The sequence below is a fragment of the Anas platyrhynchos genome, chromosome 12 (genome assembly GCF_047663525.1).
Source record: "Anas platyrhynchos isolate ZD024472 breed Pekin duck chromosome 12, IASCAAS_PekinDuck_T2T, whole genome shotgun sequence".
Taxonomy (NCBI): domain Eukaryota; kingdom Metazoa; phylum Chordata; class Aves; order Anseriformes; family Anatidae; genus Anas; species Anas platyrhynchos.
Genome location: NC_092598.1, coordinates 23,580,090 through 23,651,402, shown reverse-complemented (window position 1 = coordinate 23,651,402; position 71,313 = coordinate 23,580,090). Strand labels below are relative to the sequence as shown.

Sequence of the window (71,313 nt, the reverse complement as noted above, 5' to 3'; positions counted from 1 at the left end):
TATTAATAGTGTCAAGCTTTGCCTATAAAACGCCAGAGAAATGAAATGGCAGCAATGATGACAGTAGAAATTCTTCAAGGAGCTCTTCACATCCAGTGATGTGAGCACGAAGTTGGCATCAGGGATCAAAAAAACACAACTGAGTTTGTATGTCCTTCTTCCCTCTTCTTACCCTTGCAAGACAAAGCCATGGCCCCCCAAGTATTTGTTCATGTTTAGATACATGCTGGCAAATGGAGTCAAATCAGAAACTGTTACCAGAAAACTGATGAGGTGTCACTTACTGATGTCGTCAATGACCACCGTATTGTCCATAGATACATAAACTGCTAATGAATTCCATTCATCAAATAAAGCAAGCTTCCTAGAAAACATTAAGGTACTAATTAATATAAACTAGTTGGATCAAAAGGGTAGCTTTACACTCAGAACCATTTGATTTATTTATTTTTTTTTCTTAAGAAAAAACATCCTTTCTGCATTTTTTAAAGTCTCCATGTAAGAAAAAGAAAACTTTAAACATTAAATGTTTAATATCTTTAGAAAAATAGGTACTGAGTGGTACCAGGAAAAACATATGCGCTGCACCATGTGCAAACTGTTTCGTCTTACTGCTAAGTGCAGTGACAGTAACAGTTCAACTACATCAAGTTTATTACTTTTTATTGCACTCGACAGTCTCTGCAATGGGTTCTTGCCCAATTGTGTCTTTTCTCATCTGGAAAAGAAAAAAATTCCTATGCCAGTTTTGCAGATTACTTTTTGCTTAAGAAATTCCACTGAATTCAGTGGAATTACTTCTGCCTGAGCCTGCGTGCACAGCAGAAATGGGGCGTTAAAAGCTAAATCAGCTAAGGGTTTGGGGCACCAAAACTTCAGTGGGAGACAGCAGCACACAGTTTTATGTCCACTTCTGCAAAATCCAAACCTTTGGGGAAGGGAGCTACACTCTTAAGCTGCACTGGCAGAATTAGCTGTTTCAAATAAGCCAGAAAGAAATGGGGGTGAGCGTTTCACCATGAAAAACTTGGCCATGAAAGATCTGGAGTCCAGGGCATGCTTCAGCTCCCCTCCCTCTTCAGATCATGTGCCTGTTCCAGGGTGTCAAAGACTTGCTGCTGAGCTCGCAGGACCTGTAGCCTAGCCCCTGCCTGAGGTAAGACACCTCCACGTACCCCTGGAGAACTGAGCAGCCTCAGTTCCTTTCAGTGTGGCTCCCAGACTATGAGGAGCTGCCCATCTTTATCCAGTAGCCTTGCTGGCAGAACTGCTGCTCAGAAAGGGAGGAATTGCAGCTCAGTTCCCTCCTCAGCCGAGATGGCTTCTCTCTGATGTTTCACACCACCACTCCGACCTACACGGTGGCACTCTCGACCTGCCAGAGCTGTGCCACTGTGCAGAAAGGAATATACATCTGTGGTGTGACTGGTGAGGGCATGCAGACGGCATAGCAGGAGACTTTCCTGCAGTTTCTTCTCCTCAGGCTCTTCCTTTATTAAAATTTAGAGGTCACCCATTCCCAACTCAGTACCTGCACACCGAGCTGTGGCATGACATTCCATGCTGCACTTGTAAATAGATGGCAAGTACATTCCTGACTGTGGGACAGGGGGAGATGCAGCCTTCAAAACTCTGCCTGGGCCTTGTCTTGGCTGCCCCAGGGGAGTACGTTCTGAATGAGACTGGTATGATCTCACTTACTTTAGTACTTGAGCAACTGTATTTGGTCCAAACCATTCTCCAATTGACTTCCCCTCTCCAACACCCACCTGTGCTGTTTTCATAGTGAAAAAAAGACACACGTACACAAAATCAAAGAAAAATGAGACCATAAAGAATGTGGGAACAATATACAGTAAATACCGTGACTGTCAAACATTCTAGAGTAACTGCAATCTGTACTTAGCAATAACAATTATTTTCTCAATCTATGCTCTTTTCAAAACTTAGGGAGTGCCAGTTTCTTTAATAAACAAAAGGCTTCTAAACTACAATGAGAATTACAAGTTAACAAATGTTAGTGCCCTTTATTACAAATTACAGCAATAAGCTACAAGACTGCCTATTCTAACATTACTGACTCTGGTACCCAAGGCTTACAGAGTTTATCAAGAGCTAGATTCTAGTACATGGCTTTATTTAGGTCTCAGGGAATGTTTCTGTACTACTAGTCTTTGCGCCCATCTGCATACCTTTTTATTTTTATATAAGCATACACATTGTCTTCACATCCACTTCACATCAACTGCAAACATATTCTGACGGATCATGCTGCGTGTTGATAGCCATTCCAGTATCTCTGAGCTTCCAAGATTATTTAAAAGTACAGGCTGTGTTTAGACCTTGTTGGATTTCTAAGCACCCATTAAATAACAACATAAGATCCATACAGAAAGTCCAAACACTCCACTGGCAGCATCCTGGGAAGTGACATGCACGCTTAAGAGCTTGCACCAGGGGGGTTTGGACCTCGTGCTGCTGACAAGTGAGGAGTGAAGAGAAGGGTAAGAGCACTGTCCCACGGTGGCAGGTTTTCCCTTGGCCTCAACTTGGGTGTTACACTAAAAGGTTTATAAAATAATGGCGACAGGATTCCCCATTTGTTCTCCTTCTATGCCTATTTCTCTGCTTCAGGCTGGGATGATTTCACCCAGCTGAATATGAATTGATTCATTAGGAACTGTTACCAGGGCATCAAAGAAAGTCTCACTAATAAATTCAGGGTTTGTGCTTTTAATGGAGTACTTACGAAGAAGCGTCTGCAGACAATACCAAAGTTCCCTCAGGACCAGCACTCACCTCTCCCTAAGTGTCTGCAGATCAGTGCTTGGGCCAGCATCATCTGCCCGCATCGCAGCATACATCCCCAGCCAGCGTCCGACGAAGGACCCGTGCCTCCTGTTAGGAAAGTTCAGCACAATCAGTGCAGGCTTTCAACTGGGTGCAGCACCACAGAGGACATTTCAGAGTGCTAGAAAACAGATAGGGCTGCTGAAGCCTCCATGAACTGTCCTACAGATAAAAGGCACAGAGCAAGACTTTGGTTCCATGCTGTTGGTCTAATTCTAATCTCTGCATTGCACAAATAAACAAAATTCATTTATTCCTTGTGGAGCTGACTTACTCTTTTCATTCTTCAAGCAGCATTCACAAACCATTTACTGCATGCTATACAACATGATCACCTGTTTACATACAGACCTAAATAAACACTGATTTTAATAATCTTCATGTTTGCATAAACAGTTAAAATGATGCTCAAAATGCGCTAATACTCTAGAAATATTTTCCCAGCCTACGATGCCATCACTTATCTTGCTATTTAATTTAGAACAATGCAGCAAATCTGCAGTATACTCACCAATAGGCGAAAACTTTCTTCTATACGTAAACCACGTTAAACCACAGTAAACCACACGTGAACACACCTTGGCTTATTGTCTGACTTTGGCTTATGGTGCGTCTGTTGCTGTGTCCAGCACAGTGCAGCCCCCAAATTGCTACCAAAACCTTGCCACAAACCTCAATCCCCCTGTTAAAAGAGACCCTCTTGTTTGTTGCCCTTCTTTCGACACTCTCTAACAGGTTTATGTCTTTTTCTTATACTGTGGAGCCCAAAACTGCACTCAGTACTCAGTACATGGAATACCAACAGAGACTGCCTGGCATTTTCTCTTCTCTGCAGAAGCTCTGTTGCTAACACTGTCCAGAAATCACCACTGTCACAGACAGTAGTAGCATTCCCTCCTCCCACAGTTTGTTCTTCCCCCCAAGACTTAGACACCACCCAGAAAAAGAAGAATAATAATACTAATAAAATAAAATAAAATAAAATAAAATAAAATAAAATGAAATGAAATAAAATAAAATAAAATAAAATAAAATAAAATAAAATAAAATAAAATAAAATAAAATAAAATAAAATAAAATAAAATAGTCAAAAGCCATCAGGAAGGCAGTGGTGCAGACTGTGGAGAGCCTGGGTTCAAATCCTTCTTCTGTGAGGCTCTGAACCTATATCCCACCACAATCTCTCTGCTAATGTATGGCAGGGAAAGGAGGAAGAAAGAACATATCTCCTGCACTTTCCATTTATTGTTGACTGACAATTCTGTAGAGTTATAAAGCCTCAATCAGTGAGATACAGGGTTCTTCTCACATTGTCTCACTGTGCCCTAAGCGGAACAGCTCTCATTTAATAGATGCTTCACCACAAAATCATGAGTCATCTGCAGTTTTGAACTTTTCTGGGATCAAGTCCCTTCAGATGGTTGAGGAATCTGCTCCAGCACCTATGTAAACTGGTGCTCTACTAAGCTAGTGAGTGAACAAGAGAGAAATCCTCTGCTAGATGACTTGACAAATTGGGTCTGAAAATAGTGTTGAGGCAGAATAGTCCACGATTTTTGCCTTGGGTGCACAGAGGGATTGGGTGTTGTAGACTTCTTTTATTCTTCATTAAGATAAACATTTTCAAAAATGTGCTTGTTCAACCTTGCTCCCACTGTGTGCATGGGAGGGAGATAACTGAAAGTGGGGAGCGTTGCTTGGATCCTGCAAGTGGCTGAGGTCCAGTGGGGTTGGAGGCTTTCTTCCTCCTTTTGGAAATGCAAAGCAACCCTGCACCTCCCCTGCACTTGCAGAAGGATCGTGACAGCCCAAAGCACAGCGGCTTTGTAATTGCTGCATACACTTCGATCGGATTTACGTGGCAAGGGTTTGGTATCAGGGGCCTGCAGGGATGGCGTCTGTGAGAACAGTCCAGACAACAGCCAGCTCCAGATAGCTCCAAAAGGGCCCCGGCGCTTGCCAGAGCTGAGCCAATAAGCGATGTTGTTTGCACCTCTGGGAGAGCAGATGTAAGCAGGGGGAAATACTGCTGCACAACAGAAGCTGGTAGAGAAATGAGTGAGAAGCAGCCCTGCAGCCCCCAAGGTGAGTGCAGCAGGAGGCAGGAGGTGCTCCAGGCTCACAGCAGCAGTTCCCCTGCGGGCTGTGCAGGGAGAGGCCCCTGGTGGAGCAGGCTGTCCCCCTGCACCCATGGGTCCCCCATGGAGCAGATCTCCACGCTGCTGCCCCCCTGTGGGTGGAGGAGCCCCCGGTGGAGCAGGTGGCTGTGGCCTGGAGGAGGCTGCGGCCTGTGGAGAGCCCCCGCAGGAGCAGGCCCCGGGCCGCAGCTGCAGCCATGGAGAGGAGCCCCCGCAGGAGCAGGGGGGCTGGGGGGAGCTGCCGCCCAGCCGTGGGGGACCCGTGCTGGAGCAGTTTGCTCCTGGGGGATGGATGGATGGATGGAGCCCGTGGGACGGAGCCGTGTGGGAGCAGTGCTTGAGGAGCTGCTGCCTGTGGGCAGCCCGTGTGGGATCAGCTGGGGAAGGACGGCATCCCGTGGGAGGGACCCCACGGGGAGCAGGGGCAGGGAGGGACCCTGAGGGTCACTCTGCTGAGTCTGCTTTGCCCGTCACGATACTTGTTGAGCCATCGCCCTGTCCTTATCTCAGCCCTGGAGCCCTTTGCATCGTATTTTCTCCCCCTTTCCCTTTGAGGAGGGGGAGTGAGAGAGCGGCCGTGGTGGAACTCGGCTGCCCACCCGCTTCGAACCACCGCAGTTGCAAAGTCCTGGGAAAGATTTCTTTCAAGAAATTAAACAAGGTGTTTAACAAAGAAATGCAGAGTTTCCTTTTGAAGGCTTCCTGGAGAATTGGGCTTCTTTCCTATTCCCAGCTCAGAGGAAGGGAATTGTTGATTTCACCTTCTTTTTTCTGACATGGAAATCAAAGGTGAACTGCTCTACAAGGACGGGCAACATCTCAGAATCAAGCTCTTTTGCTCTGTAGTCCTTTCTCAAGGAAAAGATTGATCACACACCTTCCACAGATGTAGGGGAGCAGAGAACAATTTGGGAACTACTCTAATTCAAGTCAGTTTGGGCATAGTGGTACTTCCCTAGCTGTTTCTGAGACAGACGCATTAGTAACAGAGAGTGTTGTGCCGTCACTGGGAGGCGCCTGCGGTGATGACTTCAGAAACAGAACTGAATTGTGTCACCACAGCACTTTGGCAACAGCTGCCTCCGTGCACGTTTAGCTGGGAGGCACAGAGAAGGGTGCTGGATGCGATGAAACCACGTGAGGATTTGTGGATCTCCCCTTGAGGTGCACAGAGAGGGACCATGCCCTTCTGTAAGTGTTTTGATGCTTGGCTGAGGAAAAAAATGTGGTTTTGTTGTGAATGCTTCATTGTAGTATTCTGTAGTTTGTGTCAAGTCCTTACAGAAGCCTCAAGGTTGGTACTTTGCTCAATGATGGAGCTGCACAGAGTGAGAACAGACCCAATGTACGGGTGAGGGCCTCTGCACGTTCTCTTCTTCCTACAGACGATCAACAAATAAGGGGAGACAGAGAAGAGTGTGCTGTGGTCCTCCCATAGACCGCAAGTACTAAAGCATAAACAAGAGGCTTAAGAGTCCCCCTGTCATGTTAAAATTCAGGACAGCAATGGACTTCCTCACACGGGCTGGCCTGTCGACTAGTGTCTCAGGCTGTGGCGTATGAAGATGCACTCCATCTGCTTTCAGGGTAGCAATGGCAGTGGGCAAGCTTCCTGACCTTAACATTTGTCATTTCATTTCTCACCTGAGTTTTGGTGGTTCTCCACGGTTCATTCTTAGTCTAGAAAAAAAAAAAAAAGAAAAAGAAAAAGTGAATTTGGATCAAAATAAAAGGATAAAAGGATTTCCTTTCCATTAATTACATGTTCTTAACTTAACTAAAAAAAGTGAACTGTGATGAAAATAAAAGGATTTCCTTTCCATTCATTACATGTTCTTACCTTTGTAACAGATTTGGTTATTGACTTAGAAGGCAAATATCTGGCCAGACTGCAAGACTTGTGCTCGCAGCGTGGGACAGCTCTCGTAAAGGTGATTCAGGGCAGTTTCTGGAAAACAAGACATCAGATCTCCCAAACAGCTTTCTTTGTGCTAATGTAGGAAGGGTGAGTAAGTGTAAAGGTAAGAGCCCAGACACCGTAAGAAGCAGAAAGTGTGAAGGAAACTTCCTTCTGGCTGATACAGCTCCATATCTAGTTGTCAAGTATGAAGAGAGCAGTGCTAAGTTTCTTGGGGAGAGGTAAAAAAGAAGAGACTGGGAGATTGTAAAAGGAAAAAGTGGGATTCCCTATTTCAGGAAATCCTAGGAACTGGAAATAGAGATTGGAAGAGTGCTTTAAGCCAAGACAGACATGTTTTAAAACTAAAACGTAGGAGTTGAATGAACCAAGAAATGAATCCCTTTTGATTATGCAGTTGTGTCCAGTGTTATCTTGGGAAATATGGTTTCCACATAAAACGTATCTGGGGCTTGAAGTTCTCCTAAGGCCCTTCTCTGTGTATTCCCTACTGTTTGGTAAGCGCTGAGGTCACACTGCAGACAGCAGCACGTCCTCTCCCCACTACTTAGCTGTCTGTTCTCACAACACGTCTAGGAACAAAATGGCTTGGACACAACTGCGCCTAGGACCGAGTTCATTCAAGCTGCTGGACGAGGTAAAAGCTCTGGACAAGCGAAGGGGAGGGAGGGATGGGTGGACATACAATATGATCACTTTAATCTCATTTCTCTAAGAATCCTGGCTGAGAAAACAAAACAAAACAGAATCAAAAAGAACAGAACAGAACAAATGAAGCAAGCAGCTAGCTTGCTGGAGACATTGTCTGGGAAGCAGTGAAAACACTTGCAAACAAAAACACGTCAAAGGACTAACTCTTTGAGCTTAATTCTAATCCAACAGCATAACCTCAAAGTCCTGTTTCTGTTCGTAACAGGCTGCTACAGTAACATGTCCCATTGGATGACTTTGCAGCATAGATGTCAGGAATGCAGCTTGGGATCCCCTCCTTCTACTCAGAGTTCACTTTGAAGGGATGAGCAAGTAATTCTTCCTGGGTTGACGGAAATCTAAAGTCTGTTTTCTAACACTCTTGCAGACGCTTCTCTGTCCATCGGCCTGTCCTGCCAACTCTGGTGTGAGTGTGAAGTTGTGGCAAGAGGGATTTCCCATTCCTATTTGACCTGATGGACACCAGCTTTCCTCGGAAATGGCTGATGTTGCTGAGGAGGCAGCAGTATCAAAGCCCTTGCTGATGAAGGTACAACCAGCTGGGGAGGCTTTGGCATTTCTGCACAACGCTGCTCCCTGACTGTCACTCCAGACTCAGATTCGGAAAGAAGCAAAGCAAGCTAGAGGAAAACTGGATGTCCTGGTAATTTTCTTTTTCTTTTATTTCTTCATTCTTCACTTGTAAGAAAATCTAAATCTTAACCCTTTGTTTGAAAACACGGCTTTATGGAAATGCTTATGGGTGTGCTCCTTCACCTTGTGTGGAACCTGCTTCACCTCGCTTCAGCTATAGGACACCTATGCTCCAATTTATGCTTCCCATGATAAAGCGGTGTTCTTTCGGTGTTCTTTTCTGTGATGCTTGCAGGCGAGGTTGAAAAGAGTTGTCAGTAGGATTCTTTGTTTCCTTTGCAGTATCCAAAGCTCCGTATTACCGTGGATCTTCTCCTCTGATCTGGAAAGCTTCACAGGCCAAAAGAGAATTGAGATGAAGAAGGAAATAGAGAATGCTGACCAATATTGCCAAGTACCACCCGTAAGTTTTGTGAAAGAATCCGGTGCATTTCTGTAGTGGTAGAAAGTTCATAAAATCATCGTCGTGCACTTGAAGGCAAGCAATGCTGTAAAAATGAAGAATGCAAGGCCCTGCTTAAGGACAATCTTCAGGCTGCTTCTAGATCAACAGCTTATTTGCTTCTTCCACAACCTCATCTCCGCTTGCTTAGAAGTTGTGAAGGTCGGAAGCACACTCCGTCTTTTTCATCCCCTCTGTGTATCTTTTCCCTGACAGCAACTTCTGTCTTGGCTCTTCACATCCAGCCAGAGCAGTTGCTTTGCCTCCGCAACCTGCAGGCTGACCTCTCGTGTGTACCTGTGCTGGACTGAGGGTAATGCTTGTAACGCACACAGATGCTGCATTCACTGTGACTTTTAGAAAAGAGAGCAAGAAGCTAACCTGCACAGCAGACTCTTAGGTTTCTGTCTCTCTCTCTCTCTCTCTCTCTCTCTCTCTCTCTCTCTATCTGCATATATATTTCAGTACTTATTTACTTCTTTAAAGATACCTTAAATAGAATAGATACTTTAAGAAAGCTTACTTGTTCTTCCCCTTTCCTTGTTTTTAACGTTTGCTTTTCTAACCAATCCTTAATGTTACAACATGGGATTGATGCAGTACTCAGTCCTTAGAAGTTCTCAAAGCACATCAGTGATTTCTCTATTTCTCAACCTTTCCATCTTCATTGAGATCTCTCATCTGAATTTAGGTAGGAGGTGAAGAAGAACACTGCAAGCAGCTGAAGCCGTATCAGACACATGCTTCTGCTAGGAAGTCATTCCGAGTGATTCCACGGTGTACTTTAGACAGGTTTGCTCTGGTCCTCTGGACTCAGCATCCCCAAGGGATATTTCAAAGCTCTCGGAAGGACCCGTCATTATCTCTGACACTGCAGCCTCCAGTAGGAAGGGGTAGATATTCCTTGCCCTTGTGCAAAGGAACTACTCAGTTAGCTGTTTCTAACCCAAATCTCGTTGTTGTCTTCTATTGACAGACACCACCCGGCTAGCCAAGCTAAACCACTGAAAATGGAAGGAGTGGGACATCTTGCAAAGCCTGCTGCTGCTTCTAAGCAGAAGTGCGCTGTAGGTGGGGACACAGCAAGAGGAAACGTCCAGGCCACGGTGGAACTGCAAGGCACCTGTCTGAGCCACACAACGAAGTCAGCGATTCCCAGTTGGAGACTGTTGCTCGACCAGTGACACAGCAGCTGGAGCGCTTCTGGTTGTTGCTGATGGGTTCCCGTGAATCAGCCAGGGATAGGAGCTATGAGAACGACTGAAGCGATTTGAAGTTACCCGAAAGAAAGAAGAGAGGAGAGAAGAAGACAAGAGGGGAGGGAAGGGGAGGGAATAAAAGGAAGGGAGGGGAGGGGAGGGGAGGGCAGGGGGAGGGTAGGATAGGATAGGATAGGATAGGATAGGATAGGATAGGATAGGATAGGATAGGATAGGATAGGATAGGATAGGATAGGATAGGATAACATAGGATAGGGTAGGGTAGGGTAGGGTAGGGTAGGGTAGGGTAGGGTAGGGTAGGGTAGGGTAGGGTAGGGTAGGGTAGGGTAGGGTAGGGTAGCATAGCGTAGTGTAGCGTGTTAGAGGGGAGGGGAGCGTAGGAGAGTATAGGGTAGTGTAGGGGATCGGAGTTTAGGGGAGTGTAGGGTAGGATACGGGAGGGGAGTGTAGGAGAGTGTAGGGGAGGGGGGCATAGGGTAATGTAGGGTAGTGTAGCGAACGGGAGTTTAGGGTAGGATAGGGGAGGGAAGTGTAGGAGTGTGTAGGGTAGTATAGGGGAGGGGAGTGTAGCAGAGTATAGGGACAGGGTGCATAGGGGAGGGGATGGTAGGGGAGGGGAGGAGATGGGAGGGGAGGGGAGAGGATGGGGGGGAGGGGAGGGGAGGCAAAAGTGGGGAGAGGAGGCAAACGATGCGAGGGGAGGGGAGGGGAGGGGAGGGGAGGGGAGGGGAGGGGAGGGGAGGGGAGGGGAGTGCTACCATAAATAAAATTGCCAAATACATGACATTTTGGATCTGGAGCCAAATCTTTGTGTACATGTCCTCTCCGTAGCCCCACGTGCTGACCACCCACCCGAATCTATCATACTGTTGGTCAGAAAGAACAGGGAGCATAGGGGAGGGCAGGGGAGTGGAGGGAAGGGAAAAGAGGGGATGGGAGGGGTGAGGAGCGCTACCATCAATAAAATTGCCAAATACGATGAAGGAGCAGCAGAGCCTGCAACCTCCAGTCCCCAACATCCTCCAACCACCCCCCACTGCTCCGTGGGAAATAGATAGAAGAATCAAGACTGAGGTTTAGCCTGGGATGGAGGTAGTGTGGCGAGGTGGTTTTCTGTTTGGTTGGTTGGTTGGTTGGTTGGTTTTAAAGTTTTTAAATTCTCACTGTCCTACTTTGTGATCAGTTGGCAATAAATTCAATTACTCTTCCCCAAGCCAAGTCTGTTTTGTCCATGAAGCCATCTTCCAGTCCTGAAGTAAGAAAGGAAACAGACCTGCAAGCAACTGTTACACAAGTGCAGGAAGAGTGACAAAGGAGGGTTTTGAGGCATGAAGTTCCTGCAAGGATGCTCTGCTCTTTCCTCACTTCAGTATGAAAAGCACGGCACTAGTGGGTGGTCTGTGGTGGTAGTTGTTTTTTTGTTGTTTGTTTGTTTGTTTGTTGTTTTGTCAGCTCCACCCCACAGTATTTTGCTTGTTCTACTTGTTTTGGTGTGCCCCCATTCCCTCCCTCAAGGTAAAACATCCCTAGGGGCCATAACTTGCTGTTAGCAAACAAGATCTTGCAAAAGAGTGAAGTTAACATGGCACCACCTGCACTGGTGTATAAATAGTTCAAATATTTTCCCTCACTTTCCTGTAACTTTCCTGTAAATTGCTGGTCAGGAGATAACAAGTGGAGAAATTTAGGATAAGAGAGAGAAAGTTGTGTTTCCTATTGCCCTGGAGTTTCTGTTGGTCTGGCCACGGAAATGGAGTACTCAAAATCCTCAGGACACTCAGTTTATACCAGATTTATCCTAAAACTGCAGTATTTCTAGGCCCTTGGGATTCTTATCAATTAAAACATACTTTTTCACGCACAGAAGATGCAAAAAAGTGCGTCTACTGCAGTATGCAGACAGAGCCAGTCCTGTCTCTTGATTCCTTCTGCCTTCTGCCTGAAGAGCAGCAGACAATCGAGTTCTTGTCTTCAGTAGCTACGGCCTTAACCAACTGTGCAGTCTGTCCATTCATACACAGAGGAGGAAAAATAGCGTGGAATAACTCCTCTCCTTTGTGCTGACAGAGGAGGGTACAGCTTCCTCACTCCAACCCCACCGAGGCAAACCAGTCAGCAGTGCACGCCAGAGCCTCTGTCTCTTCCCCGTCTCATGATGTGCAGCTGGATCACTCTCCCTTCTATCCCCAGGATCGCTTTCAGCACAGTCACAGAAGGGTCAGACTCACAGCTTTAGGAGCCATCAGAAGAGGCTTTCCCTCTTCTGCCACCACACCCCCTATACACATGCAATTTCACACATGCAAAGAGACACCATGGATTGGGGAGTTGCACAGAGAGGAGACCACACCCGTTTGCCTGCCTGCAGTTTGACACCAGTAGGGAGGTAATTCCGGTCAGGAGTTTCCATAGAGATGACAGAATATGGCCCTAGGGTCCTGCTGCTTCTTTCAGCCCTAATTCTTCAAATCCATAGGAACGGAAGAAACCTTCCCAGCCAAGTGCTGCATATCTTGAAGGTTGGAGAACCCACAGCCTTCTGCTTCATTTCATTTTAAAGATCAATCCCAATGTCACTCCCATAGAAGTAGTGGAAGCCATCTGGCTGGCTTGGCTTTCTCTCCAAAGAAGACCAAATGAGAGTTGGTCACGGGTGAGGATGAGCCCTGACAGTTCCTGCATTTTGGTTCTCCTGCAGCCCACAAAGCTCTCACTGCCTTGCCTGAATTTGAACCCCTTTGGAACCAAATCTACAGATTATCTCTGTAAATCCAAAACAGCACTTATTCACCATGTGAACAACAAATGCCTGGGATGGTTAACAGCACTTAGGTGCAAAAAAGAGCCCCCGCAGGAGCAGGCCCCGGGCCGCAGCTGCAGCCATGGAGAGGAGCCCACGGGGAGCAGGGGCAGAGAGGGACCTTGGAGGAGGGAACTGTATCCTCTTTTTTCATCGGTGCTGAGATTGAGGATCAGGATTTCGTGGTAGGAATTTGTTTAGATGAACCAATTTACCTCCATATGGGTTTTGTATGTTTGTTTCACCTTGTCTTGCAGGACCATCTTGGCTGGGTCTGCAGTGTTGTGCAAAAGTGAAGTTTTTCACAATAAAGAGCAGCTTTTTTTTCAGGGAAAAGGCTGAGGTGGCCTTCATCAGAGTCTTGTGACCTGAAAATGCAGAAAATGGGTGCATGGCTGGATGGGTGGGTGGGAGTTGGGAATTCAGCCTTGGGATCAGAACTGGGACGTTGTTGGGATAGGAAATGATCAGTGGGATGGGAAGTGATGATGGGGATAGGAACTCATTGGGATGGGAAAAATGGGTTTTATTTTTATTGCATTCAATCCACTTTATTGACTGTGTTGTACAGTATGGCGTTGTTTTATTACTATAAAATTATGATGATTATTATTTAATCTTATTAATTAAACAATTTTTATACGTTATTATATTATAAATTATAAATATTAATATTGATTATATTGTTTTTATTCCTTTTCTACCCTATTAAACTCTCTTTATCCCAGTGCACTGGTTTGGACTTTAGTTTTCCTTCCGAGTCGTTGTGGATTCACTCCGGATGGGGGGACATTAGCGAACGCCTGTGTGCTTCAGATCCAAGGTCACCTTTGCCCTCAACTCAAGATACATGTTTGCATCTATTGTCGTGAAACAATGTTAACAACATCAACAAAAAAGTTCCCTACTTGCTAGCAGCATCCCTACGTTTGCTGGGGTCTGCTCTGTGCATTTTGAAGACCGTTCCATGCTATTCAGCCCCTTCAGGAGGAAATGGATGGTTCTAGGAAAATGCGTCTTGACCTGATGCAAAGCTGTGACTCAGCACCCTGCAGCCCCCGCAACCCCTGGCATTTTACCTGCAGCCCCTCCAACAACTCTGATGTTCCCTGCATCGACTTCAACCACTGCGCTGGGACCTGAGGCCCCTCAAACCCGTGTCACTCGCCCTGCAGCCCCTCCAGCCCCTGGCATGTTCCCTGCAGCACCTCGAGCCCCTGGCATGTTCCCTGCAGCCACTCCAAGCCTGGCACAGGCCCTACAGCTGGCTGCGGGGACTATCCAGAAATCTGCTCCAGAAATACAGTGATGGCAAGGAGCCCTCCACTTCATTCTTCCTTTTTTTTCTAGCTGGAAGCATTCAGAGTTGTCAACGGAATTGGTTTGGAGGAGTAGGAAAGACAGAATTGCTGGGTTTCTGCTTTCTCCCAGAAACTATCAGACCACAACATGACAGTTGTCTTTCTTTTACGTTCTTTTACACCTGGATCTTTCTCACTTTTATGAGTGTGGGGTATTCCTTCTTTCTCCCTTTACCTTCCTCTTTCCTTCCTTCCTTCCTTCCTTCCTTCCTTCCTTCCTTCCTTCCTTCCTTCCTTCCTTCCTTCCTTCCTTCCTTCCTTCCTTCCTTCCTTCCTTCCTTCCCTCCTTTCGTTCTGTCTGTCTGTCTCTCTTTCTCTCTTTCTGTCCAGCACTGATTTTATGGCTACGTGTGTATATCCACAGTGTAGAGTTTTCTCCGTTCCGTTTCTTCCCTGAGTCTTGCCCCTCTTCCCTGCAACTGAACAGCATTGCCTTGATCAAGGAAGTGGCAACATGCGGCTTACACAGTAACCTGCTGAAATTACAGCTATAACCATGGAGCACAGCTGCCGATCAACACAAGACCACCAATCGCTCACATTTCTAAACTGCTCGTCACAATTCTTCCGTATGTAGGCTGTGATGCTGCTCATTTCTTAAGCACCCATCCATTTCTTCTCTTCCCAGACCCTCAAGGTGTCCTGGTCAAACCACCTCCCTTCCTCTTGCCCCATCTGGCTCTCCCACCTTCCTTTTCCCTCAAGGCTCAACTTTTTTTTTTTTTTTTTCAGCATAGGAGCTCCATAGAAGCTGCTGCTGCCCACCTCCGAGTTGACTAGGGCTGAACTACTGAAAAAGAAAAGAAAATCTATAAATAAGAGTGAGAGATATTCAGTATTTCTCTATGTTGTCATTTATTGGTGAAGATGAAAGTCTGCAGTTCATGTTCATTACACTAGCATGACAACATGACCACAAGGGGGACTGTCTGGTAGTGAAAAGGAACTTCTGCATGGATTAAAAATCTTTGCCTTTCTTTATTCTGAACTGTTTTTCTTATGGCTGCTAGAGAGAGAGATTCTCTGCCTTAGAAATAAAACTGCCCAGGCTGTTCTGATAAACCTGTAGGGTTAAGGCACTTCTACCAAAACAGATTTCAAAAGGCAAGAAGTCAAAAAGCAACAATTCAGTAATCTGTGTACGCTTCTATATTAAGTTTTAAGATAACCTGGTTTATATTTAGTTCACACAAATTAACCAAACATAGCAGCATACAACCTAAGAAAAGCTTAAGAAATTTATTAGATGCACAGATAAAGTGCTGTAACAGAGAAACTTGTGTAAATCTATTCTAAAATAAATAAGGTACAGTTAAACCACCTTTGACTCGTTTTAACTCGGAAAGAAATAACCTAAGTTTTAATCATTTGAATTTTAAGGTCAAGGTGAAATATACCATAACTATAACAGTGGTTGTGATCTGTATCAACTATTTGAGGCTCCTGTTCCTCTTGAGGTCTCCCAGAAACAGGAAGGCTATTGCAAAATGTGTCCATTAGACATAGTTCCTTTTACAGAAACATTTTTGTAATAAAGTCTGGTTGCTCAAATACATGTTAAAATATTTAACAAGGAAACAATTTTCTCCTGATCCAGTCGATCTTTTAAACAAGACGATGTATTTTTCCTATGACGCAGCCCACAGGAGGGAACAGAAGTAAACATCCTCCTGAACTGAAGACTGTTTTGCTTGAAGAACTAAACTATTGCATTATTATATGAGAGCAAGAAATATCCATTTGGGTTATCCCTTTCTCCAAACATGGTGCCCAGTGATACATGTATTTTTGCCTTAATCTCAAAGGCCCGTTTGTCTCCAGGTAAGGTACGTTAAAAAGAGATTCCCTTTAAGCATCTTATCACAAGAGCTCTTACTGCCTTTCCATCCGGGGAAGCTTGTGTGTTAAACTGCCCTTGGAGTTTTGGATGCTACTAGATTTCTGTGCTCTGTTATCCATAATTTCAGGCACTTCGGGGCTAACATGGCTGTTTAAGTCAATGCAATAATATTACCAATATATTCAACACTCAGAAGAGTCACCACAGTTTCCTTCACACACTCAGGATTTCAAATTCTTCTTCCAATTCAAATAGCTTGTCAGTAGATTCAATGAGTTCTGTAAAAAAAGATAAAGAAAAAAATGCTTCTAAAGACATGCCTGATTTTGTTCACTTAAAAAAAAAACTTTGAAAGACGCATTCCAGAAAAGTACTTTGTAAGAGTGAAAAAAAAAAATCTGTGCTAGCAATTGTATGGCTTGTTTGGATACATGCCTGCTATATATTGCTTGACACTCACAAAGGATAGTTATTCTACCTGTGATTATTCTTTTATTTGCTAACGAGGAACATAACATTGCACAATTAGGCTTTTAATCGGTGCCTTACCTGCTCCTGTGGTTGTCACTTCTGGTTTTGTTGGAGGTATGAAAGGAGGCCAGTGTGGCGGGTGCTTCTGGACCAGCTCAAACATCCGTAGACTCTGCTGCTTTAGAATCTCCTGAGGACAGAATGCTTCCATTTTAAAAGCTGGCTCGGGAGACGCTTCAAACACAAAACGTGTCTGCTTAATTGAAAGTGTTTTTTAATTACGCATGTCCATCAGGAAAAAAAAGTCTTTATACAGACATACTGTGAAATCCAAGCACCATGGTCTCTGTAATACATCCCTAGTTAAAACACATCTGGAAGACAGATCTCTTGAACTGTACTACAAATTATCAGTCTTATCATCTTTTGATATCAGCTTTGATATCTGCAAACCTGTAATTTTGTTGACATGTAGCAAGCACACTAGGAATGTACAATATTTTCTGCTTTTTAAAAGAAAGTTGCTTGCATAGAACTCTCCTCAAGTTTTCTGTTGATCAATAGCACAAAAGACAGATCTATCAGCTCCTCCAAAGGGGGAAAAAAAAAAAAAAAACGCATCAGATTTTGAAGGACAGGTTTTGGTCAGGAAAAAAGGTGTTCCTGAAGCCAAACGCTATTCCTCTTCAAAGAGAAGTTACCTTCTGTCCTGTATTTCAGTTATTTACAAACTGTTTTCCTTAGATGATTTTTTTTTTTTTAAATAAATGCCCTTAGAGGTTGATGGTACTTTACATTCAGACGTCTGGTGCTTAGCTTAACAGCTGCATGCAGAAACATCCTCAAGTCTGTTTCCTGTGGCAGCCAGCACCTTCTGTTCTCCCTAGATCAGCAGGAGCTAGAGGCCTGCAGCACTTACAGAATCAGATCTTTAAGATAGCAGGGACTAACAGTCATAATTAGAACACGCAATCTATTATGTCAAACAATAAAAAAGGATCAGGAAGCAAATCATTGATACATCACTACAATATGGCAGTTAAACCTTAGTCATTTAGTGAGAATTAGAAGTTAAAAGCAAGTGTCACCCAGTAACACCTTCAAGTGTGGATGTTTACACCCATTTTCCAACTGGCAGGGTTTGTGGCTGGTAAAGTGCTGAACAATTTCCAATTAGCAATTCAGTAGTATTGCCTTACCCTGATGCTTTAATGCATTCTTCTCCATGGCTCATACAATTTGTATACAAAGGAAAATGCAAAGGAAAATTTTACAAAAAACAAACAATAAAAAACAGACTTTATAAAGAACAAATCGAGATGCTAAGTTCCCACTCTTACCTTTTGTACAAGACTACACCGGTTATCAAAATCACATTCTTCTTTGCAAAAGAAGCCCTTAGGGGAAAAAAAAAAACACACAGAGTTTTACCTTTGCTGATGGTAGGTATGTGGTACCAGCAGGTAAGGCGGTTTGACCTCTGATACAGTAATGCCCTGTACGATCAGTAGATATAAGACTCCAAATATGTGGCAGCTCTAGGGAGAGAACCCACGGGGAGAACAAGGCCCTGCAAACCCCTAACGAAATAGTCAAGCAAAAAATAGCAGCAGCTCCTGTGTGCTCCTCCATGGAGCGCCACCCAGTTCCTACAGTCCAGGTATCAGCAGAAGCTGAAAACTTGTAGATGATGGACCACCTAAGGAACATTTCCATTCTGGTATCTATACTGAAAATATTTGCTCTTCATTATGATTTTGTCTGTCTCGTTGCATCATGCCACATTTTGCACAGTTACGTAGTTAAGTATTAAAACAAAACAAAACAAAAAAACTTTCTAAAAAGCAGCAGTATTAAAAAACAGGTATGTGAATGAATGACAGATACCGGTATCTTTACAGATTGTTTAAAGCTTTAGAAACACATCCCACTGGTGACAACTGCCAATCACCCAATCACAGGATACTGGCATGGGATCAGATCCAATTTTTTCAAATACCACAGTACCCCCATGACATTTTGGGTGAATTACAAATAATACATTTGTATTTGTAATTTGGGGTGAAATACAATAATTCCACTTAAACATTTTTAACTTATGATATAAAGTAAGTTTAAGTAACTTGTCTAGGGGTGACCAAACCTAAAGTAGTGATAGAATAAAACACGTAAACCTGTTTCAGTTCCTTGCTCTGACCATTATAATGCGTCTTGAAAGAAGTAAAAGCTGCTCAGTAAAGAAAACAAAGCGAGCTCCTACAGTACAGACAGCTCCCCACTTGCCCTAAGATTCTCCATGTAGTTATGTACAAACTACTATGTGTTGATCACAGAAGACAGCTTTGTGATCTTGGTTCTGTTCAAGGAGATGCATTGCTGCCCTTACCAATGTAGAGAGACATTACTTTGAGATAAAGTACATGCATTCCAGATTTCCTGACACTTACTAAAGCTACTGAAGGGTCCAAATTAATGATCTTCATTCTATGTGGGGCTTCCTGGCAGTGGAAACTCTCATCGTCAACCGTGCCATTTTCTTCTGAATCTACAAAGCTTTGAGTGGTGTGAGGGTCCAGATAGATCAGCTCATTGCCTGGATGGGTAAAAGCCGTATGTTAAAAATAAGCAAGTGACATTAATAAGCACTTGGTCCAGAACTGTAAAATAGAAATTAGATTGCCATTGCAGTCAGTATAATCTAGACTTTCCACCTAGGGATTCTTTAAGAGAATCGGAAGGTTTAGACACAGCGTTTCCCACAGGGTATTTAGTATAACTTCCTATTGTCACCTATTACTGTAATTTTTTGGTTGGTTATGTTCTATCTTTGTCACATACTTTTATTTTTCCATGTGAGATCCAGTACTTTTTTTTTTTTTTTTTTTTTTTTTTTTTATCTCAAGTGTTGTAAACACTAACATTTGACAGATTAAAAGGTACAGGATGTTCACAGATGCAATCTGTAATCCCATTAGGCATTCATTCAGAAATTGGAACAAAAAAGCCTAACTAAAACAGGTTAGGTTTTACAAAAGGACAAAATAGGGTTGCAAAATTTTGGCCCAAAGTGGGGTGAAATCTGAAGGAATGCATTTTAAATTAATTAGAGCAATACTTAATAACAGAAGGTATGCAAAAGGTGAAAAAGATACTGCCATCAGAAACAGTTTTGAAATACAAGAAAATAAAAGTGACATTTGACCAATACACTTGTCAAATGCTATCAGCTATTCTTAGTATGCTGCTCTTGTTGATGTCATCACTTATTTTTACACCTAGCTTTGCTGTTAACTTTCTGCTCCTGTTAAGGATCATCTCATACTGTTTCTAAACTCTTTTAGATATGCTTCTTCATTTATTTTATTCTATTCTCATCTTTCTTTACTTCTAGAGGTTCACGCTTAGACCCCTTACTATTTCCCCTTCAAAAAATGTTCTCTTTTGATCATCTGCACATTTGGAATAAGTTTCTTTTTTCCTTACCTAAAAATCCTATGAAATAATAGGCATTCTTTGGTTTCCCTCCTAATGCTCCCAAAGACTGTGGCATCTTAAAGCATTCCTAGGAGTTCAAAAGGAATAAAGGAAATTGTCATTCATTTCTTTACTGACATCACAGATACCCAAACTTATTTGACAGTAACGAGCAATGAATTGAAAGAAAACCTTACTTTAAATGCATCAATATATACGGGATTTATGTGATTTATCCCTAGTCGTAGAGGTATAATAAGCAAGAGGGCTTTCCAGCCTGTGCAGAGTCCTCCTGCCTTCTTGCTTCGGCCAAGAGCACTTCTGTGCAAATGTGCACTGCTGTGGGACGCGCTGCTGCTCTGAGGAGGGGACCAGCACATTTTTTCTGCGGGAATAAAACTAGAAATCAGTCAACGCACAGAGGAACACAAAGCAGATCTTCCTCTCAGTAGTGAATTAAGCTAGTTTGCCTGGGATCTTTATAGGGCACCCAAGACAAAACGAGCCGGGCATGGCAATTACAGCTATTTAGTAGAAGTGATTCTAGCAGACAGTATGTGCTGGCACGTCCAAGTGAGACGTTAGATAAATGATTGGGAGATGACAATTTAAGACTGCAGTGACATGTCCTATTAATGTTATTAATAGTGTCAAGCTTTGCCTATAAAACGCCAGAGAAATGAAATGGCAGCAATGATGACAGTAGAAATTCTTCAAGGAGCTCTTCACATCCAGTGATGTGAGCACGAAGTTGGCATCAGGGATCAAAAAAACACAACTGAGTTTGTATGTCCTTCTTCCCTCTTCTTACCCTTGCAAGACAAACCCATGGCCCCCCAAGTATTTGTTCATGTTTAGATACATGCTGGCAAATGGAGTCAAATCAGAAACTGTTACCAGAAAACTGATGAGGTTTCACTTACTGATGTCTTCAATGACCACCGTATTGCCCATAGATACATAAACTGCTAATGAATTCCATTCATCAAATAAAGCAAGCTTCCTAGAAAACATTAAGGTACTAATTAATATAAACTAGTTGGATCAAAAGGGTAGCTTTACACTCAGAACCATTTATTTATTTTTTTTTTCTTAAGAAAAAACATCCTTTCTGCATTTTTTAAAGTCTCCATGTAAGAAAAAGAAAACTTTAAACATTAAATGTTTAATATCTTTAGAAAAATAGGTACTGAGTGGTACCAGGAAAAACATATGCGCTGCACCATGTGCAAACTGTTTTGTCTTACTGCTAAGTGCAGTGACAGTAACAGTCCAACTACATCAAGTTTATTACTTTTTATTGCACTCGACAGTCTCTGCAATGGGTTCTTGCCCAGTTGTGTCTTTTCTCATCTGGAAAAGAAAAAAATTCCTATGCCAGTTTTGCAGATTACTTTTTGCTTAAGAAATTCCACTGAATTCAGTGGAATTACTTCTGCCTGAGCCTGCGTGCACAGCAGAAATGGGGCGTTAAAAGCTAAATCAGCTAAGGGTTTGGGGCACCAAAACTTCAGTGGGAGACAGCAGCACACAGTTTTATGTCCACTTCTGCAAAATCCAAACCTTTGGGGAAGGGAGCTACACTCTTAAGCTGCACTGGCAGAATTAGCTGTTTCAAATAAGCCAGAAAGAAATGGGGGTGAGCGTTTCACCATGAAAAACTTGGCCATGAAAGATCTGGAGTCCAGGGCATGCTTCAGCTCCCCTCCCTCTTCAGATCATGTGCCTGTTCCAGGGTGTCAAAGACTTGCTGCTGAGCTCGCAGGACCTGTAGCCTAGCCCCTGCCTGAGGTAAGACACCTCCACGTACCCCTGGAGAACTGAGCAGCCTCAGTTCCTTTCAGTGTGGCTCCCAGACTATGAGGAGCTGCCCATCTTTATCCAGTAGCCTTGCTGGCAGAACTGCTGCTCAGAAAGGGAGGAATTGCAGCTCAGTTCCCTCCTCAGCCGAGATGGCTTCTCTCTGATGTTTCACACCACCACTCCGACCTACACGGTGGCACTCTCGACCTGCCAGAGCTGTGCCACTGTGCTGAAAGGAATATACATCTGTGGTGTGACTGGTGAGGGCATGCAGACGGCATAGCAGGAGACTTTCCTGCAGTTTCTTCTCCTCAGGCTCTTCCTTTATTAAAATTTAGAGGTCACCCATTCCCAACTCAGTACCTGCACACCGAGCTGTGGCATGACATTCCATGCTGCACTTGTAAAGAGATGGCAAGTACATTCCTGACTGTGGGACAGGGGGAGATGCAGCCTTCAAAACTCTGCCTGGGCCTTGTCTTGGCTGCCCCAGGGGAGTACGTTCTGAATGAGACTGGTATGATCTCACTTACTTTAGTACTTGAGCAACTGTATTTGGTCCAAACCATTCTCCAATTGACTTCCCCTCTCCAACACCCACCTGTGCTGTTTTCATAGTGAAAAAAAGACACACGTACACAAAATCAAAGAAAAATGAGACCATAAAGAATGTGGGAACAATATACAGTAAATACCGTGACTGTCAAACATTCTAGAGTAACTGCAATCTGTACTTAGCAATAACAATTATTTTCTCAATCTATGCTCTTTTCAAAACTTAGGGAGTGCCAGTTTCTTTAATAAACAAAAGGCTTCTAAACTACAATGAGAATTACAAGTTAACAAATGTTAGTGCCCTTTATTACAAATTACAGCAATAAGCTACAAGACTGTCTGTTCTAACATTACTGACTCTGGTACCCAAGGCTTACAGAGTTTATCAAGAGCTAGATTCTAGTACATGGCTTTATTTAGGTCTCAGGGAATGTTTCTGTACTACTAGTCTTTGCGCCCATCTGCATACCTTTTTATTTTTGTATAAGCATACACACTGTCTTCACATCCACTTTTTAAAATTATGAATTAACATACTGCAAATTAGTGATTCAACACAGTAGAAATTTCAGTGGAAAAAAACTGAAAGTTTATGTTTGTTCTTACCCATCTGGTGGATTGAATAACAGCAAGCCTTCCTGTCGAGAAAGCATCGTAGGATTTTGTGATATTCTTCTGGTTGTTTTTTGTGTTTTTCCCATTGCCAATCTGAAAGGAAAAATTGATATAGAATAAAAAATGGTGACGTTTTCATTACACTGATCAAATGTCTAGACAGCAGAAAGCTTTATAATGAGATGTTAAAAGACATTTCAATTCATCTCGAATATTTACATTTTGTGTAGAGCTCCTAGAATTCCAAGCTTGTTATTTATCATCAAGCTGCCCTTTATCATCATAGGCTAGATTGTAAAAACAGGGAAAATAAAACAAAACAAAAACATCAACTGCAAACATATTCTGACGGATCATGCTGCGTGTTGATAGCCATTCCAGTATCTCTGAGCTTCCAAGATTATTTAAAAGTACAGGCTGTGTTTAGACCTTGTTGGATTTCTAAGCACCCATTAAATAACAACATAAGATCCATACAGAAAGTCCAAACACTCCACTGGCAGCATCCTGGGATGTGACATGCACGCTTAAGAGCTTGCACCAGGGGGGTTTGGACCTCGTGCTGCTGACAAGTGAGGAGTGAAGAGAAGGGTAAGAGCACTGTCCCACGGTGGCAGGTTTTCCCTTGGCCTCAACTTGGGTGTTACACTAAAAGGTTTATAAAATAATGGCGACAGGATTCCCCATTTGTTCTCCTTCTATGCCTATTTCTCTGCTTCAGGCTGGGATGATTTCACCCAGCTGAATATGAATTGATTCATTAGGAACTGTTACCAGGGCATCAAAGAAAGTCTCACTAATAAATTCAGGGTTTGTGCTTTTAATGGAGTACTTACGAAGAAGCGTCTGCAGACAATACCAAAGTTCCCTCAGGACCAGCACTCACCTCTCCCTAAGTGTCTGCAGATCAGTGCTTGGGCCAGCATCATCTGCCCGCATCGCAGCATACATCCCCAGCCAGCGTCCGACGAAGGACCCGTGCCTCCTGTTAGGAAAGTTCAGCACAATCAGTGCAGGCTTTCAACTGGGTGCAGCACCACAGAGGACATTTCAGAGTGCTAGAAAACAGATAGGGCTGCTGAAGCCTCCATGAACTGTCCTACAGATAAAAGGCACACAGCAAGACTTTGGTTCCATGCTGTTGGTCTAATTCTAATCTCTGCATTGCACAAATAAACAAAATTCATTTATTCCTTGTGGAGCTGACTTACTCTTTTCATTCTTCAAGCAGCATTCACAAACCATTTACTGCATGCTATACAACATGATCACCTGTTTACATACAGACCTAAATAAACACTGATTTTAATAATCTTCATGTTTGCATAAACAGTTAAAATGATGCTCAAAATGCCCTAATACTCTAGAAATATTTTCCCAGCCTACGATGCCATCACTTATCTTGCTATTTAATTTAGAACAATGCAGCAAATCTGCAGTATACTCACCAATAGGCGAAAACTTTCTTCTATACGTAAACCACGTTAAACCACAGTAAACCACACGTAAACACACCTTGGCTTATTGTCTGACTTTGGCTTATGGTGCGTCTGTTGCTGTGTCCAGCACAGTGCAGCCCCTAAATTGCTACCAAAAGCTTGCCACAAACCTCAATCCCCCTCTTAAAAGAGACCCTCTTGTTTGTTGCCCTTCTTTCGACACTCTCTAACAGGTTTATGTCTTCATACATATATATACAACAAAACATCAAAGAGCTCAGCAAGGTCCACCAAGGAAAGGAAGCAATGCAGGAGAAAGAAGACAGGACAACAGGGAGAATGGGCAGCATAAGGGAGGAGGCAGCCAGTGGCCTTAAAAACAAAGCCTAAAAAATAACTTCCACTAGTGGGACATAGTGAATTGGAGCTCTGGGGTCTGCATCTAGAGATGTCTTTTCTATTTATCGTCTTGTTGCGGAGATGGGTCCTCTGGCTTTGGTTGTGTTTTTTCATGTTGGGCAATTATCTCCCAAGAAGAACCCCCTGTTGGACAGAAAGGTAGAGGTGTGCTCCAGAAACACAGTGATGGCAAGGAGTCCTCCACTTCATTCTGGCATTTTTTTCCAGCTGGAAGCATTCCCAGTTGTCAACGGAATTGGTTTTGAGGAGTAGGAAAGACAGCATTGCTGGATTTCTGCTTTCTCCTCCATCCTATCAGACCACATCATGAGAGTTGTCTTTGTTTGATGTTCTTATGTCGCGTTCTGTTATTCTATATTTTTTTCTCTCTTATGTGATTTTATGTTCTTCTGTTACGTTATGTTCTTATGTTCACAACAGGACTCCTTGCCAACACCGCCTCACAGACACCTGGGCCAAAGAGCAGGGCCTTGAGCGGCTAGCTCACCATGACAGAGCTCATTTCCTTCCCAGTAGCTGCCAGGTGCCCTCTGGGGGCATTTTGGGGCTACAGCATGGGAAGACTTCCTTGGGGTGGGAAGCCATTGGGCTAGGAAATGGGCAATGTTCCCTAGGAAGGAAATCCCTGGGAAGCAAAAGCCTTGGGATGGGAAGTCTTGAATGGGGTGGGTACCATTCCCTGGGGAAGGAAGTGCTTGGAGAAGTCCTCCAAGAGAGGGGAATTCTTTGGGACGAGGTCTCTTTGGCTGAAGAAACGCTTCGTGTTGATGGGGCAGATTTCGTCTGGGTTGCTGGGAATGTGCCATGCGGTGAAATGGCAAGGATGGGCACTGCCGCTGAGGCCGAGAAGCTGGTCCTGGGCTGGGCAAGCCTTGGGCCGGGCAAGTGGTGGTGTGGAAGCGTCCTGGGCATGGCAAGTGCTGCGTGGGAGGGAAAGCCTGCTGGGGATGGCCAAGTCTTGCGCTGGGCAGCCTGCTTGGCTCCAAAGCCTGCAGTCCTCCCCAAGATGTCGGCGAGGGGCTGGTCAGCCGTTGGGACGGAACCCCCGTTGCCCGCGTTCCCCAAGCAACCGCCCCACTCTCCAGCCACCATGGCAGGTCCAGCAGCCGGCTCCCGCTCCTCCCGGGGCTGCGGCCCTGCTGGTGAGCCCAGCGCCCCAGAGCTCAGCCCAGCGCCCTTTTTCCCACAGAGGGTTTCCCCAGACGGCTTCCGCGGCTTCCGCAGACGCAAAACTCCCCCTTCGTCGTCCCAGCCGTGCCGCCAACGGTGGCTGCCTGGCTGCTTCCCTCCCTCCCCGGAGCGATGGCGCTGCCCTTGCAGCCCCCCCAGGTACCCACCCTCCCCTCCGCACTGCCCCAGGCCACCGTCTGGCACGTGGTGCCGGGGGTCCAGGGGCAGGTGCTGCAGCTCCCCGCCAGGGTGCAGCTGCCACCTGGGGGGCACCTCCCAGCCCAGGGGCACCACCTGCAGCTTGGGCAGCTCCCCGCCGCCGCCGTGGGGCAGCTCCCTGCTGTGGGGCAGCTCCCCCACAGCGCTCCTGTGGGTGCCCCCAGTGTCTCCCAGCCCCTGCTGATGTGGACGGGGACGCTGGTGCCCCAGGATGGTGCTCCCCTCTGCTTGAGGCCCAGGGCCGTGCTCCATGGGGAGCTCCTGCACCCCGCAGGCACCTGCCTGCTGCAGGCCCCTGCCTACCCCGGCCCCCCACCACTCCTCGTGCCGGGGCCTCCGCTGCGGGGGCAGGCGCTCCCCGCGCCCCGCACCCTCAGCAGCAGCCGGGGGCAGCTGCCGGAGCCCTGCTTGCACGCCGTGGGGCTCAGCGAGGACCAGGGGCCCCCGCTGCCCGGCCCCACTCCCCCCGAGCCTGCCCAGGCTCCAGCGACCGCCAGCACCCAGACGGCGACGCCCGACGGTGAGTTTGGGGCTGGCCCAGCCGGCCGCTGGGCGCCCCACACCCAGGAGCCATGGCAAAGCTGGCAGCGGGGGATGCTTGGGGGATTGCATTGGCTTGCTTTTTCCTCAGCGGCGACACTTGCAGAGGTGCCTGAGGAGCCCCTGGAGCTGCTGGAGCTGGGCCCCGATGCCTTCGCCGAGGCCTTTCCCCAGCTGGCAGGGGACAGCCAGCAGCTGCAGCACCTGCAGGACCAGCTCCCGGCCGACCTGGACAGCTCCGGCTTGGAGGAGCTGCTCAGCTGCCTGGATGCCGTGGAGCACCAGGACGCCTTCGCCGCTGTCCCCAGCAGTCCTGTCCTCAAGCGCTTCCTCTCGCAGCTGCCCGACCTCTGCGAGGACATCGAGGAGCCCAGCACACAGGGACTGGCAGCCACCAGAGCGCTGGGTGAGGTCCCCTCAAGCCCTGGGCTGCACCCCGACAAGGTGCAGGCTGGGCGGGCGCTGCAGCCCCCTGCAGCTGCTGTGCCGCCACTCAGCTCCCCCCTCAAGCCTGCAGCCCGGCCCCAGCTCAGGAGAGCCCTGCCCAAAAGGCCCCCCCAGCAGGAATTCATCCCTGCCTGCAGGAGAACCCTGCCCCAGCCTCCCTTGGCTCCCCTCAAGAGGCGCCCCGACCCTGACTGCCTCCCTGCCCACAAGAGACCCCTGCCCCAGCCTCCCCAGGCTCCCGTCCAGAGCCCCCCCGACCCTGATTTCCTCACTGCCCTCAGGAGAGCCCTGCCCAAGCCTCGCCTGAGTCCCCTCCAGAGCCCCTCTGACCCTGCCCGCAGGAGACCCATGCCCAAGCCTCTCCCCAAAAGGCCCCCCCAGCAGGAATTCATCCCTGCCCTCAAGAGAACCCTGCCCCAGCCTCCCTTGGCTCCCCTCAAGAGGCCTCAACTTCTCCCAGCCCTCAGGAGAGCCCTGCCCAGTCCCCCTCGCAGTCCCCTCCAGAGCCCCCCGCTCTGGAGGGGACTGCCCACGGCTCTGCCCACGCAGCCGCGCACGCTGCAGCGTCCGGCGCAGCCCCGCGGGGACTACGTGCCCTGCGTGGGGCCCTGGGCGGGCGGCGACGCAGCGCCCACACCGCTGGAGGAGCAGGAGTCGTCGGTGCCCATCACGCCGCAGCAGCGTCCCGAGCGGGAGCGCCTCAAGAAGCTGGCCCAAGAGGAGCGGCAGCGGGCGGCCCACCACATGAGGATCGGCCCCGGGCAATTCTTCGAGCAGCGGCAGAAGGACCACGCCAGAGCCTACTCTTACGGCTACCCGTGACCGACCTCGGGCTTCTCCTCGACGGCCCCCGCAGCACCCAGGCCCGCTCAGCACGCAGGCAGGCACAGAGACCTCTGCAGGCACCTGCTCCAGCTTCAGCCACGCTCCTCAGCCCTTGCCCCTCTCGCTTGCCCTCTCCCCTCTCTCGTGCTGGACCTACGCACTGCTTGCCACTCTCAGGGATGGGCAACGGCAAATGCCAATGGCAAATGCGCGCGCGCCTCACCCAGGAAGGTGGCAATGGCAAGCTGGGGGGATGCTGGCAGCAGCTGGGCTGGGAAAGCTTGCCCATGGCAACTGCTGCTTGGGACACCAAAGGGCTGAGAGACAAGACTTAGCTCTTCTTTCGGGGCATTGCTCTTCTTTGCTGCCTTCTGGATTACATTCCTCTCCTTAGGTGCTCACTCAGCAAGGCCTCTGCCTGCAGCTCTTCTTGCACTGGGACACCGAGGGGATCAGAACTGGGACGTTGTTGGGATAGGAAATGATCAGTGGGATGGGAAGTGATGATGGGGATAGGAACGCATTGGCACGGGAAAAATGGGTTTTATTTGTATTAAATTTACATTTTTAAATTTTATTTAATTTCCTGGGTTTTATTTGTATTAAATTTAAATTTTTAAATTTTATTTAAATTTCTGAGTTTTATTTTTATTAAATTTAAATTTTCAAATTTTATTTAATTTACTGAGTTTTATTTTTATTAAATTTAAATTTTTAAATTGTATTTAATGTACTGGTTGTATTATTTATTTCATGAAATCCACTTTATTGACTGTGTTGTACAGTATGGTATTGTTTCATTATTATAAAATGATAAGTATTTAATATTATTAATTAAACAATATTTCTATATTTTATACTCGTAAGGGGGTGTCGAGAGGCAGGAGACCTTTTCTCCATTAACACCAGCGACAGGACCCACGGGAACGGGGTTAAGCTGAGGCAGGGGAAATTTAGGCTTGACATAAGGAGGGGGTTCTTCACAGAGAGGGTGGTTGCACACTGGAACGGGCTCCCCAGGGAAGTGGTCACTGCACCGAGCCTGTCTGAATTTGAGAAGAGATTGGACCGTGCACTTAGTCACATGGTCTGAACTTTTGGGTAGACCTGTGCGGTGTCAAGAGTTGGACTTGATGATCCTTAAGGGTCCCTTCCAACTCAGGATATTCTATGATTCTATGATTCTATGATACATTATAAATTATCAATATTCTCATTTCTTATTTTGTTTGGTTTTATTCCTTTTGTACCCTATTAAACTCTCTTTATCACAGTGCACTGGTTTGTTCTTATACTTTTTCTTACACTGTGGAGCCCAAAACTGCACTCAGTACTCAGTACATGGAATACCAAGAGAGACTGCCTGGCATTTTCTCTTCTCTGCAGAAGCTCTGTTGCTAACACTGTCCAGAAATCACCACTGTCACAGACAGTAGTAGCATTCCCTCCTCCCACAGTTGGTTCTTCCCCCCCAAGACTTAGACACCATCCAGAAAAATAAGAAGAATAATACTAATACAGTAAATAAAATAAAATAAAATAAAATAAAATAAAATAAAATAAAATAAAATAAAATAAAATAAAATAAAATAAAATAAAATAAAATAAAATAAAATAAAATAAAAAAATAAATTAAAATAGTCAAAAGCCATCAGGAAGGCAGTGGTGCAGACTGTGGAGAGCCTGGGTTCAAATCCTTCTTCTGTGAGGCTCTGAACCTATATCCCACCACAATCTCTCTGCTAATGTATGGCAGGGAAAGGAGGAAGAAAGAACATATCTCCTGCACTTTCCATTTATTGTTGACTGACAATTCTGTAGAGTTATAAAGCCTCAATCAGTGAGATACAGGGTTCTTCTCACATTGTCTCACTGTGCCCTAAGCGGAACAGCTCTCATTTAATAGATGCTTCACCACAAAATCATGAGTCATCTGCAGTTTTGAACTTTTCTGGGATCAAGTCCCTTCAGATGGTTGAGGAATCTGCTCCAGCACCTATGTAAACTGGTGCTCTACTAAGCTAGTGAGTGAACAAGAGAGAAATCCTCTGCTAGATGACTTGACAAATTGGGTCTGAAAATAGTGTTGAGGCACAATAGTCCACGATTTTTGCCTTGGGTGCACAGAGGGATTGGGTGTTGTAGACTTCTTTTATTCTTCATTAAGATAAACATTTTCAAAAATGTGCTTGTTCAACCTTGCTCCCACTGTGTGCATGGGAGGGAGATAACTGAAAGTGGGGAGCGTTGCTTGGATCCTGCAAGTGGCTGAGGTCCAGTGGGGTTGGAGGCTTTCTTCCTCCTTTTGGAAATGCAAAGCAACCCTGCACCTCCCCTGCACTTGCAGAAGGATCGTGACAGCCCAAAGCACAGCGGCTTTGTAATTGCTGCATACACTTCGATCGGATTTACGTGGCAAGGGTTTGGTAGCAGGGGCCTGCAGGGATGGCGTCTGTGAGAACAGGCCAGACAACAGCCAGCTCCAGATAGCTCCAAAAGGGCCCCGGCGCTTGCCAGAGCTGAGCCAATAAGCGATGTTGTTTGCACCTCTGGGAGAGCAGATGTAAGCAGGGGGAAATACTGCTGCACAACAGAAGCTGGTAGAGAAATGAGTGAGAAGCAGCCCTGCAGCCCCCAAGGTGAGTGCAGCAGGAGGCAGGAGGTGCTCCAGGCTCACAGCAGCAGTTCCCCTGCGGGCTGTGCAGGGAGAGGCCCCTGGTGGAGCAGGCTGTCCCCCTGCACCCATGGGTCCCCCATGGAGCAGATCTCCACGCTGCTGCCCCCCTGTGGGTGGAGGAGCCCCCGGTGGAGCAGGTGGCTGTGGCCTGGAGGAGGCTGCGGCCTGTGGAGAGCCCCCGCAGGAGCAGGCCCCGGGCCGGAGTTGCAGCCATGGAGAGGAGCCCACGGGGAGCAGGGGCAGAGAGGGACCTTGGAGGAGGGAACTGTATCCTCTTTTTTCATCGGTGCTGAGATTGAGGATCAGGATTTTGTGGTAGGAATTTGTTTAGATGAACCAATTTACATATGGGCTTTGTATGTTTGTTTCACCTTGTCTTGCAGGACCATCTTGGCTGGGTCTGCAGTGTTGTGCAAAAGTGAAGTTTTTCACAATAAAGCGCAGCTTTTTTTTCGGGGTAAAGGCTGAGGTGGCCTTCATCAGAGTCTTGTGACCTGAAAATGCAGAAAATGGGTGCATGGCTGGCTGGGTGGGTGGGTGGGTGGGAGTTGGGAATTCAGCCTTGGGATCAGAACTGGGACGTTGTTGGGATAGGAAATGATCGGTGGGATGGGAAGTGATGATGGGGATAGGAACTCATTGGGATGGGATAAATGGGTTTTATTTTTATTGCATTCAATCCACTTTATTGACTGTGTTGTACAGTATGGCGTTGTTTTATTACTATAAAATTATAATGATTATTATTTAATCTTATCATGTTTGCATCTGTTGTTGTGAAGCAATGTTAAGAACAGCAACAAAATAGTTACCTACTTGGTAGCAGCATCCCTACGTTTGCTGGGGTCTGCTCTGTGCATTTTGAAGACCGTTCCATGCTATTCAGCCCCTTCAGGAGGAAATGGATGGTTCTAGGAAAATGCGTCTTGACCTGATGCAAAGCTGTGACTCAGCACCCTGCAGCCCCCTCAACCCCTGGCATTTTACCTGCAGCCCCTCCAACAACTCTGATGTTCCCTGCATCGACTTCAACCACTGCGCTGGGACCTGAGGCCCCTCAAAGCCTTGTCACTCGCCCTGCAGCCCCTCGAGCCCCTGGCATGTTCCCTGCAGCCCCTCCAAGCCTGGCACAGGCCCTAAGAGCTGGCTCCGGGGACTACCCCGGTGCTGTCTCAGGCGCCAATACACACAAGGGGAAGGAATGCATGCAGAAGTCATCTCGTTTTGGAAGGGCAGAAAGTCCTCCCAAGAAGGGGAAGGAGCAAGAGGAAGGCAAGGCAGCCTACCCCAAGGTAGGGCCATCCCAGGGAACAGGAGGCTGTTGGAAAGGAGAGCAGAGAGAAAAGCAGCAGCAAGCAGGTGATCCCCATCCCTGGGCGAGCTGCGAGCCATGGGACAAGATTGCAGCTGTCCTCCAGGCGAGCACATTGTCAGCTGGCTGCTGCGCTGCTGGGATAGCAGCTGCGGGAGCCTGGCAGCAGAGGGCAGGGAAGCCAAGCAGCTGGGATCCTTCTCTGGGGAAGGGGGCACTGAGAAAGCGCTTGCAAACGGGGCACAAGCCCTCAGCCTCTGGAGGCGGCGCCTGGCAGGCGTGAAGGAAAGGGATCCCTTCAAGGAAGATGCTGTGGGCTTGCTGAGGCTCGAAGAACAGATGCTGCTGGCTGCTACCAGTGTGCTGCAGCAGCGGCAAGAGAGAGCAAACCGTGGTGGTTTTCCTCAGCTGGGCAGCTGAGCTCCAGCACAAGCGCTCTCTCCCTGCCCCTCCTCCAATGCCAAGGGGAGAAAAGAGGCTGGAAAGGGCTCAAGGGCTGCCAGAAGGACAGGGAGATCACTCCACAAGGAGCATCACGGGCAAAGCAGGCTCAGCACAGCCTGTTCCAGTCCAGCCCGGGGCCTGCTCCTGCGGGGGCTCTCCACAGGCCGCAGCCTCCTCCAGGCCACAGCCACCTGCTCCACCGGGGGCTCCTCCAGCCACAGGGGGGCTGCAGCGTGGAGATCTGCTCCACGGGGGACCCATGGGCTGCAGGGGGACAGCCTGCTCCACCAGGGGCCTCTCCCTGCACAGGCCGCAAGGGAACTGCTGCTGTGAGCCTGGAGCACCTCCTGCCTCCTGCTGCACGGCCCTTGGGGGCTGCACAGAGCTTTCCCACTCCTCCCTGAGCCAGAGGCTGCTGGGCAGCAACTTTTGTTCCCTTTCTTAGATGCAAGATCCCTTCTTAAATTCAGTCCAGCCAAGTAGGAAAAGTAAATGTGGACAGCTGTACCTTGGCAAAGAAGATAGTAGGGGACAAGGAGGTTTAGCAGTCAAGATGGAAGGTGATGCCATGAGGCTTACAGGCTAGTAATGTTCTAGTGAAACCCAGCCTTCCTAAAGAAACCTGCCTGACTACTTCACGTGAATAACAGACTCTGTTCAGCTATTTCCTAACATAGAAAGGGTGCTGACTGCTTCTTCAGAGTAACATGGTAGTGATACTGCTGAAATAGTTGTGGTTCAGACGTAGATCTGATTTCTCCTAAGCACGCTGAATTCACAGCTGTTGATCCTCCAGAGGAGGCTTTGCAATTGAACACCTGGAGAATAGGTAAATTTCCCGCTGTTGTTCTCCTCTCCTCTTGTTTTGTTTTGTTTGTTGTTTTTTTTTTCCTAGTAGCATAGGCTTAAGACTCTGAAGAAACGGGCTGCTTTTTTTCATTTCCAACACTGGCTGTTCCTCCTGTAGAGATTATATCAAACAGTCTTGAAGTGCTTGATGACTTACCAGTCTGCAGATTTATTATCAAACCAAAAAAAACCCCGACTTGGTAGACTATTTTTTTCTTACTTTTGAATGACTACTAGGAAGAAGGTTGTTCCGGCATCAAGAAAGTCACGTGGAATGTAATAAAATTTACTGAACCAGTAAATAAAAACTATATTTTTCTATTAGTTCCATTGTTTCAACTCTTCTGACGCTTATGGATGGCACAGATAACAGAGGGGAGATCGTGGTAATCGGAGCTACCAACAGACTGGATTCTATAGATCCTGCTTTACGAAGACCAGGACGCTTTGGCAGAGAGTTCCTCTTCAACTTGCCAAATAAAGAGGTGAGAACTTAAATTGAATGTTAGTGCTACCATGGCAAAGTCCAACTTTATAGGAAAAAAAAATAATTGACAACTTGAACAAAAGAGTGATATGTGGAGACACTGCAAAGTTGTACCTGTTTGCTTAATTATTTAGTCCACTTGGGCGTTTTCATCATGAAGTTGTGTTTTTGGTCTCAATCCTTCACTTCTGAATGAATAGGGGACGTGTTTGCATTTGATTGTGCCCCGGATCGGTGGTAGTAGTTTGAGTCATAATTATTTTCTTCTTTATAGTAATTGTAGCAATTTGAAGCATTGTGCCAGAAGTGCTTTCTGTGAATTTACAGCCTGAAAAGCAAATGTGATGAAGTAATGAGACTGTCACAATGAAAGCTTGCTAAGTTTTAGAGAAGATTTTTGGACAACAAAGAAATGTTTCTGGATAAATTTTTCATTACAGTATTTTCCTCTGGGTCATTAGGTCCCGTAGTTTGGAAACTTGTTATTGAAGCTATAAATGCCTTTTCTTTCATTGTAGGTTCCTAGAAAAAGTTCAGTATAACAAATAAGAAATATTCAATTTCCTGGTTGAAAATGCAGAGTGTATATTAAATAACTGTAAAATACTTGAAAGTTGAGCAAATAAGAAAAGCGTATTAATAGATGAGGGGTTTTGAGGAAGGACTGGTTTTTTTTTGTTTGTTTATTTGTTTGCTTGCTTTTTGGTTTGTTTGTTTCTTGGTATTTTTAAGGAAAACTTGGGACAAGCTAAAACGCAATGATTTTGCTTCCAGGCTAGAAAAGAAATTTTCAAGATTCATACTCGTGACTGGACCCCTAAGCCACCGGACATGTTGCTTGATGAACTAGCTGAGAAATGCATTGGTAAGACTGAAACCAAAATGGATTCTTGCTTGTGAGCAAGTTGTAAAGAACCTTAGCTTGTACCAGGCAGTACCCAAGCTCTTGTGCCTTGTTGCACAACTAGTCAACGAGGCAGCTGGCACGCCTTCATAGCAATCAGAGTTAGATGCTTTCATCTATTTACTCTTTGTTGTCGTTCTTTTTGTTGTCTGAGAACGTTAAATGGTTCTGGGGCATCTTCCTCAAGAGTATAGTTTTTGATGAGGAGTCTGTTTCAGCTGCATAAGCGCAAGATGAGACAGTGCGCAACATGAAACTTCCCTGCAGAGCGGTAGCACTTTGAATTCCCTGTTAACCTGTTTGGTTTTGGCATTACAAATTCTTTAAATGTTGCATGTTGTAAACCTGGGCCTTGACTGATGTAATGTTTGATTTTTGTTTGTTAGGATACTGTGGTGCAGATATCAAATCTTTATGTACTGAAGCTGCGCTGTGCTCTCTACGTCGATGCTATCCTCAGATTTATGCAAGTAGGGAGAGGTTGCTACTATTAAAATAAAAGCAAAAAAAAAGCATTATATAAAAAAAAAAAAAAGCATTATATTATGCAAGTAGGGAGAGGTTGCTTCTATTAAAATAAAAGCAAAGGACTTTTTCATGGCTCTGAAGAAGGTTGTTCCGGCATCAAACAGGATCGTGGCTTCACCCGGACAAGCACTATCACCCATTTTCAAGCCACTTTTTAAAAGATCAGGAGCGAATATTTTACAAGTTGTGCAGAAGATCTTCCCGCATGCACAGCTCGCACTAAAGGAGGACCGACAGCAAGGTATAACCACAGCATCCACTTCTTTATAATTCTGCTAAAGCAAAAACTTGTGGTTTGTGCAATCAACTTAAACCTTTCAGACATAATGATGGTAGAATTTTATTATTTGCATGTGCATGTCTTTCTTTTGGGCATGTCTGGAAGATAACGCATAGGTTTTATTCTGGATTCGAAACTGAAATGCCAAATGGAAGCCCTGAATGACTCAATACACAGTAAAGGACGATGCGTTCTCTACTGAAGCATCCTGCTTCTGACGGCAGCTAAGATAATTAGCATTTGTAGAGGTTGACTTGAGGTTTGAAGTATAAGGCACCTATTTTTCTTTAAAAAATCAAAACTCAGATATTTGGAGGGGAAGCATTTCTAGGTCAATGTTTCTAATTCCTTTCTGAAGAATGTCGGGACCAGGATACAAGTATAACTGGTCTAAGCTAAATATTGTTTTAGCTATCATCGTTTTTAACCAGTCTCCTAATTTAAATGTTTGTAGATCGTACTATACATGTGCATGTGAGATCAATTAGCACTGATATTTACTAGATGAATGGAATTCTGTGGCCATCACATCCTTAATCCCCGTGCTTTCATTGTGGGAACCTCCTCCAGAAAGAAATGGTCTTGGTTTTTTTTTTTTGTTTGTTTGTTTGTTTGTTTGTTTTTAGCTATTTAGCAACTGCGGAAATTGTTTGTAATCTCCTTTATTCTAAGGGGGAGAAAAAAATCACCAAGAGTAGCGTACCTTATACGTACACATCAGTGGGACTTAGTACAGCTTTGTAGGGCCTTGTGCCATCTCCTTAGATCTGTGGTGGGATGAACTCTAGGAAATAGCTTTCAGTGTGTGCTCTCAAATGAAGAAAGGGTTTTGGCACTGATTTAGAAGCTGTATTCATGTAAGAGAACGAGACAAAGGCTATTCAGAAAAGTTAACAAACCTCTTTTGTCTTTCAGACCATTTAAATCCTATTTTACAAGATGATACGTTCGACAGTGATGACGATGCATCCTTGGTTTCTGGAGATGAATTAAAAGAGGGAATGCCTGACGGACCAGAGAAAAAAACGCCTCTGTTTCAGCAGGTAAAGAAAGATAGATCCCTGTTATGTTTAGATTCTCAGGACTGCTGAGTCTTTGTAAACAGTTCCAGCTGTTAAAAGTGCGAGGGGTGGTAGACGAAGGGGTAACATCAAGTTTGTGTGTTGAAGGGGTGCTTGGTATTCACAAGGAGAAAGGGTGAAGGGACTAAAGTGGTAATGAAGTTGCTCTGAATGACCAAATTGAAAAGCCCAGGCTTCTCTTCCTAAGCCAAAGTGATCCGTAGACTACCAGAACACGTTGACTTAATCCATGGCATTCTTTGAAAGACTCAAGACCACATAAATGTCCTGTCTGTCCTTTTAGCTAAAAATACCCCAACTTTATGGGTTTGTGTTGCCACCTTTTGCCCTTCTGTTTTCCAGGATTCTTAAACCAATGGTGAATTATGTAGCAGAAAGAAAACTGAGAAATGGCTTGTTAAAACACCTTGAGAAAAATCTGAATGGTGTCTTTATTTGTTAAGCCACCAAGTTGTGTTAATCTTGTGGTATTTTAGTATGGAAGTCATGCAAGCCCACTGTTGGAAAGTTAGATCATGTTGTCACAGCTGGATCAGTTATTTTTCTCAGTTTCTATTGCTGTGCTGTCCAGAAGATTTTCTGTCCTCTAGAGCAAGGCTAAGTCTCTAGCATCTTTGATTTAAGCCAGCAAAGGTACAGCCTGATTGTAGTGGGGAAACAAATGCTTCTCACAAATTTATTTCCTAGTAGTAAAGCAAGATTGCAGGGATATTAATTTGCAGTCTTGGTTCAGTAAAGAATAGGAAACACAAGGGAAGAAGATGAAACAATTGGAATGACTGAATAACTTAACTGGAAATCTTACATGTATTTAATGTACCGCTACCATTTGGATTATTTGGGGATGGAAAAGTAAGTCTATAGGAAAATTACTTGGAACATCTGTGTGTGTCTATTCAGCACCTCATTTATAAACTTGTTTTCTTTACTCTTGTTCTAGGAGTGCTTTCTGTGAACCAACATCACGCCGGCCCCGTCTGCTAATAGTAGGAAAAGAAGGGTACGGCCAGGTTTCTTACGTGGCACCCGTGGTGTTGCACGCTTTGGAGAAGTTTCCTGTTCACACCCTGGACCTTTCTGTTCTGCTTACAAACGTTGCACCGCCAGAAGAGATCTGCAGACAGGTACCTTTTTTCTTTTTATTCTCATCGGATTCACTGACTGTATATAAAGGATCAATCGAGTTGCAAGTAAGGTGAGCAAAATTCATTGGTAATGGAGGTGGCGTTGTTTTAATGTGCTGGGATGTTTGCTTCTGTCTGAAAATCCCCTTTTCTTTTAGACAAAACCACAAACAATCTGGATGTTGTACATGTCCACATTTTCCATACCCAATTTTACAGTGATGATGTTGCTAGCAGCTCAGGAAGCTGGGCGGTGTTGCTAATAAACATCTCTTTGTGGAAAGAAATGCTGCTCATCTCCCTGGGATCCAGAAAGTAGTTCTCATTGCCTCCGAAGACTGTGTGCTCCCAGTAGATGGCTCTGTATCAGACTGCATGTCGGCTACTTTTTGTAGCCTTCTTCTAAATTGTATTAGTAAGGCAACCAAGGTTTGGGGCTTCTGTTTATTTTGTTTTCACACGGACATACACAACTTGTGCCGTTGCAGTATGTGCAATAAAAGCATTAACATTCACTAAACACTTCATTTGCATGCTGATGTGGTTTTAACTAGAAAAAATAAACAGATCTGGTGTTTTTACTTTTAGGCAGGAAATCCATTTTATTGTTTGGCATCACTACCTTTAAATATTTTTACCTTTAGTGGGAACATTTGAGAGCCATACAAGTAAGGACAGACATGTTACACGACTGAATACTGATGTGTCCCATAAGAGGGACATTTCCTTTCTTTGTTATGCGATGATTGTGGCTGTGGCCATATAGCTACGGTGTCTAGCCACTGCCTGAATATATCCTTCCCATCTTCTGACTAGAGTTCTTCGAATACTGGTAATCTGAAAGGGTGCACAGAGAAATTCCTTATGTGAAAGGATGCTTGCCACTCTGTTCACATAGTTTCCTTTCATGGGGCAGTCAGGTGGCTATGTAGCTATGTATTAACAGGTTATTCTACGTGTTTTAGTTTTCTTACCCAAGCTTTCCTTTTCACTAGCTGATCCGAAATGCTCAGAAGACAGCACCAAGCATAATTTATGTCCCAGATATCCATTTATGGTGGGACAACGTTGGACCTGCCTTGAAACTTACTTTTCTAACTCTAACTCTTCCAGCATTTTCGCCAGTTTTGCTGCTTGCTACGTCTGATGTATGTCACTCAGATCTCCCAGAAGAGGTATTTGTCAATACTTTTCTTACTATTTCTTCAGTGTCTTGTAATTTATGAATGCTTTCAGCATCAAAATGCTGCGCTTTCTTAAATGCCTACTGTTATTACTCAGGCACCCTAACAAATCACTTAAAATTTGCTTAGAGAAAAAGAATACTGTGAAAGCATCTGCTTAAGGTTTTTTCTGAGTCAAGCAAGTGACTTTCACCCCCTTCTCATGCATGCAAATAATAAATTAATACAATAATTCTGGTGGCTACAAAGTGGTTCAGTCAAGAATATGCAGTGCTTGAAATGACAAGAAGATGTTTTTACTGAAGAGATTTCTTCTGACAGTCTGCCATTCCATGCTATGTTGGGTAAACTGCTAATAATGCAATTTAGTAGAGAATTGAAACAGTTTGATGAAAAAAAAAAAAAAAAATCAGTTTCTTTCTTCATATAGGCCAAAGCTTTCCAAGCTGGAAAGCTGAGTTCCAATTTCTGCTCAAGTAACTTTGGAATGGAATTCTAGTTGTATTCCTAAATAAACTGTAGTAAAAGTACATGCAGAACTTCATTGACTTCTGAGAGTTTACATTAAGGGAAGGTGCCCAAAACAGGAACACGCTGTTCTCATTCCGATTATTTTGTCTCAGTTACTGGGGGAAGAGAACAGGTCTTACCTAGATGTGTTTATTATCAACTGCTTTGAAAGTGCTTGAGTTCCCACAGAAGTTTTTGTACAGGTTCTAAATTCCTTCTAAAATAAGTAGTGAAATTCCTTACCTACCTTTTAATACTAGAAATTGAAAATGGAGGAAGATGTAGAGGTACTAGCTACTTCAGACACCTTTTGGTAGAGAAATAAAAACTCAGCAAAAAGCCCTCACTTGTCTGCTGAAGCCTTTCTCTTCCCTCTATAGCCATAAAGGTTCTAAGTAAAGGATGCAGCAGGGCCAGTAAATACAAAGGAAGCGATGTTGGATGTGGTGAAAGCCATTACTTTATCAGTGTAGCGTACAATCCCTTCACCAAGATTTAATTCTACAGGTGATTCTTAAAGGTGATATTTGAATTTGCCATGCCAGCCTGTGAAAATGTAGCCATTTAAGGCCAGGAAGATAACTTTTTTCAGTTTGTGTTCTTCAGGTTATTATTCATTTTAAAAGGTACTCATCTTTTTGGAATAGAAGATGAGTTTTTGTGGCCTTAAATCTGAAATGTCTTTCCTCCTTCTGCTTTAGATCCAAAAATTATTTAATAAGGAATTTGGAGAAGTGTGCAATATTGAGTTGCCTGGTAGGGCAGAGAGAGCAGCTTTTTTTGAGGACCTAATTCTAAATCAAGTGGCTAAGCCTCCTGTAAAGAAAACAGGTGAGGAGGATATAAGAAGTACATCTAAAACTTTCCTATCGAAGTTACTAGCTCTTTGGGATTTGCTTTGGTGGTCATTTTCTGTCAGTAATTTTGTCATATGCTTGTATTTGAGTACTGTAAATTGGCTAATTTTTCCTGGTTAATTGAAGTTGATCGGACATTGGAAGTCCTGCCTGTAGCACCACCAGCTGAGCCTCAGAAGCCACAAGAGGAAGAAGTAGGGATGCTGGAGGAGGAAGAGGAGGATGCCTTGCGTGAACTTAGAATTTTCTTGAGGGACGTTACTCACAGACTTGCCACTGACAGACGTTTCAGGGAATTTGCAAAGCCCGTTGACCCACAGAAGGTAAACTAGTGCTGATCTGTGTGTGTCTGTAACTTCTCAGCGTTCGTATTTCTCAGCGTTTTGGGGAAGGTTCAACTTTGTTTTTAGGGCTGCACTATTAGGATTTTGCAAGAAGCAGAGGCAGTGCTTTTACTTCTGCTGACTCTCAGATGTCTCTTATCGGATTATTCGCTGAAAGCCCTGGTTTCATTCTAAGAAGCCAGTCCAAATGCCAACACAGTCTGTTCGTGAAAAGGCTTTGATATGTAGGCATGTCACAGCACTGAAAAGCACAGAGATCTTTCCTTATAATTACAAACAGTACTTACAGGACTACTTTAATGAAGTCTAAAGCCCTTTATTGGACTGTCAGTTCCTGTGGGAACAGGAATAGGAGCAGCAGTTTGTAAAAATAAGTTTTGAGATCCTGTTCTCTGTTTCATCTGGAACTCCTCAAGAGGAATCAACCATAAGTGCAGTGTGTTTTCTTTTTCCTCCAATAGGCTGCTTAGATCCCTTTTTCTCCTTAATTGATTAGATAAGCCTAAACTAGGGACGTATATTTCAAAGACAGGTGTAACTTGACTATACCTGCGGATCAGCAAAGGCCTCTTCACGTGGGCATCCACTGGCTTTTCTTCCCCTTTTCTCCTAGGTTCTTGAGCTGTGAAAAATCTAGACAGATACATATGTCTTCATCTGAACTAGTCATTAGGCTCCTCTTATGGTCTGAGGGAAGAAATCAGCACCTCTGGGCCCAGTTATCTCATTCTAAAGTAGATGCCTGCAATAGGTACTTCACAGGTGCAATTCATGCACCTTTTCCTCAATGTCGACAGCAAAAAGAATGTTGGATGGCTTACTCAGCTTTCACTGTTGTGATTTTCTGAAGCAAAGTGAAATGAATCTCCCACCCTCAGTGTTTCTTCTGTACCATGCACGTGCTTCTGACGTCCCTACTTCTTGTTGTCCTCTCCTAGCAGCTCTAATGCCAGTTGAAAGAGCCCTTCCATTTTTGAGAAGCAAACTGGTTAATTTCAGCATCTTCTGATGCATCGCAAATGTTCAGGGTTTTTAGGAAGTCGTTTATTTAAAGTTTTCAGAGTAATTTTGGTAGACAGTGTGCAAGGTTAAGAAAACCTCTGAATGCTTGTATTTGATCTGCAGGTACCTGACTATGCCACAAGGATTAAAGAGCCGATGGATCTTTTAACAGTTCTGACTCAAATTGACTCGTGCCAGTACCCCGCTGCAGGAGACTATCTGAAGGACATCGATCTAATCTGTAACAATGCCTTAGAGTACTACCCAGATCAAAGATCTACAAGTGAGGATGTGCTTTTTAGCCCTAGTTTAAAAAATCTGTCAAACGTATAGATGGATAAGTGCTGTGTGCGGACAATAGACTTTGGATGGATTCGATGATTTTGGACATCCACAGAGAACATCTCTTACCACATTGTAAATATTTTATCATTTTGCTACTTGGGCATGGAATTGTGATATAAATGTTCCCAAGGAACTAGTGCTTTTGTTTTAATTAACTTCTATGTTGATATGCTGAAAATATTCACTGAGATAACCTTTCAGAACCAACCTATGAAGAAAGCAATTTTTTTCTGTGATCAAAACAGTTTCATTGGTTGGTAGACAACATTCAGTTAAAGTCTGTAAAATTTCAGATTGTCAAAGAGCCTATGTTTTGCAAGACACTGCATATTCAATGGTGAGGAACAAAATGGATACAGAGTTTGGACGACTTTGTGAACAAATTAAAGAATCTCGTGAGAAAAGAGGTACGTGCTTTAACGCTAAGGATTTTAAGACTTGTCTCTGCATTTGTAACTGAAAATGCACAACGAAGATCTTTGGTATCTATTCTTTAATGCAAGGTCGCACCTCTCCAGCATGTGCTCCATGTGACAACTCCAAGTCACCACAGCAGAACCCTGCTACTGAAGACGACAAACCAGATGAAGAGAGTAATGAAAATGAGGCGATGACAGCGGCACCTGTAGATGCCAGTACACCCATTTCTAATGGTAAGTTGCATTTTATTCAGCTGCTCTTGTCATTCATACCTTCTCTGTCCTTGAGGCGCAACAGGTGTCTCTGATGCCTGGCTCTTTATGCCAGAGGTATTTTGTTTTCAAATTTACTTCAAAATGTGAGAGAGAAATCCAGAGGTCATCCATTCAATATAGTTATGAATTAAAGTTCAAAGAAAGTTGGTTTACAATATAAAAAACAAAAAACAAAAAACAAAATAAAACAAAACAAACAAACAAAAACTTTGACGGCCCAATTGCCATTTAGTCGCCCCTAAATTGCTAATTCTTGAGGTAAAAAATGTTGTGGATGGCAGTTTCTGAATACTTAACTAGTTTTTAATTATGCAAAATGGTATTTTTACCCCCACTCCACCCCTCCCTTCCCCAAATGCTAAAATCTTAGCTCCCTCATACTGTGATTTCCAGTTGAAGGAGGGAAGTCTAACTAGTGAGAGTGGGAATTTTGCCATGGACTCCACCCATATCCTTTTGCAATACTATATGAATACTACGAATGTTGGGCAAAACCACAAAGTTTGTTTTTTCACAAAAGGTTTACCGAATCAGGAAGCATACGAGGTATAAGTCTTCACGTTTTTTCTCCTTTGAATATTCCCTTAAAATTGTCTCATTAATTAATCTCTTCCAAACATGTATTCAGCTTTTGAAGTCTTCAGCTTGATACCAGACTCGAAGGAGAGCTTATTTCCAGAGGCTTTTATGATGTTCATCTGTATTAGTTCATGCAGTAAGACAGTGACTTTATCAAATAACCTCACGTTGTATTAATACTGCCAATCCAAAGTAAGAATCCTCAGCATGTAAAATCCTGAAAGTGACTGTTTAGTGAATGAAATTCCATAGCAGTGTGTGTGGTTTGTTTGCTTGTTTTTAATCTTAATAGCAAACTGACCCCATTAACTTTCAACTCTTTTCTCAGCATATGTAGGCAGTGGTAGCTCAGTTCCTTTGTTTTCCTTGTCAGTCAAGTAAGATGAAGATAATGGATTTTGAAGAAAGAATTCTTTTGGTTATGTTTTGGATTACTTTTTTATGCTGTCTCTTTGTAGGTGCGTCAGAAAGAAAGTGCAGAAGGAACAACTGTGCGCATGCTGCAGCAAAGCGAAGAAGGAGTTCTCAATTCGATACAGAGAACAGAGTACCAACAGATGACCAAAACGATAGTGATGAAGAAGAGTTTGTGGACAAACATGTTTCTGACATATGTCAAGTAAAACTTAACACTGAAAAGGAAAGTGCTAAGCTTTGTGGATATTCCCCACCAAGATGGGGAACTATAACTAATGAAAATCCAAGTTCAAATGGTAAGGGAGAAGTCCAACGGATCCTTTAGCACCTTATTCTTGCTGAGGAGGATTGCACTATTTATTAGCTTTAGCCTTCAATTTCACTCTATTTTTTCTGTTACAGCTCTCAAAAGTCACCACACAGTTTATTCCGTAATGATGTTGCTCCTCTAATTGTGCAAGCCAAGCCCGCATGTTTCTGTAGGTGCTGTTTTTTTGATTCTGAAGTCTGTTTTTTTCTAATGGTACCTAACTGAAAGCCAGCAGTCACTGACATTCTTTTATTGTACGAGGTGCTTTCCAATAACGAGCAGCTTAGGTGAAAAAGCTGCACTTCAAGATGCGTGGATCCAGAGTAACACGTGGAATAGGAGACTTAAGCCCTAATGTTGTACTCTAAGATGTGTTCCCTAACCTGAATTGGCAACATGACTATTTTTTTCCACTATTAAGCTTTTCATTAGTGCTTTTGGTTTGTTTGTGGGTATTTTTGTTTGCTTTTTTTGTCTTAGTTTCTAATTTTTGTAGAGCAGTGACTTTAGCTGGAAAGAAGGGAGAAGCCAAGTATTTCTCAGTGAAGACGATAACAATTCTGTCTCTGTATTTGTAGAAAGAGACTGTTTGGCAGGTACAGGATACTTCACTGAGACTGTATTCTAGATAAACAGAAAACCTGACTGAAGAAATCTGTGTCCTTCCAGATTCCTGGGCATTTCAAGCGGTGACTCCTGAACGTTCTTGGGAAGAAGACCAACAACAGATAAGTGATGAGAACACTGTACAAGTCCCTACGGAGACAGACTACATAGTTATTGTGGATCGCTATGAGCTCAAAGTATGTCTAATTTCAGCTTTTTTTTAATGCTCAAATAGGACATATTCCTGCGTCATGTAAAATTGCAAATTAAGCCCATTGTTAACCAATGCCAATTAAAACAATTAATTGGAAGGACATACAGATAGTGAAATAATTCAGCCTGTAATGCACTGTGACTGTTTAGTTTCCACACCTCATGGAGATTTCTGTAGGCTACCATTTGCTTCTGGTTATCTGTAGTTTAGGAGACAGATTCTTTGCCTAATTTTTAAGACAAAAGGCCTTGCTGAATTTTAAAATACCACACTGACAACCTGCTAGTACTATTATGGATATCATTTTAATGATTCATAATTCTTATGATGGGTTTGAGGGCTTTTATTTGGGGATTTTTTTTCATGCTTTGATGTATTAAGAACCTGAAAAGGATCTTTATTTCTTGCAGTGATGATATTAAACCTGAAGTTAGCAGGTTGACGTAAACTAGCTAGCCATGGAGAAGTGACTACTTTTCTGAAATTCCTTGAAAGTGCAGTATTAGAATTTCTTATATTGTGTGTGTGTATATATATATATATATATATATATATATATATATATATATATGTACATGAAGGAGGCAGAGTTTGCTGATAAGATGATAAGCAGCATTATTTCCAGGGGGCAGTAGTATTTCCATTTGGTATGGCTGCTCCCTAAAGCTACATGCTTGCAGGCTCACACAGGTAATGGACAGCTGTGGCAGTGGAAGAAGGTGCTGCCACTAGCTTGCCACTGTTGCTGTGCCAGAGATTATCATCTCTGCATCTTTGGTAATAGAAATGACTGTGTGAGAGAGAGGTGATTGCTACAAGCAGTCGCTTTGCTATTTACCCACCCCTGAATTTAAAGGTAGGATTGAGCAAACTAATCCACCTTTGCTCTGGGCGTTTGAGCAATCTGTTCTGCCAGCAGAGTTGTAGGCATGGCACACGTGGGTAAAGGTAATCACCTAAGGGTGCTTCCTTTTCCAGCTGGCACAGCTGTATCTACAAGATCTGCAGCCTTTTTACAGTGCCCCACGCTGCTGCAGTGCTTCTCTAATGAAATGCAACAGTGGCTTTGCTGTGGCAGCAGCTGTCCTACAAAGAGGATCGTGTCATTCCCTGCTGCTTTGGGAGCAGTCGACTTACAATTACAACCACTGATGTGATAGATTGGTTAGTAGTAAAAGATTGTCCGAAATTTCAGCCTTTCCTTTCTCTGAAATATGAAAAATTAACTCATTTTCCCTGCTGAAATCTCATGGGATATTTAATCTGTTCTCTGAAGTGTCACATTTTATTTAATAACGTAAGAAAAAGTAGGCTCTCACTTGTATTGTTACTGTTCAACCTCCGAAAACATATAGAGCGTATTCAAAGGATCTGGTACTATTCTAAAGTTGTTGTTTTGCTCCATTGTTGTCTTCAGAAATTGTTATGCTTTGTCACTGAGATAACGAAGGGATTTGACATTTATCACCTGGAAAAAGTATATGGCGTCATTAATCAGTGTATTTACAACCAGAGAGAAGACTACGACAAAACCGATTTGGTGAAGGTAATTTTTGTTTTGAATTCTAGCACTTTCTGTCACTGTTACGCAGTATTTGTGTGTTCTGGGGTATCGTGGTTGTTTAGCATTGCTCTTCACTGCTTAGCTGTCTGTGCACAGACAACAACAGTACGACTTCTCCCTTTCAGTCTGGAAGACGTTTATCCACCTTGCAAAACAATTGTTATATTTGGCATAACTGTTGGCAGTTTCTGCAGGAAAAAGCTTGAACTTGAAGACAATGGGTCCACCCACACAGCCCTTTCAAAGCAGTTAACCTTAGTCTGTCAGTAGTTTTCCTTGGGAACCATTTTGGGAGCGGGAGGACTACGAAGGGAAGGTGCTTTTCTAAGTCTTTCACTCGCTCTCTCCCTCTACAGCCAGTCATGCACGGTGATAGCAGTTGTTCCATCCTTGGAGAGAAATTTAAGTATATAACAAGAGTTTGAGACTTCTCTCTAGTCACACTCTAATCTCTTTTTAACTAATGCGCTTGAGTATCTGTAATTGGGGAGATTTCTGCCTGTGCCAGTTTTACACTGAGTCAAATTCTCTGGTCTCTTCCTGTAAAAGATGATTTCGGAGTTGTCCGAACTCCTCAGAAATCTGTGTGAGGCGTCCATGGTCCAAGTCAGGTGTTCCCAGTATACGCTTGGATATTCACTCTTCACATTGAAGATCCTTGAACCCATTTATCTTAGAGTTGCTTGTGCTTGAGAACAGATGAAATTTGTTGTGCCGATCAGTCTGCCTTGAAAAGAGAGTGCCTCTTTTTTTTAGGCACTGGTCATCTCGATCTCTTCTTCCACATGTGATAAAGAGTTAGAACGGACACTCTGTTCTGCCTGTGAGAGGATTATTTAGATTCAGGGAGTCCGCTCCTGAAAAAAAAAAATGAGATCTTTTAGCTCGAGAAGGGATTTATTTATGTTATCTCATGGCCTGTGAACTTTTGTAACTTAACATTTAATTTAAGTGTTAAAAGTTAAGTAGCTTTCTTGGTTTTCTATTTCTTCCTTTAGCTTAGGCAAACAAATCTCTCCTATTCAGAGTGCACTGTACAAGTTAGTCAGGAGCGTGCTCTACTGTATGGAGAGAGAGAGAACTTAAGGAGTAATTATTCAAAGTCCAGAAATTAACTTGAGCTTGTTGTGGCTTCTCAGCAACTGTTTCTTCCTTCTAATTGTTGTGAAACCACTGCTGAGAGAGATCCATATAGTTTATATCCTCCTCTCTATTTTGGATGTGTAAGGATGCCTCTGAAGCTAGAAGGGGTAATAGGCCGTTGTGATGGTGGTAGCACACTGTTTGCTAAATATTACTAACCATGTATTACAAATTATTTATTTTTATAGTAATAGAAAGTGTTCTTAAGCTTTCATTTGTGCTTACTGCTATTTTAGTAATAGGTAGTAATGGTAATAGAAGGATGGTTGGACTAGATGATCTTGTGGGTCCTTTCCAACCTTGTGTTTCTATGATTCTTTCATGAGGAAGCTGTAGACCGCGATGAGGTCTCCCCTCAGCCTGCTCCTTTCCAGGCCGCACGGGCCCAGTGCCCTCAGCCGCTCCTCATATGTCTTCCCCTCAAGGCCCTTCACCATCTTCGTAGCTCTTCTCTGGACACTCTCCAACAGTTTAATGTTCTTTTTGTACTGTGGTGCCCAGAACTGCACACAGTGCTCGAGGTGAGGCCGCACAGCGCGGAGCAGTGCAGGACAATCACCTCCCTCAACCGATTAGCAGTGCTGTGCTTGATGCACCCCAGGGTATGGTTGGCCCTCCTGGCTGCCAGGGCACACTGCTGGCTCATACTCAACTTGCTGTCAACCACGACCCCCCTAGATCCGTCTCTGCAGAGCTGCTCTCCAGCATCTCATCGCCCAGTCTGTACATATAACCAGGGTTGCCCTGTCCCCGGTGCAGGACCCGGCACTTGCTCTTGTAAAACTTCATGCGGTTGGTGATCGCCCAGCTCTCCAATCTGTCCAGATCTCTCTGCAAGGCCTTTCCACCCTCAACAGTCAACAACTTCAAGTTTAGTGTCATCAGCAAATTTGCTCAAAACACCTTCTAGTCCTACATCCAAATTGTTTATAAAAGCATTGAAAAGAACTGGCCCTAAAACGGAGCCCTGGGGGACCCCACTGGTGACCAGCCACCAGCCTGATGTAGCCCCATTTACCATAACCCTCTGAGCCCTACCCGTCAGACATTGCTCACCCATCGTATGATGTTTTTTATCTATGCTTGACATTTTTAATGGGATTGTGTATATGGTTTGCTTTTCTTGTTCTCTAAAATGACTTTTTGAGAAATCCTTTATATAATGAACATGAAGTTGAGGAATCACAGACAAGACAGGTGACAAGAACTTCTGAGGTGCTCAAAAGAGTACACCATAAAAATATCCATTTCTGCTTCCTAGCTTTTTTCCTAATCTGTTGTAAGTGCATTGTCATCTTTCTCCCGTGACTGCATTCTACAGGGCTGAGTTTTTGGGATACTAGCTAGCACTCCTGAGCACATTACTTCAGGTTTCTAGGCCAGTCTAATAAGCGTCTTCCACCACTGTGGCACCAGTATGAATATGAACCAGTCCTTTTTGTTAGAATTGTAGGGGTTGGAAGGGACCTGCAGAGATCATCGGGTCCAACTCCCCTGCCAAAGCAGGTTCCTTAGAGCAGGTTGCCCAGGTAGGCATCCAGATGGGCCTTGAATATCTCCAGAGAAGGAGACTCCACAACCTCCCTGGGCTGCCTGTCCCAGTGCTCCGTCACCCTCACCGTGAAGAAGTTCTTTCACATGTTGGTGCGGAGCTTCCTGGGCTCCATTTTGTGGCCATTGCCCCTTGTCCTGTCCCCACAAACCACTGAAAAGAGGTTGGCCAAATCCCTCTGTCCACCACATCTCAGATATTTATACACATTGAGGAGATCCCCTCTCAGTCTTTTCTCCAGGCTGAACAGCCCCGGGTCTCTCAGCCTTTCCTCACAGGGGAGATGCTCCAGGCCCCATTATCGTCTTTGTTGCCCTCTGCTGGACTCTTTCCAGGAGACCCCTGTCTTTTTTGTACTGGGGAGCCCAGAACTGCTGGACACAGTGCTCCAAGTCTAACTTTTCTCAATTGTTTCAGGATCTATCTATGCTATATAAACCATGGAGCTTTCTAGGCAAACACTGGCAAATCGTGAGCCAGGTGCAACTCAATGCCGACGTTTCCGTCAGTGTGTTAGGGGTGGCAGCTTTTTCCAAGACTGACCTACGCCTGGCACCTAATCTGCGTTTCAGTAGATGTACAGAAGGGTACAAAGAGCTGTGTTGTTAGCACTGTATTTAAAAAGCTACCGTGAAGAAGATGCCTGTGTTGAGCGGACAACAGGAAGCTTTCATTGCATCTCCAGGCAAAGGAGAGGAAAAAAAAATATCACTGAGGCAAAAATGTGTTTCTTCTTATCCACTTCAAGACGATGTTGAAAACCTGGTATCCTAAATGCATCTTTACCTATGGAACCACAGTCAGCTCATTGCATTGCAACTGGAAAATTTCATACTTAAAAGGGAATGACAGGCAACGAGGAAGCAGGAGCGTTCCTGGCATCAAAACTTTTGCTCTTCAAAGTTTTGGGCAAACTTCTCCCCGTTATTAGTCTGGAGAGAAGAAGACCTTCACAGTTAAATATATATAAAGGAGTAAATCTAGGTTGGACATGAACAGCTGTCACAGCTAAGGGTTCCCAGAAGCCCCATTCTGGTTTTTCTGACTTGGGGAAAAGATCAACTTTTAGCGTCTGAGGTAAAAACATTGCTAAAAGCAGCGGTATTGAAGAGAAGTACGTAGTGGGAGTTAAAGCGAAGCGTAGACTAAGATATCTGGACACGTACTGAAGGAAGAGCTCCTCTTTATTCAACTTGGAGGTGGAAAAAAAGGGGGTTGGGGGTGGGTTTTTTGTTTGTTCGCTGTTTGTTTGTTTTTTCTCCAAAGGTTTTGGGGGTGTCCCAGCCAGCCCCGGAGGGCATTCCTCCCTCAGCAGCGGGCACCTGAGGGGAACTCGGGGCTGGAGAAGAAGCCGAGGTCGGGGAGCCGGGCGCCCTCAGCGCCTTTATGCCCTGAGCCGAGGCGAGCCGAGCCGGGCCGGGCCGGCCGCCGCCTGCCGGGCGGAGTGGCTCCGCCCCGCTCCCTGCCGGGGGAGGCTGAGGCACCGCGGCCCGCCGCTGCCTGGCCCTGCCCGGCTCTCAAACCCTCCCGGGGACGGGGGGGGAAGCTGCGAGGTGCCAGGAGGATGCGAGTGGGTGCCGCGGGCTGCGAGGCGAGGGCCCGGGCGGCCGGCGGAGCTGGGACTCGGCGACGGCTCAGCGCCCGCCCCGCCGGCAGCGGACGACTCCCAGAGACACAAAACGGCGGCGGCGGAGGAGGAGGCAGGCGGCGGGGCTGAGAGGAGAGGGGGGCGAGGCGGCTGCGGGAGGCGACCCCAAGCGGCCACGGGAGACCCCCGGGGAGAAGGCGAGGCGCTCCCCCGGCCGGCCCTGAGAAGAGGGGCGGCTGCGAGCACCCCTTCCCCGGCTCTGTGAGGGGGGAACGGGGCGCGGTTGGGCTGTGACAGAGCCGGGGGTATGGGGGGCACACGGGCAGGGCAAGCAACTTCGCTTTCCGTGCCTTGAAACGGGACGGAGCCAGCCGAGACCGGGCTCCCCCCCCCTCTATATATACACACACGCGCTCGGTGTGGCGGTGGGAGGGGAGCGGGGCCATGTCCCCAGCCCTGCCGGGGGGTTTTGCGGTGCCGGGGGCTTTTGCGGTACCAGGGGCCGCCCTGACGCCCGGCTGACCCCCAGGTGCTGCGCGGCGCTGGAGATCGGCAGCCGGCGGGGCGAGGCACCTAATGGAGGCGGCGGCGGGGCGCTGAGGGAGCGGAGAGGCTGCGGCTGTCAGCGCTGCCCGGTAGGTGCTGGGGCTCCCCGTCAGGCTTGACGGAGGAGTTTGGCTTCGTTGAAGGGTGAGTCAAGGCTGAGGTGGCGGTCCCAGCCGGGACAGGCGCCCCAGAGAGCGCCTTGGGGCTGTCAAAGTGCACGGCGATCCGTGCAAAGGGGGCTTTGTTGTGGAAGGCCTGAGGTGAACACGAGCAGCCCGCTGGAGGGGGAAAGGAGAGGGGAGTTTGGAAAGCTGCGCTGCTGGTGTTAAGCAGCAGCCTGTGCTGTGTTGGTGTTTGCTCAGAGGGGTTTCACGCACGAGGAGCTGGTGGGTGCTCTGAGGAACCTGGTCCAGCTGTGGAGAACAACCTGTATGAGGCAAACCCCAGGACCTAAATGCCATAGGCTGTAAGTCCAAACCTCCCCGAACAAGCAGACATTATGTAGAAAACCCATTTGTTACCATCTTGAAACATTGCCAGCAAGGCAGCCTCTTCCAGTTACGCTGTTAATTGGGTTCTCCGGAGCTCGTTAGAAGGAGGTGCCATTTTTTCTAAACGAGGTGACTGCTAACTTCAGGCTGGCAGTCTTACTAGCTTTCCTCAGCCAAAAAGCCCTTTGCATTTCCGTAAAGCACCTGTGCACTGTGCTTGTTTAACAAAGACAAGTTTGAGACATAACACTTGGAGGTAGGGCACGCATTCTCTTTGTGAGGCTTTCCTACTCCTTGAATGCTTCTTGTGGCTCTCCTGGGCTCTCTCTTCTCTTGCCAAGCCCTCGATGACCTGTGCCTGCTTCAGCTGCATCCAGCGCTCCGTTTGCTAGCCGTAATTGTCGTCATTTATCTCTGCTGGTTATTACTGGGAAAACCGATGTTTATTGCTGCGTGTCCATGCGTCCCTGGAGCCTGTTAGAGCTTGGTTTTGAACGGTTCTGCCTTTTGTAAATTTCTCTACGCTGAAGAATTTCTGTCAAGTGATGGACTTTGTGCTGTTGTTAGGATTCCTTTTGTTCCTAATGTACCAAAAAGGCTGTTTCTTTGGGTCTTTTGCTTCCCTTAGCAGTTTGTGGTGTTTCACTTAGGCTTATTACTATCCTTGCGCTGTTTTTCCCCCAGTCACTTACAAAGCCTGAGGGACAGGATTAATTTTTTTTTAATCTAGTTACCATTAATATAAATGATCTTTTTGTTTGGATGTGACTTCTGAATTCATAACAGTCTTACTTCAAAGATCTACGACTGGTTTTGAAGTCTGATGCTTTCTTCAAGTTTGAGTTGAGAATTTCTTCCATCTTTATGGAACTAACTTCTAAAGCAGCAAGTCAGTGTAAACTGTTTTTCTAGTTCTGTTTGCACATAATAAATATAACGGAGGCATACTCTCTTGTGGCTGAGCTCTGGCCAATCTCTATTTCTATGGTCAGTTTCGCTTTGTCTCAAGGCTGAAGTCTAGCTGAGAATTCCCCTGTGCCAGATGCAGTATTTTTGTATATTATGAAGTTAGCCTCTCTAATTTTGAGAAATGCTGAGCCTGTTGCAAAATTGACAGAACGAGCTCTTTGGGGTCTGTTTAATAGAAGTCCTACGTGATAAGTTTTGGGGTGATGAGGGGAGGGGACATTCTGACCACATTTGGTGGAGTGCAGGAGGGCCTGGACGCGCTATTCCCTTCTGTGAATAGCGGTCGGTATTCCCTCTCCGTCCTGTGCCAGAGACGTGAGGTCACTGATCCATAAATGCCCGAGATGGTTTGCCTCGGAGTTGCCGGTGACTTGTAAACAAGTGATGCAATTTTCAGGATAGCACGGTTTCCCCTCCTCCCTTTGTTTCCTCGCTGTTTCCCAGTCAGGTACCAGTATCAGTGTTCAAGTCCGGCTGTCGGTTGTATCACCTTTGCCGAGTGTGTGCTCACAGGAATCCAGTTTTGTGGTGTTATTAATTAACTTTCTGACACTGTCACATCAGGCACTAAAGGTGCTTCCTCCTGCAGTCTACACAAGGGATGTGATGACTCAAGTTTTCAACATCTTTATTGTCATTGGTAGTATTAATTCTGATGTTCATCTTTTATTGCAGTCCATCATGTTAGTTTGGTTTGGTTTCGGGTTGGTTTGTGGTTTTGTTGTTGGTTTTTGGGGTAGCTCAGGGCCTCCTGAAATACTCCAACCACTCTGCTGCATAAATAGTTGTTTCTTTTTCTGTGGAGATGGGAGCCACCAAAAATGCCTCCTTTCCTTATCCTGTAGCAGCCAGATGGCATTTCGCAAGGCTGCGCCGTGCCTCCCTTTGGCTGATGGTTCATTTCCAGTTCTCTTGCCTTTCTGAGAGCTGGAAGGAACCACACCAGGACCACTCACCTCTTTTCGTGTACCCTTCAGAGTGCAGTGAGCTGCAAGGTGTTGCATAAAGCAGCATCTCTGCTTCCAGGGGATCCTTTCTACCCAGCTCTGGAAGTCAGCCCAAAGGGAGCACAGGGCTGCTGACGTGGAAGAACGTGAAGGGAAAAACAGGCAAGAACTCTGACCACGTTGCTACTAGCTCTTAGAAGACCTTGGAGATAGATGATGGAGAGCTTAATGATGCAAACATGCTTTGAGAGTTTGACTTCTGCTTGCACCTAACAGGTCCACAAGAGCTCACTTCCAAAAAAACCAACAGGCTTCCAGTTGTGTTTGGAGCCGTTCCAGAAAGCCACTTGGTGTTGCAGGTTCTCGTTGGGTGTCTTGGCCTTCTTGACCCACAGCTTGAAGCCGCTGCTGGAGCCAGCCTTGGAGCCAGCAGGGAGCTCCTGAACTTTGTCATGGTTATGGCAAAGGCTGCAGGTGTTCAGCGCCCTGAATCTGGAGAGCATCTCTCAAGCCACATATAGTTTGTGAGACCAGAAAGAGCTGCCGGCTTATAATGAGTGCTGTGACTTAGGCGCACGGTTTGTAGAGGTTTTAAGGCGTAGTGCATGAGTGCCAGGCTCCTGTTTGGTCACTGGGACAAAACGAGATCTGGGAATGTTGGATGTCCTAAAAAGAGTACAGGGGAGACAAACGGGGAGGAGATGTGGCTCTTCTTGGCCTTGTTTAGCCCCCAGCCCCTCTACACCCCACAAACCTTAGTTACAGCTGTGGGCTTCTGCAGAACGTCACAATGCCTAGTAAATCTTTGGGATATACTTAAAAGCAGGAAAATACTGTGTTGGTTTCTTCTTTTTTTGTATACATAGGGCAGCTGCCAGCAGCAGCACCTGCTGGAGTCGAGGGTGCTGAGCAAGGCAGGGTCATGTCCCGAGCAGCAGTCACAAGGGGAGCTGAGCGGAGCCCGCCTGAAAACTCGGGGGGTTTCTGCTTCTTAGCAAGCCGAAACACAGCTCCCCGTCCCCAGTACTCCTCGCTGTGAGGATGAGGACTGAGGAAGGCTCACCCTGCCTGCAGCTTCTTCAGTTCTTCGTGCGGGGAACTCGTGGAGGAGCCAGTGCCTCTGGAAAGAAAGCACCTGTTGGTACTGTGGGCATCTGAGCGTGATGCTAACCCACGCAACGCTGCCCCTTGCATCTGACAAATGTTTTACAACTTTGACTTCTTTGCAGGTTTTACTTAAATTTGGTGGAGGAGGCTGTGGCTGAGCAGAGAACTAATTTGTTATTTCACTAACTGGAATAATTTACAATGGAAAGAAGCTTTTTTTAGTTAAAAGTTGTGTTTCTGATTACAGCTTCCGGTATTTTACCTCGCAGTCCACAAACACTCTTCTTAAACTTGATTCCTGACAAGTCGCTTTTCTCAGTTCTCGCGTTCTTGGACTCCACCAGGGGAAAAGGAAGGCCCTGCTAATATTGCTTGGCTGTTTCCTTCCAGAGGAAGGAGGGGAGAGTTGAGAAAAAGAGGAATGAAGTAAAATGAATTTACTCTTTGCACACGTGCTGAAAGAATAGGCAGGTGTTCTTGGGAATATCTCATTTAAATCTCTGTGTATGTGTTTCGAGAGGATGCGTCCTCACTTAGAGGAGCCAACATCCCATTGCTGGACCTAATCCTGATGGGGCTGGCATCTGAGGGTTACGCGGGCTGCTCCCGGCAGAGCTCTTCCCACGCGGGGAGGCCGAGGGAGCCGGTCGAGCACTGCTCCGCTGCCTGGAAAGATTCAGTCATTTCCACCCAAAGCGAGGAAATAAAAAGCTCGGTCAGCCATTTCATCTGGAGATACCCCACCCTCCTCCAACAAATACGAAAAAGGGAAAATGTAGGCTTGGGCCCTCACATATCCCAGCAGTTTGCACCCATTTGGGCGATGCGATTGGGGTCGGGGCAGGCAAAATAGAAGTTACCTTTATTTTTTTTTTTAATTTCGGCAGAGGAAGTTATAAGGTTGATGTTGCCCCTTTGATATTTGATTTAACCCACTGACTGCCTGGGAAGGAAGGAGTCTGTTTAGTTTACCTTTGTCCTAGATTCAGTTTTAATATCTCATGTTTAAATGGGGGGGGATCTTTATTCTTAATGATTCATGCCGCCTCAAAGCACAGTGGTTTCTACTTGTGTGCTGCCTTTCCCACTGGGGGAGGCAAACAAAAGAACAATAATTTCAGACTCCTCCTTCAGTTTCCAAGAGAACCTTAGCTGCTCAGGGATAGCTCTGAATTTTAAAAGCATTTTTTTCTTCCAAATTATGTATTGATTGCACATAAAATAGCAGCACCGTAATATGCAATTTCAAACAAATGCACGGGGGTGCTTGGTTGCTTTTAATGCTCCTCCTTTATTTTTATTTTATTTTTTTTCTTCCAGCAGAAAACAAAAAGTGGATTCTGTTCCCATAAGCCGCTCTTGTAAAATCTGCACAAACATTTATTAGTCTAGACACAAAATATTCTCAGCCGGCCTCAGCCTGACGATGGCAAAAAGAAATAAAAATAATAATAATAATAAAAAAAAAAAAAGAAAAGGCAAGCAAATATTGTACTTGGCTGTGAAAAGGGAAGGGGGGGATCATGCCCCAGGCTAGTGAAGCTGTAACATTTTGCTGGGGCTGCCTGCAACAACAGATGCATCTCGTTCCCCTGGGCTTCCAGTCCTGCCTATTCTCTTCTGCTGAACTTGGCCGCTCGCAAACATTCCCTGTGAGTACCACACCCCGGGCTTCTCCTGGACACTTTTGATTTGATTGAATGATGGCACCAGGCATGCTCCTCTTCACCAGGCCTGCTCTTCTGCCCCAGAAATCATGTAGCGAATTCATTGATTGGAAAACGTGCAAAATAGGTGGGATCTGGGGTGACTGGTAGAAATCAAAAGGGTTTGAAATAGGCGATGTGACCGCAGCTTAAACCTGCAGGAAGGGAGCATCGACCCGAATGGTTTATCTGAATCTTCAGCTGCAACTTCTGTAAATACCAGCTCCTTCTCCTCATTTGCTACCATGGCAGTTTGCAGACTTTTGCTGAGTTAAAAGGACAAATCATAGTTGTGTGCGTTTGTTTGATCAGGCCTTTACCTCAGCGCTCACGTTCTCAGACTGCTGGGGTTTTATATTTTTGTCATTTTCTTAGAAAATGGCGAATGATGCATATCCCGGCTTCCAGATGATTAGTTCCTTTTGCTCCCAATTTGTGTCAGGCTGCGTTTGGTTGGAAATGAAAATGTAATTGCAAATTCCCCTCAACAGCACAACATGTCTGTGGTATTAATTAAAGCACTGTAAATACGTAGAATATCTGAGAATGCATTCCTTCGAGCATGGCCGTGTTTTTTTAAACCTACAGAGGAGGCAAAATACGGTATTTAGGCTTAGTAGATGAAATGTATTGCTTCTGTGGTGGCAGATCCGTGTCTTGAGATTTTAAACCTGGTGTATCTCATGCTCGAGCCTTCAAAGGAGATGTTACATAGACAATAAAACGTCCTGCTTTTCGGGGAGGGCTCTCCTTAGGTCACTCAGAAAACGCCTTCAGTCTTCACTCACTGCAGCATTCACAAAGTGAATGCCTTCCTGTAAGGTTAGTCACCGATGGCCACTCATTCCATGCTTTCACTAAGAAAAACCTTCGCAGCTTTGAATCTGAATTTCCTGCCCCGCGTTTAGGTGAGCCCGGAGCGGCGTCAGGCATTGCTGGGCTCCTCGTCCGGCGGCGATGGTGAAGTGAAAGATGCCAAAAGTGAAGTTTGACAGTGAGCTCGGGGGCTTGTGCTGGCCCGGTGGCTCTCTAAGCCCCCGTGTCTGAGCAGCGGGAGCATCCGAGCAGCACAGGACGGAGCTCAGCAAGAGGCTGGGGTCAGGGCACTGCTGCAAATAGCAATGCTTTGCTGGTTGCAGAAGTTAACCAGGTACACAGCACTGTTTTACTACATGGTGGAGACCTACGGAGAGTGTTTCTGCCCTCCTTTTTAGCTGAAACATCCCCAGATTCTAAGGGGAAAAGGAATAGAAGGGACTTGCGGAGCAATGTTCTAGTGAAACCCAGCCTTCCTAAAGAAGCCTGCCTGAATAATTCCTGTGAATAACAGACTGTTCAGCTATTTCCTAACATAGAAACGGTGCTGACTGCTTCTTCAGAGTAACATAAGTTAGTGATGCTACTGAAATAGTTGTGGTTCAGACGTAGATCTGATTTCTCCTAAGCACGCTGAATTCACAGCTGTTGATCCTCCAGAGGAGGCTTTGCAATTGAACACCTGGAGAATAGGTAAATTTCCCGCTGTTGTTCTCCTCTCCTCTTGTTTTGTTTTGTTTTGTTTTGTTTTGTTTTCCTAGTAGCATAGGCTTAAGACTCTGAAGAAACGGGCTGCTTTTTTTCATTTCCAACACTGGCTGTTCCTTTTGAGCCCCGCCTTCTATTTTTGCAGTCACAAGATATGTGAATGTAAATTCCTGGGAGAGAGGTAGAAAACTCTGTTTCAACTGGTGTCTTTTTCGGCTATGTGGGGAGACCAAATAGGGTGGTTTTGAATCTTCTGGCTCTTATTCAGAGCAGCAGCATGTGGAGGGAGACAGATGCGTGTGCTTTTTTAGTGCAATGGCTTCAGAAGCAAGAGGGGAAAAAACACTTTCTCTGGGAGCTGGAGAAGGTGTCCTAATCACAGGAGAGGTTTCTAAATGGCATATCTCTGCGAGTGTTCCTGTAGTCTGGAGGTTTTTGTTTGTTTGTTTGCCTTTGGAAGGTTTTACTGTTAATCTTCACGTCCTTCAGCAGAAGTGAGAAATGTGATTTTATTTTGTGCAGTGTCGCGGACCCTCCGAAATCTACTGGGAAGGATGAATACCTCGCACAGTACCAATGTGATGACAGTGGAGACAAGGAGAAACCAAGAAGATCAAAAGAACGTGACCTTATTTCAAAAGAAAACGTTTTGTACGGCAAAGAGTCTTCTGAGCCTGGTGAGAAATTGCGGCAAACTTCCTCTCTCAAGTGTGACACTGAATGTAGCTCTAAAAAGCTTTCCTCCTCAGCTATTGCAGAGAGATGCCAAGGTAGAAAGGACAAGACTAAAAACACTGAGAAAGAGCATTACCAAAGCACGAGGGAACATGCTCCTAGTGAAGAGAAGGAGAGTCAAAAAGCAGGTCCTTCCAGCGGCCAGGTTCAAAAGGCGTCACGCTGGAGCTCCGAGTTCGGCAGCATTCCGAGACCGTTTTGGCGGTTGTGGAGACGGCCCTGGCTGAGGTGGCTGCTGCTGTTGCTGCTGTCCCCTCTGTCCTCGCTGTTGCCGCTGTTGCCGCTGTTCCCGGACCTTGGAGACCTCCGGCGGCTCCCTGTGACAGGCCCTGTGGCCCCGGGGAGCTGCCCGCCGCCTCGTCGGCCAGCCCGGCAGCAATCCTGCCAGCACAGAATAGCTCACTGCGTTTCAGGGTAAAGTGACGATTAATTTCTATTTCCTGGCCTGGGTGCTGCTTCCTTCTTTAAGGAAGCTTCAAGGTTAAAGGTTAAGCTCAGTTATGTCAGGGCCCAAGTCCGTTTTGTGAAGGGGCTCTTGTACGAAAGCTTAAGCTGGGATTGACTCTCTGCTAAGCGGAGGCCAAACGTGTACCTACTGAGAAGCAGGTCCTAAGTGATAACATTTTCTAAAGAGACTGCTAAACACATCTGAACAGTGCTGCTGCAGAACTCTGAATGGGGGGATAGCAACTGTCTTAACTGATCTGGAATCTTGAGTTTACTTTTCAGTGGACAAGAGGTGTGTCTCTCAAGGCAAACAAAGAGAGGAGTAACACCCGATACTCATGTCAACATAAATTTATGCTCAGAGCGTAGGTGTAGGAACAGCATCGGTATGTATATGGAACATCGGGAGAGGAAGCTCTGTCGGTATTTACAGTTTTTCTACTACCTTGTCAGAGAGACGTTATCTCCACATTAGAAATGGATGTATTTTGAAACAGTGGTGGTGGATCGGATTTCTTCTTTCTAGTGTTAATATTTGCTCTTGAATCGTACTTAATACCTGGTAACGCCTCAATCAGTTGTCAAAAATAAACTTAAAAATGTGTAAGGCTTATCTCGTTGGTCAGTATAAAGATCAAGGCTTTTTTCCTTTTTCCTTTTTCCTTTACCTTTTCCTTTCTTCCCCAGTGTTGTTTTTCTTTTCTCCTTCTCACTACAGTCTTAATTTTGTTTCTTGTCCCTTAAGTGTGTTTTCAGTGTGTTGCTGAAACATTTTCTCTTTCAATCCGAAAAAAGGAGCTGTCACTGGTGAAGATCGGAGCTTATCTGAAAATCCCTGAGCCCAGGAGCTGTCACCTTAGTCTTCCAGTCGGACAAGGACGACTTCATTTCTCGTGTAAATGCATTTTTCAGGTTTGCGTATTGTTTTTTCAGGAATGGAAAGTGTGTATAAAATGGATTTAAAATCAATCTTAAATGTAAAATGTCAAGGGAAAAAAGTTCTAGTTACAACCTCTGCACATAATTTGCCAGCTGTGGGACTAGGAGTTTTCTTATTTACTGTGTTTTGTTTAACGTGTCTGAAGTTTAATGGATAGCAATCAAGGCGTGCTAGAAATCTGAAAGCACTTTATGCTTTGTTCTCTCAGTCATTTTGGTATAACAAACTAGCTTATGTTTTAAACGCTCCATTAGGTTAGTGGTTTCCCTATAGGTAACAAGTCCCTGTGTGCTACAGTAAGACAGTAACAAAACATGAAGTATAGAAGTTCATCCTGTCATGGATGCTTCTGCCTACGGACACACAATTATGCTTATTTAAAGCGGTATCACCTTGAAACCTAATCAGCATTTTAAAAAGGACTTTGTAGCAGTTATTGGCTTTTGTCCTGGAGGGCTGAGGTTTGTTTTGTTTTGTTTTACATTCAGCATTTCCATTTCTAGCTTACATTGCCCTGTTGTTTTGCATGAGGAAAACGTGCAACTTTACAAAGCAGAACGGAAAGAGCTGCTTTTTAGTCTAACGTTTCAGTTTTTTGTAGGAGTTTTAAATGTGGTAGGAGTAAAACACCAGAAGTACTGCTGCCAAAGTTATATTCAAACTCGTATTTCGTGGAGAAGCAGAAGAAGCCCAGGGAGAAATAAATTTGCAAACGTGCTCTTCATGCTCTCCTTTCCCAAGATTTCTCTGAGATATAGCCCATCCTCTGTGGGTTTTGAGGTATATGGTTCCCAGGAGTGAGAAGGAGGGCCAAACATCTCTCTTCTTGGATCTCAACATGCCAGGGCTTTAGTGTACTGCCACTTACGGCTCCGCTTTTTCACCTGGAAAAAGCGACCACATGATGTAGACTGAGGAGCCCTCACAAATTAACTTGCTATCACAAAGTGACGCCCAGAAAAGGTGTATTTAAAAGCTAGGCTCATTATAGAATAACAACAAACCCCTCATGATTGGTGCAGTAGACAGTGAGGTAGAGGGCGATCCCTGGAAAGACAGAAGAAAAGGAGCAGTGAGTTCTGGGTACCTTTGTGCACACGAAACAGAAAAACGCAGGCAGTGAAGTAATAGTGTTCCATTACTAACGCCAGCAATAGATAATTGCAACAATTACCTATTAGATCATAGGTAATAATTAACAGATAATTGTGCAACTCTGGAAATCAATAAATAACTGATTCCCCTCAGAGAATGTCTTCTACATTTTTATATTAAAAAGACTCCAGAGTTGTAATGGATTAAAATCCTACGGAAGTGAAAGAAATGGCATCAGCCACTAGTTCTGCAGAAGCTAAAAGTAATACCAATAGAGTTTAGATGGAAATTTTCACTTTGTGTGTTTAGTTTGGGGATTCTTTTTAAATCATTCATACCAGCGATTTAGTTCTTAAGGCTGTTTCTTTAAGATTAAGTGACAGGACTTCTGCTATTCTTTTCTTCTTGGAATGCTTCTTGATATTCTTACGTCAACCAGAACTTCTGTCTCTGTCGCAGATGTCAACAATGACCGTAGTTAAGAAGCCCAAATCTTCAAAGTCTAAAAAGCCCTCTTCAAGGCGGTCTGGCAAATCCAAGAAACCAAGTACTAAAATACTGATGTCACGCACTGCAAACTGGGGCCAGATACCGCCTGCAGAAGATTCAAGCCAAGTCTCTGTGGCCCAAGGACGTGGAGGTGCTATTTACTGTAGATCATCTGAAAAATCTAAGGCTTTTGCCCCAAGAGATCTAAGTAAGTGTGAGCTTTATCCTGACTCCATTTTCTTCAAAGCAAAAGTAGAAAATGCAGTTCTTACTTGTTGCACTGATAGAGAAGGGGACTAGTGTGAACAAAGACTTCAAAAGCGAATCCCCTAAGGCAACTGAAGTGACTGATGTTACAGAAATTAATTTTGATATATTTACAGTCAACAGAGAAATATGGGGAGCTTTTTGTAATGCACAGATTCATCCATGTCTTTTCCGTTTTGCAAAGAAAAGTGTTTGATTGTTGCTATTCACAGCTTCCATTTTTCACACGTTTTTTGAATGATAACATTGCTCAGGAAAAGATCTGGTATCTGTAGGGGTACCGTCATTCCTAGTTACTAGTTTTTACCTTTTTTCCGTATAATTTCAAGTCTAAGCTTGTGGTTTAAGTTATAATAAGGAAAAAAACAGTAGTTGAGTTAATCAGGTTAAAGATTATAGATGGAGAGGAACTTGGCATTAGGTACTGCAAACAGAATGGCAGTTAGCCTTGCCTTAGAAAAATTAAAATGGTTGACGAAAGCTGGTTTTTTGTTTTTTTTTTTTTTCCCCAAAACATTGTGTTGACCAGCCAATTTGAATTTGGCGGTATTAAAGCTGTCTGCAATAATTTTCTTCTGGCTTGGATTGTAGCTAGCTCCTCTAGGTGCTCCTGCAGAATAGTATTTTTTTAAATACCTTCCTTAGAAACAAACAAACAAAATCTCTTTTTAAATTTAACTTTCTTGCAGTCGTTAATGATGGAATTGCTCCACCACAGAGCATTCTTTTTCCACCTGAGAAGATTTGTATGGATTGGCGAGAAACACAAAGTGTTGGAGTTGGCCTGTACAATCTTGGCAACACATGTTTTCTTAATGCTACTCTACAGTGTTTGACCTACACACCCCCACTTGCCAATTACATGCTTTCTCTCGAGCACGGCCAGTCATGTGAGTACTTTCTAAGAGTATTTCAAATCTGTTGGACAGCTCTGAAGGTGAAAGAACAGCAGTGATTCTGAGACAAGCTTATTTGCCTGATTTTACCTGTAGAAGCTGGCTTTGAGCACTGTATTAGCAGTGGGCTCCGAATAGCATACGGAGTGCAATTAATGCACTGTTTGTTTAATGAATGAATTTATTTATTTATGTATTTATTAAAGGATCATTTATTGCTTCGTGGGAATAATGAAGTGCATTGGACAGTAATGCATTTAGTAGTAATTTTAGAGAGTAATACATTTTTCAGCCTGTGGAGTTCACATTCCTGTCAGCCTTTACAAATGTGACTTTGCAGTAGTCTTTTAGATTTCTCATCACAAAATGCATTTGAATACAGGCTTAGTGGATATTTTTATTCTGTAAAGTTGTGTGAAATGAAATGTTACAAGACTGTTGGGACATTGGCATCTTGGGAGAATAGAATGTAGCAAGGAGAGTGGATATCGTATCTATAGTTTAAATTTTACTTAGATGTTTGTTTGTAGTTATGGATATTTTGCTGGACTGGGATGCTTTCTTCTTTCACTCTTCAGGTCGTGAACAAGATTTTTGCATGATGTGCACAATGGAGACTCACATTAACCAGGCCCTGCGTTGCACTGTTGATGCCATCGAGCCTACGCATGTTATCAGTAATCTCAGTCGTAAGTGGCTTCAGATGTGTTTCTTTTCGATAGCTTGTAATCTTCAAATACTTATTTGATGTGTATAAGTGGTTTTAACACTAGAAAGAAGAGAGATTTTAGAAATAGAAGAATGATTTCATTTTTAAATGAGGTGAATACTATCATCTTCTTCTTTAGGAATAGGACAACATTTCCGTTTTGGCAGTCAAGAAGACGCACACGAGTTCTTGCGCTATACTGTTGATGCTATGCAGGAAGCGTGCTTGAATGGAAGCACCGAGTAAGCATAAACAAGTTCACTTTCATACATTCTCTAGCACCTTCTAGTCCTTTATTTACTATCAAAAATGATCTCTAGCACCTTTTAGTGCCTTATTTACTATCAGCAACGAAAGTCTACATCATCCTTAGTTTTCATAAAACTCTTTGAAGAGTTAACTCTGCGCCTTAAATCTTCTGAGGTCTGATTATAATTTATTTCCAGATTGGACAGATCTTCTCAAGCTACCACCATCATTCATCAAATATTTGGAGGATTTCTAAGATCGAGAGGTACTTTAAAAAATATTCCTGTCCTTAGAACTGATCTGTGTCTTTTGTCGGTAGTAAAGCAGTCTGTAGTTTGTCTAAAGTAGTATCTGGCAACAACTTGAATTTGGACAGTTAGTCTCCTTCACATAAGGTTAAGCATTTATATTTTGCTTCCAGTGAAGTGCTTGAATTGCAAAGCAGTTTCGGATACGTATGAGGCATTTCTTGATATCACTTTGGATATAAAGGTAAGATGTTTTCTAAATATAATTCATGATGTTTAAGTACATGCCTAACTTTCTAAATTAAACTTGTTTACCTTAAAAAACCAAACCACATATAATGTTAAAACGTAAGAGCTTGGTGGTGCTAAGGAAGTGGATTGGACTTTGTCCTTCTGTGGAACCCATGTAAATAGTCTCCACATTTGCATTGGGTTTAAGGGGAAAGAATTCTCTTTCTGCAAAAATTATAATGCTGTCATACTTCTCTGTTGTTCTACCCCAATGTACATCTAATTGTTAGACTGATGAATTTGTCCCCAGTATTGATGACAAAGCACACTATAGGTGCTGTCTAGGCTACTGGAAAAGTATTTGTTCCGAAGTCAAATGACTTCCAGGTGAGGTCAATGCTGAGCATGCTCTTTCTGCCTCCTTCTTCACAGTGCTCATAGTAGATCGCTGGAGTATGTTAGTAAGATTCTCTTACAAACTACTAGTACGTCTCTGGAATTTTGAATTTACGGTGACTTTACGCTCTTCTTTCTCGCTCCTCTAGGCGGTTTCATCTGTTACCAGAGCTCTGGAACTCTTTGTGAAACCTGAAGAGCTGGGTGGAGAGAATTGCTATAAATGTAGCGAGTAAGATTTTGACGAATTAGGTCTTAATCCTAGATGTCAGTTTTATATGTTGCATGACTCTGTTGGACTACCTCTAAACTTTGGATCTACTTACGAGTTTTGTGGAAGTTTATAAAACACTTGGATTTTTGTTTCTTTGGAGGGGGGAAGTCTTGTTCAGAGGCATTCCCTATGGGTTTGCAATTCTCTGGCTCGTATTTTGCCATCAGAATTCAAAAAGAGATACTTTTGTTCTTTCTATTTATTAGCTCTCGACAGTACTTTTCTTGATGTAAACTGCCCAGTTTCCGTTGTTCTCTGGGCTAGTGGCTAATTTTCACTGCTTACACTGTAGGTCCTACCTTGGAGCGGGCAATGTATCAAACTGAACTATTGTGTTTCAAAGGATGGCAGACAGTTTCAGTGTCTTTCCAGACAAGCTCAGTACATGAAGACTTCCTACTGTTAAATGTCTCCCTCCTGTAGAATGACCATGTGCTTCTGTTGTATTTTTGATGTTGATAGACGACCTATGTTGGAGATTATTTGCAATTTCTAGTCCTGGGGACCAAGGCTCTCTCGTTCCACTTTCATTATTTGTATTTCCCTTGAAAGCTGAAAGAATGTATCCAGGATTGGAGTTCAAATAGCCACTTTTGTAGACCAAGAAATGGTACCTTGCCATCCAACCTGGTAATACCCTTTCGTGAGAGATTCCTGTTCCTGCTATGCCCGGGGTTTTGGGAGAATTTACCTTCTTCACTGTATTAACAAACCTGACACGCAGTGCATGGGTTTATGAAAAGAAAAAAGACCAACCTATTATGCAAGTAAATGTCATTCAAATAGCATAGGCATGCGTGAGACATTAAAACGAGTTTGTTTTGGGGGCGAAAAAAGAAGATGCCTTCAAACACTTATCTCTGCTTGTTTTTAAGGTGTAAAAAGATGGTTCCTGCATCCAAGAGATTTACCATACACCGTTCTTCCAAGGTTCTCACAATATCACTGAAAAGATTTGCAGATTTCACAGGTGGAAAGATCAACAAGGTATATTTACCACTGTAATGCAACTATATCATTGTGTAATGGGACATCCCCCAAAGCTGAAAGTTGTTTATATTTTCAGACAGTAATTGTAGACTAACGACTATGGCTTATTCTTTCTCTTAATATCAATAAAGTTCCCGCTTGACAAGAAGCATATGCTTTCCTCTGAGAAGGCTGATTCATCAGGAAACAGTTCTCTGCAACTTCTAGTCTTCAACATTGTTTATGGGAAGACTTATTTGTAGTGAATCAAGAAATATCTTCTAGAAATATATTCTAGAAATAAATTCTAGTCTGTGTTTTTTTTAAGTGTTTTTCTCTGGCTAGTCCACGAAGTACTCTGGGATAATTTTCTATCTTCTTGGTCTCTCTTTAGGTGGTGAAATATCCGGAGTATTTGGACCTGAGAGCCTACATGTCACAGTCAATGGGAGAACCACTGCTCTATGCCTTATACGCGGTGCTGGTACATCACGGTGTCAGCTGTCACTCAGGACACTATATATGCTATGTAAAGGTAGAAGTCAACAGCATTTCTAACAGGGTAAAGGTTGTGCTGGCAAACCAGTGAAAGCGTGACTAGCAGCTACTGTTTCTAGGGAAAAAGATTTCATTATATTTTTATTTGACACGTGTGTATTTTGTTCCTATCCGTGATTTCATTTGGAACACGTGCAATTCACCTAAAGAAATGGTTGTCTTTATTTGCAGGCTGGTAATGGACTTTGGTATCAGATGAATGATGCTAAAGTAGTCCGTACTGACATTAAGAGAGTTCTTGGTCAGCAAGCTTACATACTTTTTTATATCAGGTAATAACAAATCTTAACATGTGTTCAGAAGAGATTTACTTTCCTGTTATTGATATTTTTCTGTTTTGCAAGTGTTTTTCTTGCTATCCCAGGGAAAGATTATTATTTGTCTAATTCAGTTCTGTCTAACCTGAAATTCTCTGTGTCATTTATTATCTTTTGTTGCTTGGCCTGAAACTGCAGCACTTGTGTAAATTGCTATCTATGTGTTACCTGTAGCTGGCTAATTTAGAGAAGGAGAAAAATGAAGGTCATCTGTCGTGTAAGAATGAATGATTGTTCTGAAAGTGATAGTCTTAGTAGGAAGACTGTTCTCTCCTTTTCAGTTTGTAGTCTTGGCGAAGCCTTCTGTAGAGAAGGCTTCCATATCGTATGAACTGTTCCTCTAAAATTATAGGATGGGATTTAATCCAAGAGTAGGCTGAAAGAAAAACTAAACTCCGATCACTGCTCTTTTCTGAAGGCGCTATGATTTGACACTTGGAGAACGTGCGTTTTACTTGCCAGCACCATCTTATCCCTGTTCATTCCCTCCTGGTCAGCAGGGGGCTAATAGTAAGCAGGCTGGATTTATGGGACCACGACTTCTTCCTCATATGATTAAGGTAATTCAGGGAAGTGGGAGGGCAGGTAACGGCACCAAACTGCTAGTGGGTTTGGGGTTTGGTGTGGGGTTTTTTGTTTGGTTTTCAGCATCTTAGTTTTGTTTTCCTTCCCATGCTGCAGCTTTCTTCACAGCCTTCATGCTACAGCCAGAGTCATTCAAACAGTGGTTACTGCTAAATTGTGCAGCCATGAGACTCCATTACTTTATACCTCCAAGACAGCTTTCTAAAGCACAGAGAGCTACGCTCTTTGACAATTTAAGCAGAGTGTACTAATCCTCGAATCATTTAAAAGAGGACTTGTTTTTCCTATCGTCGTCACTTTAGCTAAGACAGGGAAAACTAATTGTCTTATTCCTGAGCACCAGAACAATTACTTCAGGCTTTTCAGGGTATGTTTAAAGGGGAAAATAAATATATTTGGGAATAGCAGCAGGTAATGTTAAGTTGTTTGGCTGGTTTTCAAAGATGATGTTAATTTGATTCCAATCGGCTGTAAACCAAAAGCAGGAATTGAATACGCTTATTGGACTTGCATTTATCTTTAAAGGGCAGTGTGTTTTTCTTTGTAGGTGTTAAGACCATTTGTAGAAATACTCAGTAGGAGAGTTTTGTGTTTCAAAATGTTAAATGCAGTGTTTGCGTTAATCCATCTTGCCATTTCTTCTTTTTAAATACAGAATTCAAGCCGTTTAAATGGAAATGGATCCATAAAAGAGGACGCAAAGACCACTGGTGTCACCCTAAAAAGGCCATCTTCAGCACCACCGATGGCCTGTGTTCAAAACCAGACAATTACCAGGCCTTCAATTACTGATCCGTCAAGAAAACAGAAGATCACCTCCAGTATTCACAATAAATTGCCTGCTCGTCGGACTGTGTCACAGCCTGACTGTCTTAGCAGTGCTGCGGAGGACGAAGATCTCTACCAGGCTGTTCCTTCATCCACAATTACAAATTCGGTAATGCAAATGAAGCAAATGCAAACAAGCAAAAAAGTTTCTGATGAGATTTTTGTGGAGCCAACAGTGAATGAAAATCCTAAACTCAGCTCTGATAACACAGTCCCTTACGGTGCAGAATCTTCAGGAAAATCTGAGGAGGAGTCAAAGGGCTTATTTAAAAGGAATTGCAATGCAATGTCCTCTAATGGAATTTTGGTTGGAAAGGTAGTCCGTACATTGCAGCATTCCGGTTCTTCCTGTCAGAATGCTGACGAAGGAAGATCCCAGCATGAGCTGCCAAAAACCGATTCACTAAATGGTGCTATTAGGTTAGTTAATGAATCGAAAGAAAACGGACTGAAACTTGATGATTCCACTTGCCGAGTTGAACCTGTTAAACCTTCTGAGATGTTCTTTTCTAAAACAAATGGATTGCTTGAAACATAGATTTGCTCCATCGAGAATTTCTCACCTATGATGTATTCGGGAGTGTTTATTGTGTTCCTAATTCAGGTGAAATACTGAGAAAACACAGCACAAATGTGATTGTAAGACTTTGTGGTATTATCCCATTAGAATTTGCAGACCTGAGCTTACATTACAACTTGTCAACTTAAGCTCAGCTGAGATAAAAATTCCTAAGTTTCATAAAGTAGATTTTGGGAGGTGAGTTGGGGTTATCTTTGAAGTGTAGATAATGCATACAACTCAAAACGGTCTTGCTTACCATTTAATGGAGAAATTCTGACAAGACTAGTCCTCAGTACTACTACAAATAGTATTTTTTTGTCTGCTGACTTGTGCGTTTTGATTGCAGATGCCTGGAGCTATGCCTTCAGTCAATCGAGAAATCATCACGGAGTCCCTCACAGCCAGCCAGCTGAACAGCTTGTCAGAGGAAACGAGGTAAAATGAGCACAGTCTGATTAAGACAAGACCTTATGGAAGTTCGTTACGGTTTTATCTGTCTACTAATAGTATTTAATGGAAGGATTTAAATTAGTACAATTCCATGCTGTATGTCCAGCGTTACGAACAGAACTAATGATCAGCACTGAGCATATCACTCTGATGCAGGTTGGTGCCTCAAGGAGAACTTGTGTTCCTTCATAGAATGTTTTTCCATTTTTCTCCACTGTCTGGAGAAACACTGGCTGTTCCCCGCTCGCCCCTATGCCTTTTTTCTCAGAGCAGCAGGTGGAAGGAGACGGATGCATTTGCTTTTTTAGTGCAATGGCTTCAGAAGCAAGAGGGAAGAAAGCACTTTCTCAGGGAGCTGAAGAAGGTGTCCTAATCACAGGAGAGGTTTCTAAATGGCATATCTCTGCGAGTGTTCCTGTAGTCCGGAGGTTTTTGTTTGTTTGTTTGCCTTTGGAAGGTTTTACTGTTAATCTTCACGTCCTTCAGCAGAAGTGAGAAATGTGATTTTATTTTGTGCAGTGTCGCGGACCCTCCGAAATCTACTGGGAAGGATGAATACCTCGCACAGTACCAATGTGATGACGGTGGAGACAAGGAGAAACCAAGAAGATCAAAAGAACGTGACCTCATTTCAAAAGAAAACGTTTTGTACGGCAAAGAGACTTCTGAGCCTGGTGAGAAATTGCGGCAAACTTCCTCTCTCGAGTGTGACACTGAATGTAGCTCTAAAAAGCTTTCCTCCTCAGCTATTGCAGAGAGATGCCAAGGTAGAAAGGACAAGACTAAAAACACTGAGAAAGAGCATTACCAAAGCAAGAGGGAACATGCTCCTAGTGAAGAGAAGGAGAGTCAAAAAGCAGGTCCTTCCAGCAAGAGGAGGTGTTCTCAGAGCATGGAAGTTGTTCATCAAAAGCGTTACAAGCAGGAGCACTGGGAGGGAAGCAGGTGCAGATCTTTCCCTGGTGAAAGAAACAGCCCTGAGAATGGCAGAAGAGCAGTCAAATATTCAAAGTACAGATCTGGCAGCGGAGGAAGATCAGAACAAGGTAGCAATAGATATTACCGATCCAAAGGGGAAAGAAGTTGGAGCAGAGAAAGATACTATCAAGATGAAGCACGGAGGTGGGAAAGTTGTAGCTATTACAATGATTACTATTCACCTCATGCGACAGGAGACAGTAGAGAGAGAAAGTTCTCTCACGGCGATGCAGCCTTTGACAAATGGACTGCAACTTACTACGGCAGGTCACATAAGCATTATCATTACAAAAGTGGATGGCCTCACGGTTCCCTCTTGAGAGATGAAGATGGACGTCGCTTTAGCACACCCCGAGCAGACTTGCATCGTTGCTCGGTATCTCAGCAACATTCTGGAAGACATTCTCGTGAAAGACATGCGCTTCCACCTGTGTCAGCTCATTTGGAGAACTGTCGCCAGAAAAATGAAACAGAAGGAAACAGAAAAAGAAAATCTACCCGTGCAGAAGGTAGTGAAAGTGAAATAGAAAGGAAAGACAGAAAGATAGAAAAGGAGCTTTTAGGTGGTGAAAAAAATGCAAAAATATCACAAGTTCTAGAAGAAAAAGAAGTCTAAGGATAAACATGGAGAGAAGGATTCCAAGTAAGCAAGGATTCCAGCATACTCCGCATTTTTTATCCTAATTCTTTTCTGGGTGCTTCTCATGTATTCCTTCTTTTTTTTTTTTTTCTCCTTTTTTTTTTCTTCTCTTTTTTTCTTCTTCTTTTTTTTTTTTTTTTTTTTTTTTTTTCTGGTAGTTTCTAAGTTACTTAGATAGCATCAGCTGGCTGGGGATCATGTTGTTAGGTTGATCAGTGAAGATAGGAAAGCTATTGCTGAATTGTTTCAGAGCACTAGCTTTGGACCACATAGTTGGAAACACATCCGTACACCATTCTGGATTAGGTTAAAAGTTTTTTCTGCTTGCACGTATTCCAGAGCTAGCCATTGTTAATGATCTGTGTACAAACCAGGACCTATGGTCCTCCAATCTGAGGGCTTAAGTTTGCTACATCTAAAGTAAGTTGCGTGTGCACAAAGCACCACAAAATAGCTGACATGCTGCAAATCATCACCTGTGGTAAAATAAATAAAGTTTCATATAGGCAACAAGTGCCACATCTTTTTTTCTCTTTTAAACTTGCATGTTTCTTTCAGACTTCACGATTTGTGTTTCTGTGTGCTCCACTTTGACAATGCCAATCCCAAGCGTAAAACAAGAAGAAAAAGGAGAAGAAAAAGAAGAAAAAAGAGAACCAGCAGGAAAGTGAA

General features: G+C 44.3%; 1 protein-coding gene and 1 pseudogene across 1 annotated transcript; both read left to right on the top strand.

Moving 5' to 3' along the window:
- Positions 1–58,514: 58,514 nt before the first annotated feature.
- LOC140003499 (ubiquitin carboxyl-terminal hydrolase 42-like) lies at positions 58,515–69,334 on the top strand. The gene is made up of 14 exons (XM_072043871.1): positions 58,515–59,855; positions 61,455–61,692; positions 62,441–62,641; positions 63,226–63,336; positions 63,496–63,598; positions 63,803–63,870; positions 64,027–64,097; positions 64,630–64,712; positions 65,630–65,741; positions 66,118–66,258; positions 66,453–66,553; positions 67,017–67,158; positions 67,839–68,120; positions 68,920–69,334. Exons 2-14 carry the CDS (start codon positions 61,455–61,457, stop codon positions 69,010–69,012), a joined length of 1,746 nt encoding a protein of 581 aa, XP_071899972.1. The 5' UTR covers positions 58,515–59,855; the 3' UTR covers positions 69,013–69,334.
- LOC140003535 (uncharacterized) lies at positions 69,147–70,648 on the top strand (annotated as a pseudogene).
- The last annotated feature ends 665 nt before the right edge of the window (positions 70,649–71,313 follow it).

Bases quoted from the DNA above. Each gene is read 5' to 3' on its own strand.
- LOC140003499 (XM_072043871.1), top strand. From the start codon at position 61,455: ATGTCAACAATGACCGTAGTTAAGAAGCCCAAATCTTCAAAGTCTAAA. The intron at 63,599-63,802 runs GTAAGCATAAAC...ATTTATTTCCAG, and splicing joins TGCTTGAATGGAAGCACCGA to ATTGGACAGATCTTCTCAAG. The intron at 68,121-68,919 runs GTAATGCAAATG...TTTTGATTGCAG, and splicing joins CATCCACAATTACAAATTCG to ATGCCTGGAGCTATGCCTTC.